General features: G+C 36.3%; 1 long non-coding RNA gene and 1 pseudogene across 1 annotated transcript; both read right to left on the bottom strand.

The window, feature by feature from the left end:
• Positions 1-51,818: 51,818 nt before the first annotated feature.
• Positions 51,819-52,622, bottom strand: LOC149217348 (uncharacterized). The gene is made up of 3 exons (XR_016251263.1): positions 52,544-52,622; positions 52,358-52,449; positions 51,819-52,185 (listed from the first exon to the last, which is right to left on the bottom strand). It is a non-coding gene; the product is annotated as an uncharacterized LOC149217348 (long non-coding RNA).
• An 8,494-nt stretch (positions 52,623-61,116) lies between these two features.
• On the bottom strand, positions 61,117-62,897 carry LOC149217347 (SNW/SKI-interacting protein A pseudogene; annotated as a pseudogene).
• Positions 62,898-72,089: the final 9,192 nt, after the last annotated feature.

Genomic DNA, 72,089 nt, shown 5'->3' with positions numbered 1-72,089 from the left:
GATCTATACTAGTTACAACACATGCATTTCCAATATGTAGCAGTACCACTGAATATATCCTACCATTTTCAAATCCCATGATGATAGAGCAAGGACAAATTTTCCTATAAATATATACTAAGATGTCCTTATCCCATATATTTTAACATATATCATTTTAATTATACTAAATTTTGGAGTATTTAAAGAAAGAAAAAATATGCATAGCCTTTTTTTTTTTCAAGATGGTTTAATTTTTTTAAGTTTTGTTTTTTTGGTTGAAATTTGACAATATTTTTTTTTGGTGAAATTATAGTTTTATGTTATTTAAAATGCATATTTGAAAGCAGAAATGCATTCAATGTTCTAATAAATTCCTGAATAAATATTCAGATTATACATATTTCATAGCTCAAAATTGTGAATCTAATAAATAATGTCTCTATATGGAAATGAGTTGCCTTATCCCCCTTGTGAAGTATTAGAAAATCATAGAGATGCACAGAATAAAGCCAAATTTTATATTGATCAAACTACATAGACAACCAATACATTATATAGACACACATAGACAGCTTCTAGGACAATCTAAATCCAAATAATTCGGATAACCAAATCACAACACAAACTACGAAGACACAACTCATGACAGATTGACTCAAACACTAACTACGAGAATACAATTCATCAACTCTATCTCGATATATCATTTCTACATTATTCCAACATCCCCCCTTAATGGAGAAATGGATTTTCAACAATGCCTAATTGTTGTCTACATATTTCAAAGTTCATATTTTCAAGAGGCTTGGTAAAGATGTAAGCTACATTTTCACTTGTATTACAATACACTAAATGAATCTCATTTGATTGTATCTTTTCTCTTACAAAATGATGGTGGACTTCAATATGTTTTGTTTTGGCATGATAAATTGGATTATTTGTGAGCTTCATGGAACTCTGGTTGTCACATTTGATGCTTGTTGGCCCTCTTTGTTTTTCTCCAACATCTTCAAGAATCCTCGTTAACCAAATAGCTTCACAAGTTGCATTGGACAAGGCTATGTATTCAGCTTCTATGGATGACAAAGAAACAATGGTTATTTCTTGTAGCTCCATGATACGACCCCTCATCCTAAATTGAATGCATATCCATAGGTTGATCTTTTAGCATCAGTATTTCGAGCCCAATTTGAATCAGAAAAACTTGCCAACCCAACATCAGATTCACCAGTATACAAAATACCAACATAAAGTGTTCCCTTCAAATATTGAAGGACTTTCTTTTCTGCTTTCCAATGGCTTTCACAAGGCTTAGAAATAAACTCACTAAGGACGCTAACTGAATACACTATATCTAGCCTGGTAGTGGTGAGGTAGTTCAAACTTCCCACCATTTGACGATACAAAGTTCCATTCACTTCTTTAGATCCATCATCACTATATAACTTGGCATTCTATTCCAAAGGAGTAGACATTGTTTTTCATTCAAACATATCAACTCTTTCAAGGATTGTCTTTGCATATTTTCTTTGTGTGATGATTGTGTTACCAGATTCCCTCCAAATTTCAAGACCCAAACAATAATCCAATTCACCAAGATCCTTCATTTCAAATACCTGTGACAATTGAATTTAATTTCTTCAGTCAACTTGAATGCACTTGCTGTTATGATAAGATCATCAACATACAAAGTTTTGCATTCTCCCCCCTAATCAGATCTGAGAATTTTGATGTATTTCCCAGTTTTTTTTTCTACCATGTTTTTGAATTCCTTAAAGTACTCAAAAACATCACTTTTATTTCCTATGAAATAGACCCAAGTGTATCTAGATCTATCATCGATAAAAATAAGAAAGTACAATTCTCCTCCAAGAGATCTAGTTTGCATAGGTCCACATACATCAGTATGAATTAATTCAAGTATTTCTCTTTGCCTTTTTACTTCATGGACATGAAATTCCTCTCTATGTTTCTTGCCAAGTGCACATGCTTCACATTCAAAATGGTTAGTTTTCATAACAGGAAGACCTTCAACCATTGTTTTTCTTTGAAGTAACATTAAATCGTTGTGATTTAAATGACCATACCTTTTATGCCATAACGTTTTTGTTGACATTGCTATAGATGCAAATGCTTGATGCCCTGTCCTGGTCACATCTAGCTTATACAAGCCTCCAACTCTAGTACCTGTGGCAATAAACTTGTAGCGATCCTGGATATCTTTAACAACACACTGTGATTTGACAAATTCCACTTTTATATCTTGATCAACAATAGCAGAAACATAAAATAAATTATTTTTTACACTAGGAACATATGTCACATCATGGACTTGTCTCTCTTTTCCATTAGGTAACATCACACCTATTACTACATATCCTTGAACTTGAAAGGATCTATTATCTCCTAGATAAACACATGTTCCATCAATGTTCTCATGATATTCATCAAACCAATCATTATTACAAGACATATCGAGTGATGCACCAGAATCAATGAAGCAAGCATTCACATCATCAGTCTCAATAGATAATGTAGCATCAGAAACAAACAATTTGATATTTTTAAATCCATCTTTGATTGAGGTGTCTTTGTCCACAAAGTTCCCATTATGCCTTCTTTTTCTTTGTTTAGACTTGTTATATTTCCTTTTATAGCAATATTTAGCATGATGTCCAAGTTTTCCACAATAATAACAATCATCATTTATTTTATCATGAACTAGAAATTTAGGTTGTGCCATACCTTTTTGAGTTGGTTGAAACTTTATTACTTTGTTTTTTTCCCATGGCTTGCATTTTTATGGTTGCTTACCCTTGGCTACCAATGCCAAATCTGAATTTTTTGAGCCCAAATTGATGTTCTTCATTCTATCTTCCTCTTGTAGAAGAATACCTGTCAATTCATAAAAAGTAGTAGGCTTCTCTCTAGCTAAAAGAATTGAAACAAAAATTTTATAATCTTGCACTAAGACATTTAATGTGATGGTGACCTAGTCTATATTGGACACCTTTTCACCAATGTCTCCTAACTTATCAATTACCTCTTTGACACAGGAAATCAAATTGCTTATACTTTCGTTGGCCTCCATTTGAATTGACAAAAGCTTGGTCTTCAAGAACAAAATCCAGTTAGTGTTAGATGTTTCATACAAGCTTTTGAGAACATCCCATGTTTCTTTGGATGTTTTACAATCCCTAATATGATGAATGATTTTGTCCTTACCTGACATTCATAGAAACACCTTTGATTTTGTTTCCCTTTTTTCCCAAATTATCTGGAATAGCTACAACAATGGTTTTGTCTCCGCCCCACTCACTATGGGCCACAAATTATTTCCCTCTAAAATTATTAATACCTTGAATTTCAAATTTGCATAATTTCTTCCATCAAGCCTTGTGGACTCATCAAATAATTTTGAACAATTTTTTTTTGAAATAATGACAAAAAGTTTGTTCCCAATAAAAAGAATGCACCCAAATCCACCAGATTTGCACCAAAAATCACCAGATCTACATCCAAATTCACCATATCCAAAACCAAATGCACAGGATCTAAAACAAAACAAGACTTAATCTTGCTTCCAATAAAAAACAAAGCCCAAATTACTTCTTATTTCTCTCTTTTTTTACCAAACCCTGTTTCCAAAACTTTATTTTCCTTTTTTTAAAGAAAATACACCATTTTGTCAACAATTTTTAACTTTCACCCAAAAAAATTTCACCATAAAAAAAATGTTTTAATCCCTTATGTCTTCATATAAAAACTTTCACGTTCACAAAAAAACTTTAAAATTTTCCTTATGAAATATTTATAGCACTACATGACTTCAACTTTAAAGGAGAAACAAAAATAAAGTATTACTTGACAGTGAAAAGTGAAGTATTCCATGACAGCGCTTGGCCCTGAACTCTTTCAATTAGTACGCACACTGTGGGAAGAGGGTTTACAGAGGATCCCTTGGACAATTCCTCAGCTGCTCATACTCAACTCAGCTTTCAAACAGAGGGTAAAAAAATTACCACCATCTTCCACATGGCCACGACACCAACAACTACATGCCCTTCTCTACAATTAACAATGACATTTAGATCGCACACAAACAGTACACCGCAACATATCACTACACCAAAATTATGTGGTCACCTTAGGTTTCACTGCTATTCATTTCTTAACCACAACCCAACAAACCTCCAAGATCTCTCAAGAGAAGATATCACACTAACTCCAACAAAATTATGTGGTCACCTTAGGTTTCACTGCTATTCACTTCTTAACCACAACCCAACAAACCTCCAAGATCTCTCGAGAGCATATCTCATGCTCACTACACCATAATTATGCGGTCACCTCACGTTTCACTGTTATTCAATATTTAACCACAACCTAGAAAACCTCCAAGATCTCTCGAGAGAATATCTTTCAGTCTACACCACCCTTAGCTCCGATACCATATTAGAAAATCAGAGAGATGCACAAGAATAAAACAAAATTATATTGATCAAACTGCTTGGACAACCAATACATTATATAGGCACACATAGACAACTTCTAGGACAATCTAGATCTAAATAATTTGGATCATCAACTCACAACACAAACTACGAAGACACAGCTCATGATAGGTAGACTCAAACACTAACTACGAGAATACAACTCATCAAGTCTATCTTGACATATCATTTCTACATTATTCCAACAAACAATGAAGAGTCCCTATCGACAAACTTGAAGAGTGCCCAAGACAACAATGTGACAACAAAGGTGGCACAATACGACAAAATGAATTTTCATCCAATGCATCTAGAAGGTCATGGAACTTTCAAATGTTCCCATACATACATTTGTTTCTATAATATCATAGTAGTATATGTGATTAATGGCTCAGATCATTTTCAATGGTATGTAACCAAATCAATGGTGATTGATATTTTCAATGTCTTCCAAAGTAAAATGGGTATAATAAATAATTATAACTATATTTTTATTTATTTGTATATATAATATATTAGAAAATTTTTAAATTTAATGTAAAATATTATAATAATTATATCATCCTACATTTTTATACTATTAGTGTTTCTAAATAGTTAATGAAAAACGTTTTGGAATTACATTTTCACTTTATTTCCATTATTGGTTACCGTCGAAAGATAAATGTGAATTACCTTAATAATTCCTAAGATTCTTATTTGATATTGAATATTTACAAACAATTTAAAAACATGGCTCAAATATGAAATGTGTATTATTGTCACACTCATCAGTGGTGAACAAGGTAAAATAATAGCAAAAAATATTCATGGCAATTCACCTCATTTATTTTGTTACAAAGGAGTAATTTGAATCTTGTAAGCATGTGTTAGGACTTTATTTTATTCATTTTCCGATCATAATTTTTTTCTCTCAGTTTCTAAACCTTAGATTTCATTGTATCTATATATAACTTGGTTTACAATTTTTGGAATTACGCTACATTGATGTTTTAGTTGAGAAACCTTGGGATACATTGTTTATAAATGTTGGTAAGTCTCAATACGTGATTTTAAAGGTATATTTAAACTCCAACCATTATGGTCTGGTGTTACAACACCACGTAGTGGATTCCAGTTGTTGGAGGTTCATGAATACGACAGTCATGTCAGCTCTACCAAGACAGCAAGGAAATTGATTTCAAACCCTAAATCAGATGGTGATGAGGCATTGGGTTCATTTATGCCAACCGCTTCTCTCTGTCTCTTGTTAGAACCCTCTCATTCGAATATACAACTATCATGGCTCTACCTCCTCTGGTGAGGGTTTGACTTACTTCATCGACTCCTTTGATGGGTAAGAGTGGCTTTTAGTCCTTTTCCCTACCCTGGCAGTCATCGAATCAGAGTGTTTACGAGAGTTAAAACTGTTCTCGACCTTTGAGGCACTATGGTGATGGTCTTTCATGACAATCATTTTCCTCAGTAGCAAGGTTCTCCACTGTCACTGGAAACTTGCACTTCAGGTAATTTCACTATTGCAGAAGGTCTAAGTTTTATTTCTCTTTCTATCATCCTTAAGATGCTGCTAACTCTTGTGCTTCTTCCACAGTTTTCTTCTACTGCGATTTCGCATAGGTAAATTACTTGGAATTGAAAGATTATTTCTTGCATGTTTGTTTTACTCTTGACATGGGTACATCCATTGTTGTAATAACTTCATGTTTCTCTTTTCAAGTGAGAAATTTGTTGCCATTCTGAGCTTCCACTCTACGGCTCTAGAGTTTCCTACAACGAAATTTAATTCTTGGCATGCTTTCCTATTCCAGGTTTTTGGAACTTACCTTATTAACTTGTTTGTGTTCATTAATAACATTTTCCCCAATTGAATTTCTGGGTTGAGTTCAGTTATTATTTTGGATAGTTTATAGTTCTTTCTTAGACAAGTAACTATTAAATTATTATTGGAAAGTGTGTATGTAGCCACTGAGTTCAAATATAGATTAGATGTAATTATCGATGTATTAATTAATTGATGTATTAAGGGTTTCCTGGGAACATGCAGCTTCGTTTATTTTTATGGGAAGAAATTTAATTAAGTTATGAACTAGTTTTCAAAATTGTTTGTGTCCTCCTTGTTTGTAATATAAATTTGAATGCTTTATTCCAGTTCAAACAACTGTATGCATTCATTTCTTGGATGGATGTCTACCTTATCGAAATTCACGGGCTTCTGTGTAATGAAATTTCTTAATATATTTGTATCAACAATGGTGTCGAATGTTTGTGCAATCTGTAAGGGTTATATATATCGTTCTTTATCACTATGAAATATATACATTTAATGCTAGATTAAAGTTTATGTTTCTTTGAAAATAAAACTTGAGATATTAGCTGTTGTGGCCATGAAAGAAGTATAGTGGTTGGTTTAACAAAATCTTCTTAGTTCTGGGTTTGCAACAGGATATTCTGGTTTGTTATCCCGACGGAGTTTCTTCCTTGTTGTGGAATACTAACCCGTTTTTCTTACCAGGTTTCGAAAAGCTTATGCCCATACCAACTCTTACATTAGGTCTGAGCCCTATTTTGATTTACAGTTATTGCCACATTACTTGGGATTTCTTCTGTTATTTCATTTTTCCTCTCATCCTTCCTTTATATTCGCAGTTACCTACATGAGGGTTTATTTTAATTCATAAATATTCCCTTCAAAATCCAAGTTTCTGCATGCGAAACTTAAGACCAAATCATATTAATATTCAATCGATTCTTCAATCTGAGTGATTTTTTTTTATGTATTGAATGAAAGGGAAGCACTATTTTCTCTCATCCCATTTTGGTTCGTAATACCCCTTTTCCTCCAACATTCGACGTATGACTGCTTCCCCGCTATATATATATATTTAATGTGCTTTCATTTAACATTGTAATCGTAGATCGCATGAGAGGACTTCTGTCTCTTAATAAAAGAAATGATACCAAGTTTGATCAAAATTTTCTAAACATCAGCCAATAATGCTCTCAAAAAGTTAACATAAATAAGCTCAACATTCACAGATATTTCTGACTATTTCTTTCAATCGGTACAAACACTTATCTGTAATGAATAAACTCTACATCTAGAAATATTTTTGTCTACTCTTTTTCTTTTAGATTCTGTATAAATACTTATTGGTTTGTCTTCTTTGCTAGAAAATAACTAAGGAAAGACTCATTTCTCCCAGCCAGTGAGATCGACTATTACGTCTAGGTCTTCCCCCCGAGCCTCCTAATTACTAGAGAAGTTCAAACAATGACTATTTTGTAACCTCAAGACTACCATTCTAGTCCAGACTGTCTTTATTGGGATTCCACTGGTTTTTTACCAGCTCAAGAAGACTCAAAAACACCAATTTTCTTTCTTGATAGTGTCCTGTCATAAATGTTTCTCTTCTTTTCTTTCTCCTCTAGGCACTCCTCACACACATGCCCCTTTTCTTGAAATATTTTTCCTTTAATCTCTTCAAGGAAGGAAAGATAACTTTCTAACTGCTTAGAATCAAAATTTTGTTTTTACAAGTATTCTTCTAGTAATTTTGTGACTATGCATAACTTTTCTTTAAGCACAATTTTTAAAACAAAATAACATTTTTTTAAAATTGTTTCCTAATTACCTTAGTTAACAAGTCTTGCATAGTAAAAGTAATTGGTATTTATTTACATGGCCAGGGGCGTTACATATTCCCCCGCTTGAGCTAAACACTACCCTTGGTGTTTATTCATGCCCTTAGAACAAGTGAGGGTATGATTCCCACATCAAACATTCATCCTCACGCGTGGATTCTTCCGAGCTAAAGTGCCTCCACTGCACTTTAACCTAGGTGATGGCATGTTTCCATAGTGTTGTTTCTCTCTGACCGAGAATATGTAGAGGTTGTACCAATAACTCTTTGTCCGGTTCTACTTGTTCCAATGTCATAGAATATTTAAATTTGTACATATTTATAATATCATTCAATTTCAAAACAAATGTACACATTAATTAATAATATTGTTACGTGCACTCATTTCTAGTTACTTATGTGTCTAGAGTCATATATATATATATAGATAACAAGGATACGTGAAATACGTTATGCACTCTTATATATCTAGGTAATGCGACCGGTATGTAATAGGTCCAATCCTTTCAAGAATTTGGAAGGGTCCACAATATCATGGGGCCAGTTTCGCACATCTCTTCCACTACATGATGCTCTTCTCCGGCTTCACTCGAATATACAACTTCTATCGATCCTAGGAGGCTTTTAGATTATTTTGTACCTTTTTAAAAATACTTTCCATATCTGCCAACATGTCAAGCCCCAACATGAATTTGTCCTCTCGACTATTGTAGTTAATGGGAATCTTGCATCTTCTCCTGTATAAAACTTCAAACGGACACATCTTCAATGACTCATGGTAATTTTTATTGTATGTAAAATCCACTAGATGGAGGTACTCCTGCCATTTGTTTGGGTGTTGCATTACATACATCCGCAACATATCGTCCAAAACTTCATTTACCCTCTCTATTTGTCCGTCAATCTGGGAATGATATGTTGTGATGAACTGAACTTGAGTTCCCAAGCCAGGAAAGAGGGTTTTCCAAAAAGCTTATGCAAATTTCACATCTCTCTCTGATATCATAACTTTGGGCAACCCATGTAATCTAAAAAAATTTCGCATAAATACATCTGCAATTTGCACAATTTTGTATGTTGATTGAACAGGGATAAAATGAGCTACTTTAATTAACTTATCTACTATCACCATGATTAAATCATTCTGCTTCATAGTTTTAGGAAACCTAGTGATGAAGTCTAAAGTAATTACCTCCCACTTCCATTTGGTAATGGGTAGTGAGTGAAGTAGTCCAATTGGGTGCTCGTGTTCAACTTTAACTTGCTGACACTCTAGACATTTGGCCAAATACTTTGTGATGTATTTTCTCATTCCAGGCCAACAGAATTTTTTCTTAAGAACATAAAATAACTTTCGATATCTATGTTGGGTTGTGTTGTATTCTTTCCACGACTAGCCCACATAGTTAACCCGGGGGTTAGAGGGGGGTGGATCCCCCCCTTCGTTGTGCCGATTGCATAGCAGGGGGTTTGAGGGGTGTAGGTAACCCCTCTCTATGGGGTCCGGGGCAGTGCCCCGGAAAAATTTGTTTTTGGGCCCTATATTAAGTTGGCCAGACCTACCTATGGTTTTATGCATGATTTTCGCACATCGTTTTGGACGCGATGGTTTTTGGTCCATGGTTTTGGACGTGATGGTTTTCGGTCCATGATTTTGGACGCGATGGTTTCGGTCCATGGTATTGGATGCTTCAGCATGTATAAATATCTATTGTAACATTGAAAGGAACATAATGAAAAATTAAGTTGGTAGTCCTGGTTTTGGTATCCAGGGTAAAATATCTGTGTATATGTGTTCTTTGTGTTATGCTCTCGCATTTTTTATTTTCTGTGTTTTAGAATTCGTATGTAGGTAATTTCTGTACGGTGTTAAAACCTACATTTGGTGTCAGAGTTGTTTTGGCTTCAAGGGGACGCCTTTGTTGTTGAGGGGTTTCGCTCGAGCCTGTGGTAGACCCTGTTTAGTGGGAGATTTGTGGGATCGATTCTGGTGGTGAAAGAAGATGGTGAGCAGTGGAAAGATAGAGATTGAGAAATTTAATGGTCAAAGTTTTGAGTTATGGAAAATCAATATGGAGGGACTGTTGATGGATGAAGAGGAATGGATCACGGTAGATACGGGTACTAAACCAATGGGAGTTTCTAATGAAGAATGGAAGAAGTTGGATCGGAAGGCTAAGAGCACAATACGATTGTGTGTCTCGGATTCAGTATTGCTGAATGTATCAGGGGAAGATACGACAAAGGCTTTGTGGGACAAGTTAGGGACTTTGTCCCAATCTAAGTCTCTAGTGAATAAATTGTTCCTACGGAAAAAGCTGTATAACCTGAGGATGAAAGATGGAGACTCAGTGACAAAACATCTGAACACATTTAATACTGTGGTAAGTCAGTTATTATCTATTGATATTAAAATTTCATATGAAGAAAAGTGCATCAGTTTGTTGTGTTCTCTACCAGATTCTTGGGATAGTCTGGTTATTGCAATAGGTACCAATGAAACTACCTTGCAGTTTGATGAAATAGTCTCATCCTTGTTAACGGAGGAAATGAGACGAAAAAATATGGAGAACCATAATGGTAATGCCTTGTCTGTACGAGGACAGTCCCTGAACAGAAACAAAAATAAGTCATCGAATGGGAGGTCTAAATCTAGAGGGAGATCTAAATCTTCAGGAAAACCTATAAAGGTGGTGTGTTGGAAATGCGGAAAGGAAGGGCACTACAAAAGGGACTGTAAATCTAAAGATCCTGATAAAGGAAAGGGATCTGATGATTCTCCTTTTGTAAAGGTGAAAACCACCTCAGATGAAGGTGGGGATGTGTACTTGGCTTCTTCAAGTACACATGTAGATCATGAGGCATGGTTGATTGACTCAGCTACATCCTTTCACTTCACTCCCCATAGAGAGTGGTTCTGCGAGTATGAGAAATATGATGGTGGTGATGTCCTCTTGGGGGATGACAGGAAGGCTAGAATCGTTGGTCACGGAAAGGTAAAGTTGAAGTTGCAAGGTGGAAGGGTTAGAACACTTCCGGGTGTTCTGCATATTCCTGCATTGGCCAAAAATTTGATTTCCGTAAGCAAGCTGGATGATGTAGGTGTAAAAACAGTGTTCGAGAAGGATACTTGCAGAATAGTTCGAGGAGCACTGGTATTGATGCGGGGAGTTCGGATTGGAACTCTGTACAAGCTGCAAGGTAGCACTATTATTAATGGGTGCATGAGTTCTGTGGTTCCTGAAAGTGGAGTAGAAAATCTAGTGGTCTTTGGAGAGAAGACCATGTTGTGGCATAAAAGGCTTGGACATATTGGACAGAAGGGCCTTCGAATACTTCATGGTAAATGTATGGTAGAAGGTATGAGTAATAGCTCTCTAGATTTTGATTTCTGTGAAAATTGTGTATATGGGAAGCAAAATCAGGTGAGTTTCCCGTCTGGTGGTAAGAGGGCGAAACATATACTAGAACTTGTGCACAGTGATGTGTTTGGACCTATGAAGGTTCCATCACTGGGTAATTCTGTGTACTATGTATCATTTATAGATGAATTCTCAAAGAATACATGGATATATTTCCTTAAGAAGAAATATGAAGTCTTTGACAGGTTTAAAGAATTTAAGGCTCTGGTGGAAAACCAAATAGAGAAGAAGATAAAGGGGCTGACGACGGATAACGGTGGAGTGTATAGTAGTAAGGATTTGAAGAATTCTGTAAGAAGTGTGGCATAGCATAGTAGAAGACTACTCCATATACACCTCAGCAAAATGGAGTTGTAGAAAGAATGAAAAAGACGTTGATGGAAAGGGAAAGAAGCATGTTCAGTGGTGCCGGCTTAGGACAGGAATTCTAGGTAGAGGTGGTGGAGATAGCATGTTACCTGGTCAACAAATCACCTTCATCAGCGGTGGAGGATAAGACTCCACAAGAGGTATGGACTGGTAAGAAACTGTCTCTTTCACATCTGAGGGTATTTGGATGTCATGCATATGTACAATTTCCAAAGGAGAAACGAACCACATTGGATAGTAAATATGAAAAGTGCATCTTTATTGGGTATAAGGATGGTTTAAAGGGTTATAAGCTTTGGAACCTAATAACAAGGAAGGTTGTGTACAGTCGAGATGTGGTGTTAAGAGAGGTAAAAGATGTTATTAAACATGAAGTCCAACCAAAGGAACCTAAGAAGATAGAGTTTGAGCTTAAGGAGGAAGAATCAGACTCTAAAAAAAGGAGGAATCAGAAGATGAAGAGCCACAAACTCCAGGTGTGAGAAGATCAGTTCAAGAAAGAAGGTAGTCGGAAAGGTATAGTCCATCTTCTTTCTGTTCAAATTTTTCTTTATTTTTTATTGATGATGATCCCAGAACTGTGAAGGAAGCAGTAGATTCAAAGGATGACAAACTCTGGAAAGAGGCCATGGTTGATGAAATGGAATCTTTGAACAAAAATGAGGCTTGGGATTTGGTGGAGTTGCCGGCTAGAAGGAAGCCCATTGGCAGCAAATGTGTGTTCAAGAAGAAGATAAATGCAGAAGGAAAGGTGGAGAAATACAAAGCTTGGTTGGTAGCAAAAGGTTATTCCCAGGTGTCAGGAATTGATGTTGGTGATATTTTTTCTCTTGTTGCCAAGGTGACTTCTATTAGATTACTTTTATATGTTGTTGATACTTTTGATTTTGAGGTAGAAAAGATGGATGTGAAGACAACATTTCTTCACGTGGATCTGGAAGAGGAGATCTACATGAAGCAATCTGAAGGCTTTACAGTGAAGGGTAAGAAAGAACTGGTATGCAAGTTAAAGAAGTCTTTGTATGGGTTAAAACAGTCACCAAGGATGTGGTATCAGAAATTTGATACATTTATACGGGGACTTGGCTTCATCAGAAGCAAAGCAAATAATTGTGTGTATTTTAAATTAATTGGTGACCGTGTTATTTATTTGGTATTGTATGTGGATGATATGTTGCTGGTTGGAAATGACAAAGAAATTATCCAAGATTTGAAGACCCAATTGCCCTCCAAATTCGACATGAAAGATCTTGGTGCTTCTAACTATATTTTGGAAATGGAAATTAAAAGAGATCGAGCAAAGAGGAAGCTCTGGTTAAACAAGAGGAAGTATGTTGAGACAATATTGCAAAGATTTAATATGCAAGATAGTAAACCGATGAAGGTTCCTATTCCTGTAGGTGTAAATTCATCTGGTGAATAGTGTCCCAAGACACAAGAAGAGGAAGAGTACATGTCCCATGTCAAATATGCAAGTGCAGTCGGTAGCCTGATGTATGTGATGGTCTGTACTAGACCAGACATTACACATGCAGTGAGAGTATTGAGCAGGTTTATGTCAAAACCAGCGAAGGAGCACTGGACAATAGTGAAACGGGTTTTCAGGTATTTGTGTGGTGCTAGTGATTATGGTTTGTGCTACCAAGGAAGACCAGGATTGGACAGAGTGTTGGATATTCGTGGCTTTGTTGATGCAAACTGGTCTGGAGATCTAGATCAAAGAAGATCTACAAGTGGGTATGTGTTTAACCTATTTGGAGGTGTAGTCAGTTGGATCAATAAGAAACAATCTATTGTGGAACTATCAACTACAGAGGCAGAATACATGGCAGCCACTCATGCAAGCAAGGAAGTAGTTTGGTTGCAGAGATTATGTTCAAGTATGGGGTTAGTACAGGGAGCTATAATGATAGACTGTGACAGCGAAAGTGCAATTTTCTTGGAAAATATCCCTGCATACCATTCAAAGACAAAGCACATTGATGTTCAATATCAGTTTGTGAGGGATATCATAGAAGACAAAAGGGTGTTGCTTGTAAAGGTGGACACGTTGAAGAATACTGCAAATGCATTGAAAAAATCTGTGAGCTCTAAGAATTTCTCTTGGTGTATAGAAACAATGGGCATTGTAGGGCTGGATAAATGAGTAATCTCTCTTGTGGCCCCCTATGGAAAGAAAACAACAAGTGGGAGAATGCTGGGTTGTGTTATATTCATTCCATGACTAGCCCACGTAGTTAACCGAGGGGTTAGAGGGCGGGTGGATCCCCCCCTTCGTTGCACCGATTGTGTAGCGGGGGGGTCACAGGGGGTTTGAGGGGTGCAGGTAACCCCTCTCTATGGGGTCCGGGGCAGTGCCCTGGAAAATTTTGTTTTTGGACCCTATATTAGGTTGGGCGGACCTACCTATGGTTTTGTGCATGATTTTCGCACATGGTTTTGGATGCGATGGTTTTCAGTCGATGGTATTGGATGCTTCGGCATGTATAAATATGTATTGTAACATTGAAAGGAAAATAATGAAAAATCAAGCTGGTAGTCCCGGTTTTGGGATCCAAGGGAAATCTCTGTGTATATGTGTTTTATGTGTTATGCTCTCGCATTGTTTATTTTCTGTGTTTTAGAATTCGTATGCAGGTAATTTCTGTACGGGGTTAAAACCTACAATCTGCAGTCGGCAACATAGGGATTTTTTTTTAAATTCATCCAATATTAATTATCTAAAAACTTCCTTATTTGAAACATATATTATTCCTCTAACAACTAGTAAATTATCATTATTTATGCCATAATCAGTTTGTTGTCTTGTTTTGTTTACTTTCTTAGTTTTCTGCCATAAGAATAAATATCCCAGATCTTTATTTGCAACCTCTTTAATCAACATAGAAAAATTAAATTCAACTTGACTGTACGAAATCTCATACACATGATGCAACTTCCTACTTAGTGCATCTACTACTCGATTTTCTTTTCCTTTTAGATGTTTAATATCAAAATCGAATTCGCTCAAAAAGGTCATTTGCCTAGCTTGATGAGCATTGAGGTTAGGTTTCTTAAAGAAACTGGTTAGGCTGCTATGATCAGTCATTAACAAACAAACAAAAAATTCCCATAAGATAATGTCTCCATACCTTTAGAGTGTGTACTATTACAGTTAGTTCCAAGTCATAAGAAAAATACCTCTACTCATGCTCCTTTATTTTTCAGGATTCATATGAAACACAATTTCCTTCTTGCATCAACACCCCTCCAACTCCTTGACATGCATCAGTGCAAATGAAAAACTCCTTTTCTGGGTCTATTATTTTTAGCACTGGAGTTGTGGTTAGCAAATTCTTTAGTAATTCAAAACTGTGCTGACATTTAACAGCCCACTTAAAAACTTTTCCTTTCTTTTTCAAGGAGGTGATAAGATAAGATATTTTAGAAAACCTTTCAATGAAATGACAGTAATATCCTGCTAAGCCCATAAAAGATCAGATGTCAGTAACATTAGCAGGAATAGGCCATTCCATAATGGTTTTGATCTTTTCTGGATCAACCACTATCCCTTCCGCATATATGACATGTCCTAAGTATTGAATCTGCTCCTTAAAGAAATCACACTTACTGTATTTAGCATACAATTGATGTTCCCGTAATGTTTGCAAAACTATTCGCAAATTATCCTTATGCTCCTCTAAATATAAGAATATCATTAATAAAAATTAAAACAAATTTATCAAGATAAGGGTGGAATACACTATTCATGAGACTCATGAAAGTTGTTGGAGCATTGGTTAGGCCAAAGGGAAAAACCATAAATTCATAATGGCCATAACGAGTCTGTAAAGCAGTTTTAGGAATGTATTCTTCCCTCACCCTTATTTGATTATATCTTGAACACAAGTCTATCTTAGAGAACACCGCATCTCCTTTGACATGGTCAAAAAGATCGTCGATTCTGGGTAATGTGTATTTGTTCTTAATTGTCAGCTTGTTAAGTTGTTGGCATTCATAGTCTAAGACTACTAGCCTTTTTGTTGACAAACAAAATGGGTTCTCACCATGGGGATGCATTTGGGCGGATATAGCCCTTGTTGACTAATTCTTGCAATTGCATTTTGAGCTTAGTTAGATAAGGAATACTCATTTCGTAAGGGGTATTTGACACAGGTGCAACCCCTGGAGTCAATTATATGGTGAAATTAATGTCTTGCTTAGGAGGTAGTCCTGGAATTTCTTCCAGAAACACATCAGTAAAATCTTGAATGATTTGAAGGATTTCCAAAGAGACTATCTTACTTTTAAAATTAGTAAAACCCACTTGCACTGCATAAATCTAGCACCCATTCCTAATACATTTTCGTAACTGGGAGGCAGTAATTGGTCATAGTTTTATGGGTCTTTTCACACCTTGAATTTCCTACCTAACACCCCTTTGATTGAGATAATTGATAGTTTTATCTTTACAATTTACTAATGACCAATTCTCTTCCAACCAATCCATTCCAATTAAAACATCATAAGACCCCAAAGGTAATACATTCAAATTTACATTAATTTGTTGATTTTATATCTCAATAGAACAATCATTTATTTTAGCTGTCACCCTTCTTTTTACCCGATTGTTAATTGCACTAACCAGATATTTCTAAATTTACAAGTCTGTAATTGACATTTTTCAATGACCTTGGGGCTGACATAACTTAAAATGGCTGTTACATCTATGAAAATTGACACAACATGGTTATGTATCTTACCTTCAAGCTTGATCATAGAAGGCTATTATTCAGCTTGATGATCATCTAGAGATGCATTAATCCTTGGTATGTTGCACTCCACTTCACCAAACATAGAGGCCTCTTAAATCTTAGCAGTTTGTTCAGATCTGGAGTGGTGAGGACAATTTTTATAATAATGAGGCTCTCTGCAGCCCCAACACTACAATGGAGGATTTTTCTGTTGACTGAACTCAGGTTTACTAGAAACTTCCACTTGCCTATCTTCCTATTGTGATTAGGTTTTTTGTTGATTCCTTCTAGTAAATTTGCTTTACTGATTCTGATGTAGACTCCTAATGTTTCCACTCCTCACATTTTTCATGTGCTGAAAAATTTTCTATGAATTTTTGCTATCCCAACTCTTACTACCTTCTCCTTTTGATTTAATCTGTTCATAACAAATCCATGATTTTTCAATGGCCTCGTCCATGATTTTTGGATAGTCAAATTACGATTGTTCTTTCATGAACACTGGTAGGCTTCTCATGAAAAACTAAACTTTGGCCTTTTCCTCTGATACATACATTAACAGAGACATGAATTTGGTTACAAACTCATCCATAGTGAGCTTTCCCAACTGAAGATCAGGAAATTATTTCGTCTTATCATCATAAAATGGCTCCTTCAAATAATTCTCCTTGAAATGTTTTTGAAAGTCCCCACAAGTCACCTCTTGTTCAATAATTGTATGAACAACCTCAACCTCTTTCCACCACAACGTAGCCTTCTCCTGAACTTGATAAATGGATAATTTCACTTTTAAGTTATCATCATATTCGTAAATTTGGAAATATTTATTAATAATGATCAGCCAAGGCTCACCAACTTCCTCCATTTCCCCGTCAGAAGTTGGAGGCTTAATATTTTTGAACTCTCGTTTCATCTTAGTTTTATGTTTCTTATTTTTCTAGTAATCTGTTGCATTTTTAGATTCTTCCTCATTCCCCATGTTGTCTCCTTCCAAGTGATGAGTATGGCTTGGAACCTTCAGGAACATTTTCACCCCTTTGTCTTTGTTCCTAGTCTCTGCCATTATCACAAGATATGGGTACAAAGTTTCAATTATTCTAGAAATTAGAAATACTTTTTAAGATATTATCCTTATCATGCATCAATATTTCATTTTATGCCCATGGACTAGCCATGTTAGCCCTCAATTTTTGAATGGTTTCCAGTAACACGACAATGGAGTTTTCCTGTTGTGCATCCAATTGTACCCACATCTCAAGATTTGCTCCTCAAGTAGGTGTACCTCTAGCTCCTCTCTAGATTATGCCTCCTTTGTGTGTGTGTGTTCACAACATATATGTAATTATTTATCAAATTCCCAAATAGGCCTCAGTATTGCAACCTAGGCTCTGATACCACTTGTCACACTCATCAATGGTCAACAAGGTAAAATAAAAAAAAATATTCATGGAAATTCACCTCATTTATTTTGTTACAAAGGAGTAATTTGAATCTTGTAAGCATGCATTAGGACTCTACTCTACTCATTTCTCAATTATAATTATTTTTCTTTTGGATTCTAAACCTTAGATTACATTGTACCTATATATATATATCGTTGGAATTACGTTACATTCATGTTTTGGTTGACAAACCTTGGATGACATTATTTTTAAATGTTGGTAAGTCACAATACGTGATTTCAAAGGTATTTAAACTCCAGCTATTATGTTATGTTGTTATGACACCACATATTGGATTCCAATTGTTGGAGGTTCATGAATACGATAGTCATGTCCGTTCTTCTAGGACACTCGTTGGGATAATTCTGAGAGTCTGATTTCAAACCCTAAATCAGATGGTGATGAGGCATTGGGTTGTTTTATTCCAATCGCTCTCTCCCAGTCTCCCATCAGAACCATCTCTTTCGACTCTGCAACTGACACTACCCTACCTCCTCTGGTTAGGGTTTGACTTGCTTCATCAAATCCTGTGCTGGGTAAGAGTGGCTTTTAGTCTTTTTCCCTACCTTTCCACTCATTGACTCAACAGTGTTTACCAGAGTTAACACTATGTTCAACCTTGCAAGCATTATGGTGATGGTATTTCATGACACTCATGCTCCTTGATAATAGGGTTTTCCATTGTCACTAGAAACCTACGCTTCAGGTAATTTCGCTATTCCAGAAGGTCTGAGTTTTTATTTTCTTTCTATCATCCTTAAGACATCGCTAACTCTCATGCTTCCTCCATGGCTTTCTTCTGCTGCATCTATTCCTCGCACAGGTAAATTACTTTGAATTGAAAGATTATTGCTTGCATGTTTATTTTATTCTTGGCATGGGTACATCCATTGGTGTAATAACTTCTTGTTTCTCTTTACAGGTGAGAAATTCTTTGCCATTCTTAGCTTCCACTCTACGGCTCTAGAGCTGCCTGCAAGGACATTTAATTCTTGGCAGTCTTTCCTATTCTAGGTTTTCAGAACTTACCTTATTAACGTGTGCACGTTCATTAATAGTGTTTTCCCTAGTTGAATTTCTGGATTGGCTTCTATTAATATTGTGGACAGTTTATAGTTATTTCTTAGACAAGTAACTGTTAAATTATTATCAGCAAGTGTCTTTTCCACCATTAAGTTTGAATATAGATAAACTGTAATTATTGATGTATTAATTAAATGATGTATTACAGGTTTCATGTGAACATGCAGCTTCATTTATTTTTGTGGGGAGCGATTTTAATTGAGTTATGAACTAGTTTTCATAATGGTTTGTATCCTCCTTATTTGTAATATAAAGTTGAATGCTTTTATTCCAATTCGAACAACTGTATGCATTCCTTTCTTGCACGACTGTCCGCCTTCTCGGAATTCAGAGGATTTTGTGTAATGAACTTTCTTAATATATTTGTATCAACAATTGTGTCAGATGTATGTGCAATCTGTAGGGGTTATATATATCATTCTTTATCCCTACATAATATATATGTTTAGTGCCAGTTTCATGTTTATGTTTCTTCGAAAATAAATCTTGAGATATTAGCCATTGTGGCCATGAAATAATTAAGGGGGTTGGTTTAACAAAATCTTCTTAGTTTTGGGTTTGCAATAGGATATTCGGGATCTTATCTCGACAGGGTTTCTTCCTTGATCTGGAATACTAACCCGTTTTCCTTACTGGTGTTCGAAAATATTATGCCCATACCAACTCTTACATTAGCTCTGAGCCCTCTTTTGATTTACAGTTCTTGCCATGTTACCTAGGATTTCTTCTTTTGTTTCATTATTCTTCTTTTCCTTCCTTTATATTTTTAGTTACCTACATGAGGGTTTATTTTAATGCATAAATGTTCTCTTTAGAATCCTAGGTTCTCCATGCGAACCTTAAGAAGGAATCCTGTAAATATTCGATCGATTCTTCAATCTCAGTGAAGTTTTGTTTTAGGTATTGAATGGAAGGGAAACATTGTTTTCTATCATCCTGTTCTGGTTTGCAATATCACTTTTCCTCCAACAGTCGACATTTGACTTGTGCCCCACTATATATTTATTTACTGTGTTTTCATTTAACAATGTAATCATAGATCGCATGAGAGGACTTCCATCCCTTAATAAAAACAATGATACCAAGTTTGATCAAACTTCTCTAAACAACAATCAATAATTCTCTCAAAAAGTTAACATAAATAAACTCATCATTCACAGATATTTCTGACTATTTCTTTCAGTCAGTACAAACAATTATTTGTAATAAATAAACTCTACATCGAGAAATATTTTTGTGTACTCTTTTTTTATAGATTCAGTATAAATACTTATCGGTTTGTTTGCTTTGCCAGAAAATAGATAAGGAAACACTCAGTTCCTCCCAACTAGTGAGACTAACTATTACGTCCACGTCTTCCCCTCGAGCCTCCCAATTACCAGAGTGCCTCCTAATTACAAGAGAATGTTAAACAATAACTATTTTGTAACCTCAAGGCTATCAGTCTAGTCCATAATGTCTTTATTGGGATTCCGCTAGTTTTTTAGCAACTTAAGAAGACTCAACAAAACCAATTTGCTTTCTTGACAATGTTCTGTCATAAATGTTTCTTTCCTTTTCTTTCCCCTCTAGGCACTCCTCACACACACGCCCCTTTACCTGAAATATTGTTCCTTTAATCCCTTCAGGGAAAGAACGATAACCGTCTGACTACTTGGAAACAAGATTTTAATTTTGCAAGTCTTCCTCTAGTAATTTTTGGACTATACACAACTTTTTTTAAACAACATTTTTAAAACAAAATAACATATTTTTTTTAAATACTTTGCTAATTACTTTAGCTAACAAATATTGCATAATAAAAACAAATGCCATTTATTTACATATCCAGAGTCATCATAACTACAATAAGAATAAGAATGTCAACATTGTTGTAAAAATGATAAATACTTATTTAAAAACAAAAGAAAATACAAATATGCAACTTTAAATATTCTCGGCCTTGTTTAATTTATTAAGTGAAAATAAAGTATTATTACATGTATCCTCACGCTCTTATTAGTCCCTTCCATCTTGCAATGGTATGGGACTATAGTAATCAGTTTGATGACATTTGACATTAGTTGGTCTTCAGTTTTAGAAGTTTTTTTCTTTCATATTTGTTATTTCACTTCTCATTCAACTTCACTATCTTATTTGGCCTCTTCCTGAGGCCGAAGGGGCTAGATTATATGATATTTTGGGTTTAGACAATTCATTTTTTTGAAATGTTTTGCACTAGAGAACTAATGTTAACATTAATTTGAGTTGCTATGTTTATTGGATTTCCATGGACTACATATTTCCATGGACTGCATGGTATAATAGAGGAACCATCACCCCTTCTTGTATGCCTTCCACTGTTTCTTATCGTCACTGCTTGTACACCTGCCACCACTGTCTGCCACAACTTCCAGGTACCATACACTCTTCTCTTCCGTTTACATGTAACCAAGTGTCCATTGAATGCATGACCAGTTGATCTCTGGGGCACCTAGTGGGAATGACAAAATTTATGGCGCATTGCATTTGGAAGTAGGTACAAAAGCAACAAATATTATTGTGGGACTGGAAACTCGCTTGCCTCGCCATACAAGGGAATGATTCATGAAGAAAAAATACAGAAGTTACCTAAGAGTAAAGACCTCCTGCTTCTACCCATCGCCAGTGCTCTGTGATTGATGCTTCCATTTCAATTCGAGTTACCCAAGAGTAAATACCTCCTGCTTCTACCCATCGCCAACAATTTGTGATTGACGCTTCAATTTAAATTGTGGCAAAACGAAAAAGAAGGCATAGTTGGCAACACGCCTCTAGTTTGGTTTATAATTCTGGTTCTGTTCAATCTGAATTTTAAGGACTTATCGCTTCAGCTAGCTCAATAATAAAAGCCGTATTTATGGCTCTTAAGGTTGTTTCTTTATTTTATGCTTAGAATTGTTGTTCTATCAAAAATTTTTTGCATTTACGAATCCTTCTTGCTCTGAATTCACGTTCTGCCAAGTCTTGCTTGCTTTTACTAATCCTTGTTCAATCAGCAGAAGAATTACCATTGGGTTTGAAATTGGTTTGACATTGCCATACATACGTCAGCCGTGGAGAAGAATTAGTTTTTTCTTCCGCACTAGTCAGGCTACTGCAATTCCATGAAGAGTTGGATAAGATCACTATTTCATTCGGATGTCATATGACCACTGCCATGAGGTGAACAAGGGCGTGGAACCTGGTAAGGTGGACATTAAAGAAAAGAAGAAATGCCCGTGTTGGCATGGTCTTCCTAGTTCACCCTGCATTCCTAGTTTGGTCGCTTCATCCAGGAATCTTGGTTTTCTCTGCTCTGGTCATCTCCTTTCGAACCTTCTAGATGCTTTTTGCCTTTATCCAGGGAAAGAATCATTGGCGGCGACAGAGGACAGCGTGGACATTGAGGGAGCAGGTGTATATCATATGCTCAGGTTAGGAAAGATGCAGGTGTATCTCATATGCTTAGGTTAGGAAGGATGTGAAGGAAGTTGCAGAAGCTTATTAGAGAGAAATCCCAATTCACATTCAAGGAGAAATCTCGTAGACAGAGGAAGAGGTCAAATTTCTTGGGGAGGGCATTTCTGCATTATGTATTTTTGCATTATATCTAGATGCAGTTTTAACTATTATTGTGCTCAAGATTCTGCCTGCCATGAAGTCTAAGACAATTCAGAATTTGGTAACTGTCGATGGAAGAAGGTATTTCCAGATGAACATACATTGGAACTTGTAAATCCATACCTCCGACACCTCAAAAGCATGCTCTTGGCGTGGCAATGTCTCCTTTTAATTTAATTTAATTCACTTTATTAATTTTATTTTTTAAAATTCTCATACATTCATACATTCGTACATATGACAAAATTTGTTTATTGAATGTATAGATCAGATTAAAAAATCTCAGAAAAAAACTTGAGCAAAAGATCTAAGTTTAAAATATGGAATCTGCACCAATGTGCCATCACTATTCGCAGGAGACTAGACAAAGCCATATGGCCAGAAGGTAAGACTGATCGACCTATCTATGTTTTTGTACAAGCCAAAGATCCATAACCTCTTATGCTTGGTACGTCTCCTTTCTATGGCGATCAAGGGGAAGTTCTCAGCTGTAGCGTTGTTTGCTAAAACCATATGTTCAAGAGGGGATGGTAGAACCCCGAAGCTTTTGGGGTAGAGATTTTCCGTTTTTCTTTTAAATATCTTCCTTTGCCATTTTATGCTTCTTGTTTGGTATTTTGTGAATTTGAAATGCGCAATGTGTTCAGAGTAACTCGCTGAGTTTCCACGCGTGGAGGGTTTCAGTTTTTAGTTAAAACAATATTCGTACAAGGCTTGATTTCCATTTGTTATTGGTCATGTTAAGGCTTATTTTTATGCGTATGATCTGTAATTCTTCCTTTTTAACGTGAATTTAACCAAGCGACCTAATTTCAGTGCATTTAAGGTAGTGAGGGTTGCCAGGCCATATTGACTACTGTGATCATCAATACTGGAATCTAGACCTGGCAAAGTATTTTCATATTGTCCAATGGAGGCCCGTAGTTGAAGTTTGAACTTGAATAGTTAAACTCTGTTGTTTTTAAGTTTAGATAAGCGTAACTTCATGCCTTTTAGGCACCTTAGTTGTCACTGAAGGTCCATAACAACCACTCATTCATTTGATGCATAGTCGAAGAAGTCGAAAATCCAAAGCCAAAGATAAGGTTCTTGATTGAGAATGAACCAGCTAGAAGAGATTATGTATGCCAGCTAGATGAGATTAACAAGGCTTTTGCACTAGTAAGGTTTTTCAACAACGCTAAGGGCCTTCTATTGTCACTCATTGCTAGGCTTTTTTATTCAGTATGTATTCATATTAAATGATATGATTTCAAATTTCACTCTTGACATTAGAAATCAAACTTTAAGGTCTAAACTCATAACAGTCATCACAGAGACTTATGGGTAATGAATGGTGCCTTTTTGCATTGTTGTACTTTGATATATGCTGGGTCATTAGCAGGTCTATTGGAAATTCTTTATTGAGGTGTATTGGCAAATTTTGACTAGCAAGTCAAAGTGAGTTATAAGCTCACAAGACTATTAGTTGGCTCTTTGTCGCTTCCATACAACCAACGTCTTTTTTAGATTTCATCTAAATCACTTTTGGGGTTAATAGAAAGGTGTACTCTTTATTTGAATTTTGTTGGGATCACATTGGTGTGATATAGTCTTTTCTCTTGGGTCATATTTGAGAGGGTTATTGTTGTCTTTCACACCATGTGTTGATCCTTGTCAGAGAGAGTCTAGATCCTCCTTGATCATACTTTCTGTTCATAGTGCAATTAAGCACAGGATTTTGCACACCCAATAAACAATAGTTCAAAGTTTTCAGATTCTAGTTGTGTTTTGTCATTTTATGTTCTGTCATTTTATTTTCACATGGCTAATTTCCAAGCTAGTTTGTTCCAGAATTGCGCAAATTTCACTCTTTTTTTTTAATCTACATATGGATGTTGTCCTTATTTAACATGGTCTAATTGATATTATTTGTTGAGTTCTTATCGTACTTTAATCTAATGGTCGATTTGAATTTATGAACAGGTAATCTATGAACTGAAGGCAGGCTGAGTGGATCAGAGGCTTTGCTAGAAATAATAAGAGAATAGTCTAGCTATTAGAATTAATTTCTTCTTTTTCACAAGGAAATGGGATGATATTTTTGTTTTTTAAGGTAAGCTCAGGAAATATTTTTCCTAATGATTGTTCGATTCTCACTGCCCTAGGGCACTGTCATGTTTTAAATTAGAAGTTCCTATTTCTAAGGCTTATAAATATTAAAAATTTATCTAAAAGTTACTGAGTATCAATACTATTGCTTCAGTATTCCACCAAAAATTTAGAAACAATAATTAAAATGACCTCTCAGAAAATCTTGATTGGTGGACATCTTTGCAATTATTGTTTTAAGAAAAGTTGTTGCATATATTTTCATAAAATTGCTAATTCCAAATAACGCAATGGATCGTATGATATAGATGTCTTGCGTTCTTCACAAGGGAAGTATTTAGATATAGATATCAGTCTCTACATGCCCTATATATGCCATGTTCCAGCTAAAAGTCTTCAACATGAACTCCTTGTACTTCCTTATTGTCTTGTTTGATTGAGGAAACACTCAGCCTAATTGTCCCATTTGACTGAGGGAACTAGGAGCATGAAAATATTCACAAGTCTTCAGGTCCTAAGATTATGTGACCTTGCATTACCTCTGTTTTATTACGTATTACTCTTGGATCTTTGGCACGAAGAACATTGCTATGAACTTTTATCCTACAGGATTACTGAAGTGTTTACCAACATCAAATAATAAACAACCTTTCAAAATCTCAATCTAAGTCAAAATAATACAAAGCAATTTCTTATAATCAATAGAGATCTCAAGTCAACTCTTACTTCTGATAACATTAGTTTCTATATCTAATGAGTGTGACAGGAAGTGGGAACAACAATGAGTAGGAACGCATTACAAACTAGAAAGAACTATCCAACCAATCTATAGAACCCCTTAAGAAGCTTCAAGAAGTTATTACCTCATATTATGTTCTCAATCAATTAGATAGCCTAGAAAAATAACACCCGAAAACACCTTCAAACATACAGTCACTACAGTAACACGGACACTCTGGTCACTATAATAATTTGAAATAGTATATCCTATAGAATTCATGGGAGTCATACTCTTTATAGTGTCAATATCATTGGTTATATACAAACTCTCGTTGTTTTACTAGCTAGTTGAACTAGTTGCCTCTACTACCATGGCTCCAATGAATGTCTTTTTTAGTTTATTCAAGTTGACACGTGTCACACTTTTCTTTCTCCTTCCTCTGGTTGGCTATAGAAGTGGGCCTTTTACAAGGGCACCCCCCCCGGATCATATAGAAACTCCCATAATGAAAAGGTCAAAATATATATGCAATATCGTATTTGGATTATTCCTCTAATTAATAACTTTTCTCTTAATGCATGGACTAAGATAGTCCTTCCCTATTAAGCTCTATGGGGCTTACTAAAAGGCTAGTATTGGGATGATGGACTAAAGCAATTAGACCTTATAGAAACAACTAGTAGTTCTTCACTGCAGGGGATGGGATCAATATCTCTATTCTATCTCTATTGATTGTGCAAATATGGGGAGAGTTATCAAGTAGTTCAAGGAACTTGAATCATAGAGATGGAGCCTTCAAGAGCATAGCTTCCTAAATATTTTGTTTGGTTGACTGGGTTACTTAGCTAAACAAGATATATATATATATATATATATATATATATGGATGAGGTTTATTGCTTCTTCTTGAACTTATGTGTGAACTTCAATCTTCCCTATCATGCCTCTGCTTTTCTTTTATTATTATTCAATAGCTTTCTCTCTTTGGATCTTATGAATACGTAACTGCATCCCAATTTGGCACTAGAGATTTGGTTCAAGTGTTGATGGTAGCACATCAAATTCAATTTCTTAAACCCAATCAATAAGATAGCAACTGCTGAAACTGTCTGGTGCTTCTAGCTCTTGACCAGAACTGGAAAGGGTGCCAGTTGCTACTCTCCTTTTACTGATGCCTCTCTAGTGACCTATTCCTTTTCCACTTATGGATGATGGGATGATGTGTATGCTAATGATAACTCTCAAGATGGAAGAGATGCTTTATCGGATGTCGCATTCATTCAGGCAATTGGATCTGGAACTACTCGGTCACTCAAATCTTTTGTCTTGACCTTCACTGCTAGGTGGCCTTTAAGGCGAGGTGGTAACTTTGGAATAGGGTAAAATGAATAAGCAACTCGATCAACTGGCTCTTTTCTGTTGCCTACGTATCTGCACCTACCCCTATAACCTCTGCTTCTATCACCTATGCCTATGCTTTACTAAATTAGCAACTGGATCAACGGGCTCTGCTCTGCTACCTACATATCTGCACTTGCCCCTGTAACCTTTTCTTCTATCACCTTTGCCTATTCTTTGTAACCTCTGCTTCTATCACCTATGCCTATTCTTTTTAAAATCAACGAGAGAAATTCATTATATGGCATGGCCACAACCACTTTTTTATACAAAAGATAACCATGTCTATTATGATTAGCTCAAATTGTTTGATTGCTATGGAAAAGCCATAATGCAAGGAGGTTATGAGGAAAAATCCATTGACCAAATCCTTGTATTTACTAACAGTGTTTGGCACACATGATATAGGTTGTTCATTTACAAATATGTTTGCTTTTAATTGATGTGTGATCTATTTTAGATCTGGCTTGTTTTTTTGTGCAGTTATTCCATTTGCTAACAGTGTTTGGCACACATGATACAGGGTGTTCATTTACAAATATGTCTTTGCGTTCGTTCAATATCCTCTATACACCCCTATTGGATTGGCCAAATGTTATATGAATGCCCGAGTGAGAGGATGTTAGTTCAGTGCTATTAATAACGTATATAATATGCATTGATGGCATTGAACCGAATCATGAATAATCGATCGGGTCATCTGAATACAATCATTGATTTATGCGATATCATATTTGGATTATTAATCTAACTAATAACTTCTCTCTTAATGCATGGACTAACATAGTCCTTCCCTATTAAGTACTAAGGGGCTTACTATAAGGCTAGTATTTGGATGATGGACTAAAGCAATTAGAGTTTACAGAAACAATTAGTAGTTATTCACTCCAGGGGATGGGATCAATATAGCTATTCTATTTCTATTTATTGTGGAAACATGGAGAGAGTTATCGAGTAGTTCATGGAACTTGAATCATAGAGCTGGAGCCTTCGAGAGCGTAGCTTCCTAAATATTTTGTTTGGTTAACCGGGGTACTCAGCTAAAGAAGATATATATATATGGATGAGATTTATTGCTTCTGCTTGAACTTATGTGTGAACTAAAATTATAAGTTTGTTTTATTTATTTATTTATTTATTGAGGAAGGCTTTTTATTTCAGCTTAAGGTGGATGATGATCTATTAACTTTTTATTTTTATTTTTCTTAATTGACTATTTAAATTGATTCTCAATGGAATATGCTCATCTTATTCTTAGTCTTAATGCTTATCAATGACTTTAGTGTTCTTAAAGATTTGAGATTATTCCAACTCCAATAAGCTCATATTCTAATAAGAGATGGAGAAATTAATATATAAGCAAATTTTATTCAGCAAAATGATCGATTTACAATAAAATGTGTAATTCCTTTTTTTTCTCAAATTAAATTAGATTTTTTCCACATGGATCCCCTCCCGCCAATTTCCTAAGGATTTGAGATTATTCCAATTCTAATAAGTTCATATTCCAATTAAATGTGTAAATTAATATATAAGGAAATTTTATTTAGCAAAATGGTGCATTCTACAATAAGATGTGTAATTTTTTTTTTTCAAACTAAAGTTGACCCATAGATTTTTATGTGTACATTAAGAAGACATTCTTTGCGTTGCAATAAATTTTTTTGTACTAAATATTAATAATATATTTTATTTAATTTATAATTATAATTATTTAATTTATAATTATTATTTTTATATTTTTATAAATATTGATAATTTTATATATTTTGAATACAATGTTTTTAATAATTTTTAAACCAACCTAGATCCATCTTAAACTGGATATATCAAGTGCCGATAGGGATCAAATCTCTGAAGGTGCAAACCTATTTTTTTGAGTGAAAAACTTGAGGAAATGTTTGCACCCCGTGTTAAGATGGATCTAGGCTTATATGTGGCCATACAAAATTTTTTAAAAATCTAATTATTTTGATCATTTTAAATATGCTAAATATGTCTAAGATTAATTTGGTCAATTTAATTTAAAATTTGCTTAGTTACCTCGGTTTGTTTCTAAACATCTTATTATTTTGATCACTTTAAATATGCTTAATATGTCTACGATTAATTTGGTCAATTTAATTTAAAATTTTCTTAGTTACCTCAGTTTGTTGAGATGAGAGACACTGTTAGTAACTTGAATGATGAAAAATGAGGAAACACAAATTTTAAGTGCAAAGTGTCAATGCAACACTTTTGATAGATAGAAAATGTGAATACTAATCTGAAACTATTTTATTCTATTGTTCCTATTTTCACATCTATTAGTTTTTCCATTTGCAAATATCAATCATATGAAAAGAGTAGTTGAAATCATAGACCATTCAAATATTTAGCTCGAGCTACTATAGTAAACAACATACCTTGTCTCTCTTGCTCTCCAATATTAATATTAGCTTTTTCAAAATTCAATCACTGTGACTTATGGAGAGTTAAACCCCAAATAATCATCAATAGTAGTTATTTTCTATTACCACATTCGAATGCAAAGTAATTAACAATGTTGAATGATGGAAAATGGGAATAATAAGAATGTACTCAATTATAAATAGTTTATAGTTTCAAGAAGCGAACATCTGGGGTAAGAAAACACTTTATTTAGGATGAAAATTCAAGTATTGTACTTATGGTTGAATAATTTTTATGTCCTTACACTGAGAGAGAGTGTGTATGTTTTGGGGGTGAGAAGGAGAGACAAGGGGAGATAGAGATATTGATGGGGGGGGGAGGGGGGAGGGAAGAAGAGAGAGGCAAAGACAGGGAGGGAGGAAGAGATATATATATGGAGAGATAAATGTTAGAGAGAGAGAGAAGGGGAAGAGAGAGAGAGGGAGGGGAAGCGAAGGGAGGGAGAGAGAGAGATAGATAACTATGGAGAGAGAGAGTATGTATGTTTAGGCGCTGACATAGATAGATAAAGAAGGAGATACGATGAGAGATAGAGATATAGATGGAGGAGGTAGAGATGTGCTTACACTAAAATCAATGCACACTATTAATCTAATTAATTTGAAATTAATGTACATCATACATCTTGTTGCATGAAATCAGAAATCAACATCTACACTAAAATCAATGCATCTAGTGGAAACAATCAAATAGGGTTAGAAATCAATATCTATACTGAAATCAATGCATCTAGTGCAAGCAATCAGATAGGATTAGAAATCAATCTCTACACTAAAATCAATGCATCTAATGAAAGAAATCAAATATGAGTAGAAATCAACATCTACGTTGAAATCAATGCATCTAGTGTAAGGTATTAAATATGATTAGAAATCGACATCTAAATTGAAATCAATGCATCTAGTGCAACCGATCAGATAGGATTAGAAATCAATATCTATAATGAAACCAATGCATCCTGTGTAAGCAACCAAATAGGAGTAGAAATCAACATCGACATTGAAATCAATGCATCTAGTGTAAGGTATTTTATAGAATTATAAATCGACATTGACACTGAATTCAATGCATATAGTGCCTTTGATCAAATAGAATTAGAAATCAACAACTACATTGATATCAATACATCTCTTTTAGTGAAATCTAAAATATTCATGACTTTCTAGATCTAACTTCTATGTCTGTATTTGTTTATGTGAGACTCTTTCTTCTTCCCTCTCTCTCCACCTTCCATTCTATGTCTATCTCTCTCCCCCTCTCCTTCTCCCTCTTCCCCTCCCTCTCTCCCCCATCTCACTCTATCTGCCTCTCTGTTACTTTCTCTATCTTTCTCTTGTGTCCTCTCTCCCTCTGCCATCTATATTTATACATCCCTCCATCTCTCCTTATTTGTCTCTCTATCTCAACCCCCTAAACATATGTCAGTCTCTCTCTCTCTCCCCATATCTATCTCTCCCTCTTCCTTTACCCCTCTCTCTCTTTCTCTCTCCATCTATGTCTTTATCTCCCATCTATCCCTCTTCCTCCCTCCCTCTCTTTGCCTCTCTCTTCTACCCCCTCCTCAACCTCATCTATATCTCTATATCCCCTTGTCTCTCCTTCTCACCCCCAAAACATACACACTCTCTCTCCATATCTATCTATCTCTCTCTCCCTCCCTCTTCCTGTCCCTTTCTCTCTCCACCTTCTTTCTCTCTCTCTCTCACACACACACACTAACTCTCCGTCTCTCCCTTTCCACTCCCTCTCCACCCTTCTCTCTCTATGTCTCTCTTCCCCTTCCAACTCCATCTCTCTCTCCCGCTCTCTGCCCCCATCATACACACAATTTCTCTCCACCCTCCAACTCTATCACTTCTCTCTCTCCCAGTCTCTCCCCCCTCCATATCTATGTCTCCCTGTCTCTCTCTTCCCCTTCTTTCCCTATCCTTATCCTCTCATTTTCTCTCTCTTCCCTCATCTCCTCTCTCGCTCATTCCATCTTCATCTCACCCTTGTCACTCCCTTTCTTTCCCCCTCCAAATCCATCTCTCTCCCTCCCTCTCTCCCCTCCTCTCTCTCTTCATTTCTCTGTCTTTTTGTGTCTCTCACCTCTATGTCTCTCTCCCACTCTCTATTCCCCTGTCCATCTCACTCTCTTTCTTAAATATGATCCCATAGTATTGTATTTAAGAAAGCATCTAAATTAATAAAAAAACATAATTGGTTGTAAAATATTAAATCTATAATTCGGATCAATCATGTTAAAGAAAATACAATAACAAAAAAATTAAAAGAATCACACACTATCTTTCCTCTATCATTGTTAATCAATTTTCTTTCTCACATCACTTGGATCCTTGGTTAAGATGCATCTATCCTAGTTCTTTATAATATTATTTATATTATATAAATTTCACATATGTATATAAAAAACTATTGCCATTTTTTAATTTATTAAAACCTCCATTTAATGTCTATGAAAATATTGTTAGTAGTCGTGAGGATGGATGGTTAAGATATACCTCAAAAGTAATTATAACTTTTTTTCTCTTAGAATAAAATAATTAAAATAAAATATATTAAAATATTTTTAGTTTGAAATAAGTTATTGTTTTTGGGTATGTGGTATTGATAAGCCATGATATTGGCCCATGGTATTGTAACAATTAAAAGCCTTGATCCATAACATAATAATCCAAAGTCTAGATGGCCCATGGTATTGATAAACCATGGTAGTAGCCCATGGTATTATAATTTTCTTCCCTCCTCTCCCTCTCTATTTTTCTCTTGTGAGTATTGGCCCATGGTATTGTAAAAAGACCAACTTAGAAGTTAATAATATCTATGGTAAATATTCATGATTAAAAATCTTATCATATTGTAAATATTAAGTTTTTATCTGCTTATTAATTAAATTTATGGATGGAACACATCTATATTAATTGTTACAAATATATTGATTACATAGAAATACTAATTAAAATGTAATATTATTAAATTGTATATAATATTTCACATCACACCCCACCCTAAATATTACATTCCACTCAATATTTTCCCTCACTCTTACTAACTTTATTGAGCACCTTCCATTATATTGAGCTTACCTTCCTACAACTGAAAACATGACCTCAATGAAATATAATTTTACCTGATTATTATTACAGGAATTGAATCTTCTGCTTCCTTTACCTAATTTTGTCTAATCGATTTCTTTTTTTAATCATATTTCTTTAATAACATCTCCCTCATATTTTTTAATATTTTTTAATGTAATGTTACGTTACGTGACAACATTTTCTTCATATTTTTTTAATATTTTTTAACGTAACATTTCCCTCATATTTTTTTAATATTTTTTATTGTAGTTACGTTATGTGACAACATCTCCCTCATATTTTGGACTGTAAATCGCCATTTCCCTCATATTTTTTTAATATCTTTTTACTGTAGTTACGTTATGTGACAACATCTCCCTCATATTCTAGACTGTAAAGCGCCACCCAACATAAAAATATTGAAATATTAAAAAAAACAATTTATCAAAATTCACTCAACAGTCTTACTCATCACTTTACTATATAATTTAGCATGTTATGAACATTATCCAAAGAGCACCAAAAAATATACCAAATAACACTTTACTATATAATTTAGCATGTTATGAACATTATCCAAAGAGCACCGAAAAATATACCAAATATTTGGTACCCATTAGTTGCTTCTCATTTCATTGATTTTTTCTTTGTAACAGCACGGTTTATGGAGAGGTTTTATTATAAGAGTGTTCTTTCTTGCACACGAACAGAATTATATTGTTCCATTTTTGGCCAATTCTCTTCAACCTACTCGAGTGATGTCTGATATATTTTTTCTTATATTCATGTGATCATCGACCTTTAATTTCCATCGATTTTGAAAATGTTAATAAAACAAAATGTATCATAAAGTTAAGAAATGCTTTTACCTACTCACTAACCCATAAGACAATATAGCCGAGAATCATGACATTAACCAACCACCATATATTACTTTGACGCAATCGATAATAAAAGAAGTTGGTGAAAACACGTTCACTGGAGTTGACAGCACAACACGCCCCGACAGGTGATAGTGTTGAGAGGCAGCAAGAAATGAGAGCGTTTCTATTGTCGGGCTTTAATTTACTATTATTATACCCACTCGGACGGTGACACATCTTGCCACACGGCAATTACATGAACACAGCTCAAATTTAAAAAAATGTTCGTTCCAGGAACGTTCTATGAGCAACCAAAGTACGAGCCTCCACCTATGAGGGTTTCGGAAACACTTTATGTCCAAGAATTGACAAATGAGGAACAGTGACGAATAACCTTCACAAGCTGATATAGAAGGTTTCAAATTTGTTTGGAAAATTTCGAACTTTGCTTAATATTTTGATAAAATTTGACATAATTTCTCTAAATTTAAGTTATATTTATAAATTCAAGATTTATATTTATAAATTTCAAGATTTTAAATAATTTAGAGGTTTTTGAAGTTTCTGAATGCATTTCCATTATAAAAACAAAAACAAGTTTAAAATACTTCTCCTACAAATCTTTTTATGTTTTTGGCAAATTAATAAAATATATATATAGATTTAAACTGAAAACAAATAATTTTTGTATGAGCTTGCCGTTTAGCTTGGGCCGCGCTGCAAACAGAGCTTTCCGCGTCGATGGAACTGTGGTTTCAAATATTACTTCTGGCCGCGGACTGTTAATTCCACAAGTGTTGGAAGAGTAGAGATATGATGAGACGAAGTATGTATAAAATATGGTACTGTTATGTGGCAGTACCAGCGGATATATCCTACCATTTTAGATCAAATCCCATGATAATAGAGCAATATATCCTACCATTTTAGATCAAATCCCATGGTAATAGAGCAAGGACAAATTTGCCTACAAAAGCAATGGATATATCCAAATGGCATGGGCGCAATACTCTGTGGAAAATCTAATAACTTGATGAGAACCAAATTTTAGGTTTCTTTTTTAGTAAACTACATTTATAGTGATGGACTTTATCGACATCTTATCGAAATGTATTTACCGTAACGCTCTGGATAGCCTGAATTATATATAATTTTTTGCATCATATTATATATGATTACAATGGATTGTACTAATTTTTTATAAGCTTATATATAATATGATTACAATGGATTGTACTAATTTTTTATAAGTTTATATGATATAAACTAGTAACTGTATTAAATGTTAGTAAAGGATATGCTATAAGGTATTGGGTTAGGAAAGAGTAGCATTAACATTGAATGTGCTATTTGCGACGAGCAAATATCTTGTATGTGGCTAATACTTAAAACCAATTTAACAATTTGAAGACATACAAAAGATTAAGAGCTATGCTTTTGTGTTGTATAAGTCAACTACAAAACAAAAGGGCAAAATGCAAAAAATCAGTAAATTGAAACCAGAATGCATATGGGCCAGTGTTATTGTAGTCCGCACCATGTCATCATATAGTTGGAATCTGAGTGTTTTGCAGGATTTGGTTTTCCAGTTACAAAAAGGAGCAAAAAATCTAAAAAACTCTAAGAGTTCAACACCATACATGTTACTTCAACAAACATGAAGTAATCAAAACTGCAACACCTACTCAAATAAAAAGATTCTTCATATGAATCGAATAATTGATCGTGTGTAGGAGAGATGAGAAATGAGGGCATCTCGAGTCAAAGTGTCAATCTGAGGGCAATGTTTTTGTTGTAGCGACTACAACCACCCTCCAAAATTTTGGCTCACATGCAAATTTCAGAGCCTACCTTGGATCCTGTGATCGATCGTTCTTTGGTCACTTGTTGATAAGCTGATGATCTCAAGCTCCCCTCCTTAATCTTCAGAGTTGTTCATGTTCTCATCTTTATGTAGCAGGTGTCATCTTTGGGCATAGGGATTGTTCTTTGTCATGTAAAGGGATTGTTGTTTTCTTTAAGGGAAATCTTGTGCTTATGAGTTGTTTTCATTACATAAACATGTTTCACACTCACTTCACGCACTCTTGTCGCGAAGGTTGTTGTATCAAACATAGTATGTTTTATAAACTCTAGATGGTCCAGATTGTATCACTAAGTATTCATGTGTGATCATAGTCGAGTCCTATAATTATTTAAATTTGTTCCCTGATCCCACACTTAGCCAATTTCCCGAGAAACCTAGCCTCATCCAACCGCCCAGAACTGTGCACTTTGCTTCTACAACCCTCAAGCTTTTTCCGTCTTTTGGTGGAACTGTGCAGTGCATAGAGACCCCAGCCTCCCTTGGCATCCAAAACTACGCAGTGGTTTCCTCGAGTGCCCTTCCCCCAGTTGGAACCCACTGTCGTTAGAAACTACACAGTATTGTCCCTATGCTGTTGAGTCTGCCTTGCAATCTGAAACCGCAGAGATGTGTCCTCCCAGGACCCCATCCTGCAGTAGTGTCCTTTGCCTCAAAACTGTGCAGCGTTGTCAAAGTTGTCCTGTCTATCTTGCATGAACAAACTACGCAGATGGGCCTCATTCCAGTAGCAGTCATTGCCCCGTGAAACTACACCGATCTATCTTTCAATGAATACAAGAAAAGATGACAAGCTACGATCACTCCCAAGGAGTTGAGGAGAAGGACCAGGAGACTAAGTGATGGCAAAATATCAGGACCACATGCAAACTCTGTGGGATGCATGATCATCTTGAGGGTAAGTATGGTAAGTAAATAACTCCTTTTGAAGAACATATCTTAGTTGAGTTTGCAGGACTGCTTATCATTGTCATATCATCATGTCTTCAGTAACATGAACATGTGCAAACACAAAAGTTGTTTCATGCGTTTCCTCTACATGTGTTGCTTCCTTTTTACTTGTTTGACCAACTATCGTCTTTGGCATGTTGATTGCTATGTCATGCTTGCAACCATGTTCTAGTGATATCGAAGGTTTTCCTTTGTGTGCATGAGTTGTTCTGACTATGTAAACATCCATCATACTCACACACAGTTTTAGACATTGTCACGCAAGTGTCATCATGATCATTTAATGACCCATCTTAGGTGTCGCAATTGTCGCTCTCACCTTTAGACAGTCGCACTGAGCACATGTTGTCTTGCTCATTTGAGGTGTCTTTTCGTCTAGTCATGCTAAGTGTGTGTTCACAAGGTCATATATACACGAGTTCTCTCGTTCACACACTTAACCATTTTCCCCAAAAATTTGTCAATTAGGCAACCTTTCATCAACCAGACCTCCATTGAGCTGCACTACACAATCTCAGCCCTCAGTCACCCTGCATTGTTGCCTAGAACTACGCAGAGCTTGAGGTTGTCCTTTCAGGAAGTCTACACTGCGCAATTCTAGAAATGAGCCCACTGACTGTCTCCCAGAACTACGCAAAAGTTATCCAAGAAGCCATTCTAGTCTACACTTCCCGCAAGACCATCCACCAAACCTCCCTCTAGTCAATCGGAAGATATAACTTGAGCTATGACCTAATGTTGCACTCTTCCCCAAAACTTCGCAGTAGTTGTTTAACCTACTTGCCTACATTGCCTACAGAAACTGCATAGAGATTAAGGACAAGCCTCTGCTTCCTGTCACTGCATTGTCTCGAAAAATTGCACAGTTTTTCCAGGAGGTCCCCCTGCTAACCTGCTCTGCTCTTCTACTGAAAATGGTGTAGTTTTCACTTATAGTCCTCCTGTTGCCTGACACTCCACTCAACCCGAAAACTGCGCAGTCATGTCCTCCCTTGAGTGTCTCCCAGAACTTCACAGTTTTGACCAGCAGCTACCACAGCCTGATCCCAACCTCCTTTAGAAAACTATGCAATTTTCACTACCAGTGCTTCCTACTGGCTACACTGCCTCCCTGGAAAAAATTCACAATTCTGCCTCCGTGCTGAGTCGTCTCCCGGATATGTCACTGTTGTCCTAGACTAGTCAAAACAACTTCCTAGTGATCTCTGTGCAGTTTTTCCCGATAGTACTTCGGAGTCCCGCATCTCGGCCTAATCTATGCTCTGCGGAGTCTCAGTACCTTATCCTCCCTCTTTCTCACTAAGACCGATCACGAAAAACATTGCATCATGGTAGATTAAGATATTTCTTAATCTCATGTCATCTCTTCATGAGTGATTACAGAATCAGGTACATGAATGGAACATGGTGCGATGACGAATGGGATGAAGAAGGAGTGCATGCTAGAATATTTGCTCGTTGTTAGATGAACATGCGAAGCATACCGAGTAGCAAGCGAAGGCGATACATACACAAGCATGAACCATAAAGATAATACCAAGACCATCAAAGACCTCGCACACTTAGTCATGCGGAGTGAAGATATGATACACCAAGAACATACTCATCACCCAACAACATAACAGCTTGACACGGACACCACAATGAGCATGTTCATGTCAATAGTGTCAAGTTGAGTTGTGTCATGAGTTGTAATCAATGTAATATAACATGGAAGTCCAAGAGACCCACAGATGAAGTTGAAGAGTCATGTAAGTCGAACAGTCATGAGCGAAGTCGAAGAGTCACAAAGGTCAGTTTCACTGTTGGCTATATATACCCCCTCATTTGTACATGCAAAATACTTTTTTACCTTGGCTCCTCCCACATAGCCTTGAGAGTCTGTAATCTTTTCTTTGAGGAGAGAGCAGTGGCTCCAACGCTCCATTACTGGGGCTAGTGATGTATGGTGTACGAATGTGTCTTGGAACTTTCGCTTAATTCAGAAGCCTATCACATGCGAGCATGTTTTTATGCATTGGTTGTATTTGTTTGTAAGACTATTCTTTAAACGTTTGTAGTTCATGTTTGCTTAACTTGTACTAGGATAGTTGAACTACTTTGGTTATTCTAGTGCATATATTGTTGAACATGTGTTGTAATGGTTGTTATTGTTGTCTCGTCTATGTGGACTACTCCGCCGAACGCTTGATAGATTCGTTCTTGTATATTTGTTATAACGACCATCGCATTTGTGTCGACTACTCCGATGGGTGTTGTACATGTTATTCATTTACCTTAGTGTTTGTGACTGCCGCATCTGTGTGGTCTACTCCGCCAAAGGATACGCAGATCATGTTGTGTTGCATGTGTCTCTACCTGAGTTGGGACTACTCCCTCTTGACCAGAGAATTACTTTCACCCTCCCCCTCTGTAGTGAAGGAACTTAGACACAATTTACACTAAGCACTCACTAGGCACATGTACCTCACTTTTTGAAGACTAATTCTATCACTCTCATGTGCTAACAAGCAAGATCTAACGCATATTTTTAAGATAATGACAAACGCACCATCATACCGAATGGGGATCCTACACCAAACGATGTTAGGTCTAGTTGGGACTTCATACTGGGGAGATCCCTTGAATTTTAGCATATCCAACACATCAACATTTATGTTGGTAGAAGGAGAGCCAGATGACAAGCTGAGCCAATTGCATCTGGTTCGAATCTCTTATCAAAATTTATCGCACACAAATCATGCTCCCGGGGTGTTTCTCCTATTTCCTCTGTAATCAACTATCACTCCACGATGAGCATCTTGATCACTTGTCCTTGTCAAAGTTTGACGGTGAGGATAGAACATTTGTAACCAAGCACATTTCTTATTTTCTCCATTTCTGCGAATCTCATGAAATCTATAGTGAATAGCTTGTGTGAACAATTTTCTTCCTTACCCTTGAAGGTCGTGCTAATTGGTAGTGTCACACCTTACCACCTACTTCTGTATGTTCCATTTTCCCTTTCCTTAAGGAGCTCCATCAAGCCTTCAGTAAGTTTAACTACTGAGATGTTTGTGGAAGAATCAACCTATTAAGAATGAATCCCAACAAATTACTTTAGAATTTTTCTAATCGATTCCTTTAGCTTTGCTGTGAAATTCTAGAAGAAGATTTGATCTGGGACTTCTTAAAACAAGAGTTCGAGTTCTTGGTTCGTGTCTCTTCATACAGTGAACCTAAACCTCCCAATTTTTCTCTTTCCCCAACTCTTGCAGATCATGAGGCACCTCAGATTGCAGAGGAAGAGCCCAACACACCATTTTTCCCTTATCCTCCTCCCTATCCGGTCCCAAAGTGGGAGCCCCCACGTGGTGACTGCAAAGATGAGAAATCTGCACAGCATGTTCCCAACCCATCTTCTTAGCCGTCTCCCGCTCCAATGGAGGAAATTCTAGAATGGCTCAGAAAGCCTATGGCGAAGACTCATTCCTTCATTCTGCAAGAGGACATCATCGTTCATAACCCAAGTCTCGATTCTGACCTGCATCTCTTTCATCTTCTGTCATCTACAAGCCATGACTCCTTATACCATGACTCGCTTGATCAATCCGCTTCACAAGCTAGCTATGTGCATTCTCTTCATTCTCAAGCTGCTAGCTCAAATTGCGGTCATGTGCAAGGCAGTCTCACTACACAGGCAGAGGAGCAAAAAGGTGAAGACACAATCAAATCTGTTGGAAATACTGAGAGGGGGGGTGAATCAGTATTTCATTTTCCCATTATTGTTTTACCAGTTAAAACATATATATTCAGAACACAAGATGAACAGCAAGAATAAATGCTTTTATTAATATAAACTGTGCATTAAAATAGATACAATATATAGATGGTTACAATCAGTTGCCAATCTCCAACTTGGACTTTGGTGAGGCTCCAACCTCCAGAGCACCAACTCTATTTCGCCAAGACATCAATCTTGGAGTTAGGAGCACAAACTCCCAAGGACTTCAATCCTTCCTACTTCTGAGGCATCACCCCCAAGGACTCCAATCCTACTTACTTCTGAGGCACTAGCCCCAAGGACTCCAACCCTTCTCACTTCTGAGGCACCAGCCCCAAGGACTCCAATCCTTCTCACTTTTGAGGAACTAGCCCCAAGGACTCCAATCATTCTCTCTTCTGAGGCACCAACCCCAAGGGTTCCAACCCAATCTTGTCAAGGCATGTTTGATAGTAATCTTTTTCTCTCAAAACTCTTCTCTGCTGAGTTCTGTCTATTTACAACTTCACTGTAGTCTCCAAGCTATAGTATCAATGACAACTAGTCTTCTTATGAATGAGTCTTTACAACTCTACACACTGCCCACACATAGTCTCCAATAGCCTTCATGCTCTCTGATAATGTCTTCACAGATCTCTAGTCAGTCTACTGTTAGCTACACTAAGCTCTGCATAAAGAAATTCTTGTTTAAGCTTATGTTCTCTGCTAGCTACTTCTCCCCTTCGATTGTCCGCTATCCTGTTGGCCCTGCAGCCCTCTTTCTGTTATTCTGGAGCCTCTTTCTATTCTGTTGTTTTCTCCTATTATTTCGACAATGTTCAACAGCTGCAACAGCCTTCACCAGCAACTTCATACAATGCTTAACCACCTCTGTTGCTTCTGCTACCTCATACTCTGGTTCTTCGCAATGCCAACAGCCACCACAGTCCTCTCTTTTTATTGTTTTATACATTCCCATGCCTCCATCCATTCATTTCTACTTACACTGCCTCTTAGACTTCCTCAATGCTCGTTGTCATTTCCTCTGTGCTCGCTTGCTTCTTTAGCTTCCCATCTTTCGGTTTCCTCTTTCTATTTGTGCTCACAGGGCACATTTAATCAATGGCTAGGTCCAAACGATCCACAAAGAAACCATCTTCCCTGTTTACCGTAATAGTGCTTCGTTTGGCAATGATGTCGGGCAAACATAGGGTTTTGCTTCATTTAGCAGACAACCACATCCAATCGCAATTAGTATCACCATGAATCACCCCATTTACTTGACGTTCAGACTTCTAAAACCATCGGACACAGCCATCGTAAGCCTTTCGGCTTAAAACCACCCTGCAAGCAAAAAACACAGTTACATAGGAAAATATATGAAAAATAGGCGAGAAACACTAATGGCGGATTTCAAATTTAGTTTACCCGCACCTATTCCTGTATCGGGTGCATGCTTAAATCGCAATCGGCGATTCATGACTCCTGGGGGTCCTTTATATATCAGCTCCATGACTCCGCCAATGGCTGACGGCCGATCCTCCATTGCTCTGATGGATCAGATGCGATATGGTATTAAATCATGGTTTATATGCCCATTGGGTCCACAGCCTTATCGCAATCGGCACTTTCATGTGGCAAGGCTTCTCGGCTTGCAATCTGCGATGGATGCGATGACAGGTTAGGTCATATTGTAATGTAGTGGCGGGTCCGCATACATTCATCGCAATTGGGGGTTGCCCTTAGCGAAGGCCCGATGCAATATCTCTATCGGTGATCTCAATAGACCGCTTGACATATTGTAGCGCCTGCTTCCGAAGTGCCAATGCGATAATCGCTATCGGCAATCGCAAGTTGCACAGGGTCAAGACTCATCGTTAACATAGATCCCTCATAGCAATGTGATGTGCCGGACCTGATAGGATCCCAAATATCCCGTGCATATATTTTCAAGTCTACTTTCCGCCTCCGATAGTGTAACGGCATATAGGCATGGATATTGTTGTCGATGGTGTATTTGCATATATAACCAAGTATTCTGCCTCCGTTTGCGTTAAATGCATATTTATATGGTTTTTGGCCGCTGATAATGTTAAAGCGCACATATATGGGTTTTTGGTCGCTGATAGCTCCCAATAGTGCATTTTTTGACATTCTTGCTCTGATAGCTCCCGATAGCTGTTAAATCCATCCATTGCTCCTCCGATGGCTCTGTGTGCTCCTCCTCTTTGGCGCATATATATATGACATATACATATATGGCTCCTCTTGCATTGATATGCTTCCTTGCTCTGATATGTCTGTTTCCTCATATATATATGATATATATATATATGGCTCCTCCTGCAGCTCCTGTTAGTCCAATGTGGCTCTTCTGTCTTGGAAGTGTCTTTCAAAGACCTCCTTGCATATATGAATGCCTCTCTTGCTCTGATATCCTGTAATATGCTTTGATATGCCTCCTTTGGTAACTCCTCTTGCTTATGGCTAGGCTATCCTGATTGCCTTGCTCCTGTCTCTTCATGGATTGCTCGGCTTACCCTTGGCTTCATGTCATCCTCTAGTATCTATAATATTGCCATATTGACATCAATGACAACCTAGGACAACAATCTCCCCCTTTTTTATTGATGGCAATATTCTTCTTCTCTCCCCCTTTGACATCAATGGCAAAGGAGTGCTCTGGGACTCCCCCTATCAAGTTGCTTCTGTTCTTCATGAATTGTAGATCTTCATGGGTCTATGACTCCCCCTGTCATAGTACTCTTCTTCTTTTTACTCAAGAGAAGGATTGATGCTTTATCATCAATTAGCACATTATTCCCTCTTCATGTCTCAGAACTTCTTTATCATGGCTTCAAGAATGCTTAAAGGTGCTCTACTTTAATGCTTTCACTTAGATTGCAAACGGCCATACACCAAGTGTCCAAGTCCAAGCTTGTATGCTTCAATCCATATTGCTATCTCCATAGGTAACATTGAGAGGGCCTCCGTAGTCCGAATCAAGAGAAAATGCCCCTAAGATTGTCTTTCTTGCTATCTTTCTCCAGATCTGAGTTCCTTTGTGTCTCCATGCTTCCCCTTAAGTTACTGCCATCTAGTGTTCAATCATCATTACATTTGGACAAAAATGTGAGGGGTTTTACCTTGCTGTTGCTATATTTCTTAAGTGATCTTTATCAGCTAAAGTTATGCTTGACTGCACACAACATTCTCCTTCCAATAAGACATCTTTTCCTTGTGTTCTTGTACATATCTCTCCAGATTCAGATATCCAATCTGTGACTGTCCTTTAAATTTATTCTACTGATTTGTTTCTGCTAATTTGCATCTTCATGCAATGCTTCAGTTTTGTTATATGCTGCCAGCTGCTCTTACTTCAAACTCCATTCCAGATGTATCTGTTTGTTTGAAGACTTCCTCTATTAGTGTCCAGAATTTATCTGTTCTCACATTAAATTCCTGAGTTAAGACATAAACTTCTGTGATAATAGCACCATGGTTGTTTGCCCTATTTCTTTAACAACATTCCAAAGAATGGTTACAAGATCATATGCTTCAATGGAGTGCCCCTGAGACATGATAGGCTCCCCCTAACTGTATGCATCATCTCCTCTTGGCAGAGTCTTCTTATAAAATGCTTAGATTGTCAAAATTTAGGCCAATGACTTATGCTGTTGGCTGGAGAGCTCAAGGGACTTTCGAATTGTATTTCCTTCCTTCTCCATACTTGTGTAACTTTCTTCTTTTGCATGGTTCTAGCTTGTGTAAGAGCCCAAGATAAGTTACAATCACGTGCCATATGACCAATGTTGTGACACTTGAAGCATTCTACATTGTTCATGAATAAGAATTCATGATTTCTTCCTGCAAAATTGTTTCTTGGAGATTGTTGGGGACTATAATATCTATCTTTATGAGATGATTGGGGACTATAACATCTATCTTTATGATATGCTTTATAGTCTTTTTCCATGTGACAAAAGTTTGTACAAGAATAACGATAACCAAAAAATAAACTCTGGTACCTGGAGATGGAGATTTCCTCGATGTACTTCTGAAGCCTTTCTACCTTGAGATCCTTTGATGATAACCATTGCCTCTCGCATCTTTGACATCATCTACCTTTCTTCTTGGAGCTAGTTTTCTTCTTGGAGCAGGATTTGTTCTATTGTAGCCTTGATTTTTCTCCTTGCATTTGCTAGAACTGGGAGCATCACCATTTCTTTCTGGCTTCTTCACTTCTCTTTTGTTTAAAGCATTTTCATTCTTGTTTGAGGGTTCCCCTACATACCCGAGACCTGATTTATCAAATGGACATCTGTGATAGCTGAGCATTTCATCCAAGGATTGAGAGCTCTTCAGGATTTTGTGCATCCTTTCAACCTTTGTTCTGAGGAAGACAATCTCTTCTTCCAATCTTTCACACTTACTATTCTTCTTAGCAAGTTTTTCTTCAGTTTCTTCCTTGATACGAGTAACTTAATCTACTTCTAGTTTAAAGGGGATGATATCTGACTTTATTTTAAAGATTTCTTCATCCTTTGCTTTTAGTTGACAAATCATGGTGTTTCTTTCCTTTCCTGCTTCATCAACCTGTCCTTCTATAACTTCCAATGATTCCATGGTATTTTCAGCTCCTTGTGCTTGTTTCCTTGCTTCTTGTAGTTGAGGCTTGAGAGAGGAGACCTCTACCTTGTACTGACCAATCTCTTCTTCAAGTTTGTTCAAGCTCTTGTGCCTTTGTTCAAGTTGTCTTGACAAGATATCTTCCTGCTTCTTTGCTTTATCCAATTGATTTTCATGGATATGACTTCTTCATGATGCTTTCTTTTGCTTTAACGATATTCCTTCTTAAGCTTGGCAAGCTCTTCATCCCTTTCTTGTACTTGAAGCTTGATGAGGTCAAATTTCTTCCTTGTTTGATCTTGATTACCAACTAGTTCTCTCTTCTTAAGTTCCTCATTTTCCTCTTTCAAATTGTTAATCTCTTCCATGGCAGTCATAAGTTGAGCGAGGAGTTCTTCCACAAAATATTTTTCATTCTCTTCATCTTCTAGGTCTGTTTTAGCCTTGATGTCATCATTCTCATGTTCAGCTTCTATGATGGGTTTTGGATTTCCTTCTAGATTTCCATCATCTTCTTGACTGATGGTCATGGTCAATGCTCCTTTTGAGTGAAGATCATGAAGTTTGTCCCATATGCCCTTTACTGATGAATCTTTTCCTAGATTGTTCTTTACAGAATTAGGGAGCCCATTCAAGATTGACTTTACTGCTCTTGCATTGTACTCCTTGGATTCTCTATCCATCCTGCTATCATCAATCACTGATTTCCAAATTTCAATGCATTGAGTCTATAAGAAATTCCTCATTCTTGCTTCCCATTTATTAAAGTTTGCATTGAGCCTTGGAGCCTCCTCAAATTGATTGTCTTCTATTTTAGTAGTAGAGGGAGACACATCCTTAGGAGGATTGGAGACTTTCTTCCTTGACTTCGCCATTTGTGTTCTAAGGTTCAACCTTCAAGTTGTTAAGCTTTGAATGAAGGTACCTGCTCTGATACCAATTGTCGGAAATACTGAGAGGGGGGGTGAATCAGTATTTGTTCTTCCCACTATTGTTTTACCAGTTAAAACATATATATTCAAAACACAAGATGAACAGCAAGAATAAATGCTTTTATTAATATAAACTGTGAAGTCAAATAGATACAATATATAGATGGTTACAATCAGTTGCCAAGCTCCAACTTGGAATTTGGTGAGGCTCCAACCTCCAAAGCACCAACTCTATTTCGCCAAGACACCAATCTTGGACTTAGGAGCACAAACTCCCAAGGACTTCAATCCTTCCTACTTCTAAGGCATCAACCCCAAGGATTGCAATCCTACTTACTTCTGAGGCACCAGCCCCAAGGGCTCCAATCCTTCTCACTTCTGAGGCACCAGCCCCAAGGACTCCAATCCTTCTCACTTATGAGGCAGCAGCCCAAAGGACTCCAATCCTTCTCTCTTCTGAGGCACCAACTCCAAGGGTTCCAACCCAATCTTGTTAAGGCATGTTTGATAGTAATATTTTTCTCTCAGAACTCTTCTCTGCTGAGTTTTGTCTATTTATAGCTTCACTGTAGTCTCCAAGCTACAGTATCAATGACAACCAGTATTCTTATGAATGAGTCTTTACAACTCTGCACACTACCCACGCATAGTCTCCAATAGCCTTAATGCTCTTTGGTAATGTCTTCACACAGCTCTAGTCAGTCTACTCTTAGCTGCACTAAGCTCTGCATAAAGAACAAATTCTTGTTCAAGCTTATGTTCTCTGCTGGCTACTTCTCCCCTTCGACTGTCTGCTGTCCTGTTGGCCCTGCGGCCCTCTTTCATTATTCTGGACCCTCTTTCTGTTCTGTTGTTTTCTCCTACTGTTTCAACAGTGTTCAACAGCTGCAACAGCCTTCACCAGCAACTTCATACAATGCTTAACCACCTCTGCTGCTTCTGGTACCTCATATTCTGGTTCTTCGCAATGCCAAAAGCCACCACAGTCCTCTGTTTTTAATGTTTTATACATTCCCATGCCTTTGTCCATTCATTTCTACTCACACCACCTCTTAGACTTCCTCAACGCTCATTGTCATTTCCTCTATGCTCGCTTGCTTCTTCAGCTTCCCATCTTTTGGTTTCCTTTGTCTATTCGTGCTCGCAGGACACGTTGAATCAATGGCTAGGTCCAAACGATCCACGGAGAACCCATCTTCCCTGTTTATCGTAATAGTGCTCTGTTTGGCAATGATGTCGGGCATACACAGAGTTTTGTTTCATTTAACAGACAGCCACATCCAATCGCAATTAGTATCGCCATGAATCACCCCATTTACTTGACGTTCAGCCTTCTAAAACCATCGGACACATCCATCGTAAGCCTTTCAGCTTAAAACCACCCCGCAAGCAAAAAACACAGTTACGGAGGAAAATATATGAAAAATAGGCAAGAACACTAATGGCGGATTTCAAATTTAGTTTATCCACACCTATTCCTATATGGGGTCCATGCTTAAATCACAATCGACGATTCGTGACTCCTGGGGGTCCTTTATATATCAGACCCATGACTCCACCGATGGCTGATGGCCGATCCTCCACTACTCCAATGGATCGAATGTGATATGGTATTAAACCATGGTTTATATGCCCGTCGGGTCCACAGCCTTATCGTAATTGGCACTTTCATGTGGCAAGGCTTCTCGGCTTGCAATCCGCGATGGATGTGATGACAGGTTAAGTCATATTGTAATGTAGAGGCAGGTCCACATACATTCATCACAATTGGGAGTTGCCCTTGGCGGAGGTCCGATGCGATATCTCTATCGGTGATCTCAATAGACCACTTGACATATTGTAGCGCCCACTTCTGAAGTGCTGATGCGATAATCGCTATTGGCGATCACAAGTCGCACAGGGTCAAGACTCATCGTTAACATAGACCCCTCATAGCAATGCGATGTGCCGGACTCGATAGGATCCCAAATCTCCCGTGCATATATTTTCAAGTCCGCTTTCCACCTTCGATAGTGTAACAACATATAGGAATGGGTTTTGCTGCTGATGGTGTATTTGCATATATAACCAATTATTCCGCCTCCATTTGCGTTAAATGCATATTTATATGGTTTTTGGCCTCTGATAGCTCCTGATAGTGCATTTTTTGACATTCTTGCTCCGATATCTCCCTATAGCTGTTAAATGTATCCATTGCTCCTCCGATGGCTCTGTGTGCTCCTCTTCTTTGGCGCATATATGGCTCCTTTTGCTTTGATATGCCTCCTTTCTCTGATATGTCTATTTCCGCATATATATATATATGATATATATATATGGCTCCTCCTACAGCTCCTCTTAGTCCAATGTGGCTCTTCTGGCTTGGTAGTGTCTTTCAAAGACCTCCTTACATATATGAATGCCTCTCTTGCTCTAATATCCTGTAATATGCTTTGATATGCCTCCTTTGGTAACTCCTCTTGCTTATGGCTTGGCTATCCTGATGGCCTTGCTCCTGTCTCTTCATGTATCGCTCGGCTTCCCCTTGGCTTCATGTCATCCTCTAGTATCTAGAATATTGCCATATTGACATCAATGACAACCTAGGACAACAAAATCCTCTTCTATGCTCAAAATGATTCACATAAAGGCAATGAACTTCCATTCTTGATTGATTCTTAATCCACTAATATTGGTGAAACATCATGCACAATTAATTCTTTCGATCAACCTCTAGTCTTAGGTTGTCATCACTCCCATGCTTTAGTATGTTTTAATGAACACCCAAACACATCATGTGATCTGCTACTCTCTCATGTACACTATAACTCATATATCAAATGCGCATAGTTGATAGTCAAAGTAGACATCCATATCCAAATTTCATGTTCATCCCATTGGCCCGTGTGTCTTACCATTCACAGCACATCGACTTATGTCGACGATACTCCATGTTCTCTTATTTCTCCATTCAATGAGTTATCTCCTCGATAAACACAAGGCAGTGGGGCTATCCATGATGAAAATAGTCTCAATGGACATGACTCTTCCCACTTGTCATCATCTTGTATGTTGGATGAAGACAACTCGTCAAGTCAGCTAGCTGAAGCTAAAAAGTTTTACGAAGCCTATTATAGAGATGGCTGCCATCCTAAGAGAAGTTTTGAAATCAGCAACAACAACCATTCTCAAGCCACACATGATGTAATTCACATCTCAAAATCCATTTTTTAATTATGGAAAGTTCTGGGATGTGCCAGGGAGTCGAGGCACTTCAACATCCGTTGATGGTTATGTTAGGAACTCACAACTCTGGTAAGCCCATCGAAATAAATCATATCTATTTTCTCATGCACAATTTGTCTATCTACATAGTTGCACTCGAGGCGGATCCCCGTGTAAATTTTTTTTACTATTTAGGGTGTGATATTTCAAAATTTGAATTTTTCACTAATGACTGCCAAGAGTCTGTTACATTGTGTCCATCCTCATGCACTTCTTTTACATCCAATTCAGGTTGGGAGTGTATGTCTCTCATGAAATCATGGAACTGTGAAGTTGATCATCTCAAAGACTATCTTTGTCCAGAATCATACTTATCGAATTTTCCCTCTCGTGATCATCTCCTTGGTCTTCTTGCGAATCTTGCACTTCAAATCTACCCACTCATCACACCAGCCACAGGCCATCATCCGAATCAGGTTCCTCTCATTTCACCACACCCCAACTGGCTTCACACATTCACAGTGCGGACATCCTTTCTACATTCATGTGATGACCATGATGCCTGTGCAATTTTTCACCAGTTGCAGGTGGGTGATATGTCATATCTAGCACACATCGAACTTGGTTCCATCATTCAGAGTGTGCACATGATTAATTAAAAAACTTCTTTTTTTCATGTCAAAATGGGAATCTATCATCTCGAACAACTCATCTGATATTCCTTCTATCTTGGGTGACTGTCATGCAGTCTATCATAAAAATTGCATGATATTTTTAAAACCACAAAAAACATGATTAGAATAACTAGGGAAAACCGACAAGCCCTAGTCACGTATTTGTGGTGAAGAATCAGCTGCTACATAGTGAAGTCTGCACTATCATGTAAGTAGAAATCCTATATTTTGATGGCCAATATAGGCAAATAAATGGACACTAATTTTTCCCAAAAATAAAATCACAAATTGCTAAATTCACTAAAAAGCATGCTCCACATTGACAACCATGCATGAATTGGTGTGCAATATGGAAGAAGTTGAAAGAACAATGCTTCCATGCCAAAATCCATTCATGAACACTATTTTCCATTAATAAAATGGAAAAGAGAAGTCTTTCAAGAGAATATATGGCATCATAAAAATCAAAGAACAAGTACAAAATGTTTCCCCTACCCTCAGATGATCAAAATAATTAACTGAAGAAAATATTGTTGTTGAGCCATCATACGGGAATTTTATAGATATAAATAGCGCATTCTACAATATTGAATGCAAAGTCATGCACTACAACAAAACCAGCGATTTGCGCCAGATTTAGCGCCAGATTTTAGTGCATTTTTTTTGTAATTGTGATGAGCAACCTGGCGCTAAATCTGGCTCTATTGTACAATTTTTAAAGCGTCCTTTTTTGCACCTGATTTTGCATCCTTTTTCACGCTAGATTTTGCATCATTTTTTACACCAAACCATGCATCATTTTTTGCGTCAAATTTTGAACCAAGATTTGCATCTTATTTTATGACAGGTTTTGCTTCTAGTTTTGTGTCATTTTTTGCATCTATTTTTCATTCTCTTTTGCTTCCTATTTTGTGTCATTCTTTGCTCCCATTTTTGCACCATCATTTGCATCAAGTTTACACTGTATTTTGAATCCAATTTAACGTCTTTTTATGCATCCATTTTGTATCAGTTTTTGCATCTAGTCTTACGCCAGGTTTTGTATCTAGTCTTACACTAGTTTTTGCTTCTATTTTTGCACCAGCTTTGGTGCCTATCTTTGCACCATGTGTTGAATTTGATTTAGCACCAAATTTTGCATCCATTTTTGTGCCCATTTTTGCATCTTTTTTTGGACCATTTTTTACATCCACATTTACGTTTGATTTGTCTCCATTTTTCCCATCTCATTTTGCACCATATTTTGCGTCATTTGTTTCATCCAATTTTGCATCATTTTTAACACCATCTCTTGCATCTAATGTTACATCATTTTGAGCATCCAAATTTGCATTTATATTTGCATCTTATGTTGAGTCATGTGTTGTGTCCACCTTTGCATCTTATTTTGTGTCTAATGATACATTCAATGTAGAGCCATTTTTTACGTTTAATTTTGTATTTGTTTTTGCACCAAGTTTTGCATCCAATTTTAAGATATGTTATGCCCCTTTTTGCACCATTTTTTTGTGTCTACTTGTGTCCAATGTTGCACCATTATTTACACCGACTTTTTCATCCAATTTTGCATTTTTTTGGTGTCTAGTTTTACATCGTTTTCACCATCCAAATTTGCATCTTTTTTTGCCTCGTTTTGTGTCCACATTTGCATATAATTTTGTGTCTGAGTTCGAGCCTAAATTTGCATGAGATTAGGAATCATTTTTTACATCCAATATGGCATCCTTGGTTTCACCTTTTTTTCAGCCCCATTTTGCATCATGTTTTATGTCTTTTCTTACATCTTTTTTTTTTCCTTTTTTGCACCCAAGTTTGCATCCCAAATTTACACCATTATTTGCATCATCATTTGGCATATTAATTTGTAACATTTTTTGCTTCTTTTTAACACTCAACTTTGCATCTTATTTTACATCTAGTTGTTGTCTTTTTTTGCATCTAATTTGGTGCCCATTTATGTGTCCTTGTTTTTGCCCAATTTGATATCCTTTTGTATGCCATGTTTTGTTCCCTTCTTTGTGTCAACTATTGCACAATTTTTCACTTCTAATTTAAAACACTTTGTATGTCAATTGTTTGCATTTTGTATTAATTCCTAGTTTAACATCCAATTTTACTTTCAATTTTGCATCCATGGTTACATCCGCATTTGACTTCTTATATAGAGTATATTTTTCTTTACATATATGACCCCCTTTATAGATTCATAGTGAAATATATGATAGTTTCTAAATATCATTAAAGCAGATATCACAATTCAAAATCATTTGTAAAGAAATTTAAGAGAAATTGACAACATCCATCCAAAAAAATAACAATGTGTCATTAACAATTTTCAAAACATGTATAAAATAGCAACATAATACTAATAAAATCAGTATTATTTTTAATCAAAACAACTAAAATTCAAATATGATTAACAAATCAAAATATTTCATGAATATCGTTATTCTACGATAAATTAACAACATACATAAATCAAACTCATCGTATGATTACAAAATCAAAATGTCTCATTGATATAGGGTAAATTCACAACACCCATCTAAACATAACAATGTCATTCTACACAATAATTTCTTCATAAAAAACAATGCATGTGCATGCCTAGCTACCACCACCAAGATCATCCTCATGATCATCTTGACCATCCTCATTACTCTGATCCACATCATCACCAACACCGCAACTATCATCATCATCTCCTCCTTCACCACCATCATCCTCATCCTCATCATCTCCTGATATATGTTGAACATAATTTGGATCATCGTCTTGGCAATCATTACCTATAGCATTCTGACAAAAAAAATCAATATTACATGTTAGTATTAATTACATAACACAACGCATGTTTTTGTTATACAATGTTAACCATAAAATGAGGTAAGATATAATATCTAATAGTACTAAAAAATAAAATGAAGATATGGTTTAAAAGTATATTGGAAATCCAACTAAGATTACATACCATAGAGTCCATCCAAACAACAAATTCAACCCATCTCTTTTGCTGCAGCACCTCCTTTTCCAAATGATTTGGAGGTCTTCCATATTTTAGTTCCTATCAATCAGTAAATAGGGAGAAATTAGATAACAATGACTTTCTTCTAGTGCAAAATTTATTAAAAAAATATCACATGTTTAATATACTTATAAAGGTTGTTATCAGTGCTTTTAAACCTTTCTGGCCACTACGATGAGTGACTTTTGTCTTGGTTAACCTCGCCTTGGATGCCTTGTCCTTAAACATAAACCAATTCAATTTATTTTCACACAAATACATGTCTAAGATACTTATAAGTATTAATACATTCTAAATAATGTTTAATGAAAAATTCAATCCCTGAATGCTCTCATTGCCGGCTTTTCTTTGTGCATCCAACTTCTCATATGATTTTACAAGTTCTTTCCATACTTTAAAAGGTATGTCAATAGGTCTTTGTTTCAGTCTTTGATCTTGAGGCATTTTTTTAATTTTTCTTGTTTGGTTAAAAATTTTGGTTAAAAAAAACCGAACAAATAATTCACATCAATGGCATGGGGACTCTATGGATATGTGTAAAAAAATGGCTATAAAGAAAACATCCAAAAAACATATGAGCTCTCCCTTTGATGGTCACTTGGGGCATATGGCTAGAAAGGAACAACTCCATTTTCGAAAATCAAGGACAATCCTTTCTCAAAGTCCTTCCTAATATTTGCTCCAAATGTCTTAAAATGAAAAACAAAATTCAAACATCATCCTTAAACATCTCCCTTAAATATAATATTGGACCATAAATTCTTCACTTTTATTGTTATCGGCTCTGGAATGATTTTTCTATATGCAATTATATAATGAAATATGCGTGCACTAATGAAAAAACATTGAGTTTCATTTTTCATAATCACAAACAATGAAAAAAGAATTGAAAAAACATTGAGTTTCATTTTTCATAATCACAAACAATGAAAAAAGAATCACACGTAACTAGCATCATTTTGGAAATTTTATATTTATTAAAAATCTTTAACATGTTTTCCTCCCATATCTCATAAAAAGGTGTGAATTTTTTTATATACTCTCCAATAAGCACTACAACAAAACCAGCGATTTGGAGGTTTTACACTAAGTTTTTCAACATCGAGCTTACTAGGGCTTGCACCACCGGGGTTATTAGTAAGAATCTCATGAGGTTTGCATAGCCATGATTATTAGAATCAAAATAGTAGGATTTGCACTAAAAAACAGTTCATAGAGCTTTCCTGCTGGGGAGAAAATCACAAGTTCAACTTCTGCAGTGCAGAGCACCGAGAGCTCGTAAGCTTTCTTCAGCAATCCACCTATGTTTGGAAAATGTAGCCTGCCTGTTGGCGATGTTCTCAATCCTCTTCCTCTGCATCTTTCCCCTCACTATTCTTGTATGTCCTCTTTCGTTTTTCCCTCCAAACAAACCCTCTCAAATTGAGAAAGCAGAACAACTCACTCGATGAGAATCCGAATCCAATTATCGCTTCTAACAATAACCCAATATGATACCAGAAGTGATTACACAAACCCTCATTGACTCTTCATTTGTTTGGAAAAGAGCCAAGCATATACTTCTGACGAGGGTTTCCGTCTCAAGTCTGGCTCGCAGGACGTCGCTTAGTCAATTGCGAGAAAAGTTTTCCACTTGCCTGTCACATACGGTTTGTCACACTATATATTAAAATAAGGTTGATCATACTAACAATAAGGTTGTATAGTTTAAAAGGAGGGCTCTCCTGACTGCATTTGGTTGGTTTATAGAAAAGATTGCTGGAATGTGTAATGTGAATGCTCTGCTAACTATTTTTTAAGCATTTGGAAGTATTAAAACCCCCTAGGATAATTAATGTAAGACCTGTTAATTAATGTGTAAAGATGGCTATTGTCCTTGGGCTACCTTAGCTGTTCGTGTTTAGTGATCTATGGTATTATGACTCCTCAAGTCACTATTAAACCATGAGAACCATGCCCAGGCAGACTAGTGTGACATTGTGGATGAGAACCAAAACTAGACTCCTATAACCTCCTTTTTCATCCTTTAAATTGCAGAATTAACTGACTGTTCTAGTAATCGTTCTTGAGCACCTGAAGATGTGCACCCTAAATAATAAGAATAATACCCTGTAACATATGAATAGTCCATCCTGTGCATGTAGGATATGCACATGAGGTCCAATAAAATCACTAACCAGAATACCAGGTGTTATTAAAGCCTCTACAGGTTGATATATATGAATGTTACAGTGTGCAGGAGTATGATTCAATTCCATACGAAAATACAAAACATCTGATAGGATTTCCTTATACCTCATAGGCAAACAACCATTGTCCCTTCTATAGATGAGCAGAATAAGTGCTTGGTTCTCTACACTAAATAAAGACAAAGTATAGTACTTATTGCTGACAAAATAGGATTTAAATCGCGGTTCAATTGCTTGACATTCAGCTGGTCACAGAATTGTAGAGTGCATAATCGTAAGTGATGTTGCGAGCCTCATTGCTCAAAGTCTAAGGGTCTTGCGAGCCATAATCACAGCCATGTATGGCATATCTTGTAATTATGGCATTTTATGAGGTCAATTCTTGTGAAGACATTTCAGTTTATAATAAATTTTGCACCTCAACAGAGTTTTGGCAAGACCTGGCTGAGCTAGGACATCAACAACACAACTGATATGAATGACATAATCTAGCCTCAAGAGGGAGCATCTTTTGTTTCATCACTCTAACAATCTATGAAGTGGTGGAAAGCATAACAACTTCCCCTTGAATATGACACCTAAACTGAGTACAAATCCTAAATGATGCAGCCCTTGGTGCATGTCTCTCAAAGTATCGATATTTCAAATGTTGAAAGCTCTTGTGCCCATTTGATATGCATTCGATTGCAGTTCCCCTGAAGAAAGAATCTTATAAAGGTGAGGCCATGGCCAATATGTTAGCCATATCCATTGGAGTTGCCATTGCTTGACAACTTTAGTGTGATCAGTCCCACCATGATTCACATGGGCTTCTACTCAACACTGGCTGTTGCTATTGTAGGAGTCTTCAAGCTCGTTGAACCCATAGTATTGATAAGTGTATTCTTTGGGTCTCTGGTTTTCAAATTCTGCCTATGTTTTCCTCTCAGTATCATTATTTCAAATGCTGAAAGCTCTAATTCCCATTGTTGTGTATTTGATTGTGGTTTCCCTAAAGAAAGAAGCTTATAAAGGTGAGCCCGAGGCCAATATGTTGGCCATATCCATTGGAGTTACTATTTCAGCTTATGGGGAGGCCAAGATGAATGCATGGGAGGTGATTCTCCAGTTAAGTGCAGTTGCATGTGAGACTACCCAATTGGTTCTCATACAAATTCCACGAACATCAAAAGGGATTAAGTTGAATCCCATCACATCTTTGTTGCTCCTTGTTGCCTTGTTTTTCTCAGCACCCCCTGGGCCTTAGTAGAATACCCATTTCTGATAATCAGGGTCTCTTCCTTTGATTTGGATTACATGACATTTCTGCTTGTGCCTTGGCTCTTAATCTTGCAGTGTTTCTTCTGATAGGAAAGACTTCAGCCTTGACTATGAATGTTGCTGGTCTTGTCAAGGACTGGCTGCTCATAACATTATCTTTGTCTGTAATAAATGAAAAGGTTACAGTCATAAACTTGAGTGGGTGTGGACTGGCTTTTCTCGCTGTCTGTTACTATAATCATTTGAAACTTCAAGCTCCCAAGTCCAATGACAACCAACCAAAGTACCTCAGTAGTGCAGCTGATGCCAATGATGAAGGAGAAGGTTTGATAATGACGAGTGGGAGATTCTCAATCAGAGATTCAGAACCAGTAGAGAAAAATCAAACTCAAGCTTCAGGATTAGGTATTTAGATCATTAATATTGTCCTGTGCTAGAGATTACTGTTCTTGGATTGGCTCCTCTATGCCCAGATTTATTTGCAGGGAACAGGCCAGTCATTCACAGTGAAGAAGATAATGACAAGATTAGTGTATAATGATGGACAAGATGGTGCCATGGTGCCAACCTAAATCTCAAGTAAGGAGACATCTGTTCATCAATTTGTCAAGAAGCATGGCCTACAATTCAATTGCTCTAAGCCTATCACTTCTTCCACCTGTCAAATAAATTGTTTCCTGTTTGTTTAGTTGACTATGGTTCTAATAAATATACTATTGTTTGATGTAAAAAGACAAAACAAAACAAAAAATATGGGAAGTTGTGACCCCATTTTCTAACTACAAATTGAAATCGGATTACCATAGTGACCACCTCTGCTTATTGGAATCAAAAAGGGGGTGGGTTATGCACAATCCTCTGTATCATTTGCTATTACCAGAGATAATTAAAGCCACCCTAAACTCAAGTCTTAACTATGCTGATAGGGTGTTTGGGGAGGGGGATCCCTTACCAACCCACTATAATCTGCACAAAAGCATCCTAAGAACATATGCAAAATCAACCCTTCAATGAAATGATCCAAGAATATAGGTACTCAAACATTGATTTTATCAAAGAAAAATACAAGACAGAAAGAAAAGATCATAACAAGGATTAGAAGAGTCTAAGAACAGTGCTCACTGTCTACAGAGCCAAGACAAATGCAGAAGAGTTCTTCCTTCAATTCCCCATCTGAGAAATCAGTTGCATGCCAGACCCAAGTTTTATCACTACCTGCGTGCTCCTGAAGTGACATTGGGGAATGAACTGCAAGGCAAAAAAAAAAAACAATATAATCCAGATAATAAGGATCAACACAAATTCTCGGCACAGAAAGCCTCTTAAAACTTGGACGTAAGATAAGCTATTACAATCTCAGGGGGGAAATTACACAAAAAAAAAGAAACAAACAAATTTACATACTTAAATGGTTTGCACATATTTTCAATGTCTTGGATTGCCTCATGACCAGCCGAACCTTTGTAGTATCCTTGTGCTTAAGAAACTTTACTGTTCCTACACCATGCTCCTTCCATTGATTCCCATCATTGGATGAAAAATTGGAATGAAAATCTTCAGCAGATTGTTCTTCTTCCTACCCCACCACCACCATAAATGCCAACAAGTATATATGAAAAGGAAATATTTCAGGACTTTAGAGCTCAAAAAAGTTCAATCACTATCACCCCAAGTTCTGCTGATATGAAAGCCTATTTCTGTAGAGAAGAAGTTCTTCGATACTCTGTTCCTGACAGGGCTGTCTCTTACAGTACTGTAGATGGGAGTAATGCAGTTGTTGCTCCACTAAGGAAATTTGGTTGCAAACCTACCATAATGCATACACCATAGTGCATTATGACTCTTATTGAAGGATTGTCATTAGGGAACACTAAAGGAGATTACTCATTGATAATGAGCCAAAATGGAAGTAATAAAATATCTATGTTGAGAGCTATTGCGGGGATGTGGTGTTTTGGTAAAGGAACTAATAGGTTCCATATTAAACACAAAAATAAAGAATCAAATAAATCTACTTTACCAGAAGTTGTCAATCATATTCAGCGACTTAAGTCATGTTGTGATCTTGAAGTTACAGTGAATGACAAGGCCTGATCTCAAAATTTCATAAGGGTCCGAGTTGCTGATTGGAAGGCCAAGGCCCTGATCTTGAAGGCCAAGATTAGGACTTGCTGGAGGGTGGACAGTCCTTATGTTAGGCTTGAATCTGCTCTAAAAAAGTAGCATGGAGGGCAGCATCTTATTGGAGGAGAGCCGCAGGAAGGGAAAGCAATTCTGGGCTAGTTTGATGAACTGTTAGGGACTGTGATTGGTGCCCTAAATAGTCCCAGAATTGCAGCAGTGCAGCAAGAAGTCTACAGCACTTTTAAGAGATGCTTTGAGCATTCGGTTGGCGATGTTTTGAAGACATTTTCTTCAGTGTTGCTATGTGCTAGGCCACGGGCCATAGCACCATAGCAAAGGTTACCTTGGGGCTGCTGTCTTAGGACTGTTCGGAGACTGATCAGATTAGCCATTCATCACAGTCAAGGGAGTTTTGGCCTGCAACCAGAATTGCTGGAGCAGCTAGCAATTTGAAGAATGCTGCATCAGGATATGCTTCAGCACTCTTGATGATTGAAGACTGTCATAATGATGTACCTTCTTCTGCTCTCATAAAATCTCAGATTTATGTATTTGTACTATCTCTCTGCTGAACTATTGAAGATTATAAGAAGAATTGATCAAGGGTTCCCCACATTGGGGTTTGTCCCTGGCTGGTGCCACATCTTGTGTCCTCTTCTCTTGGCTTGTCTTCTACTGTTTATGTTTATGTTCTATCTGCACTTTACTATCATGTTGATGCGATTGCTAATCTGAATATTGTCATTGGGCTAATATGAAAAATTGAAGTAAATTGCTCTAAGCATAGATCATACCTAAAATTAACACATGCAAAACTTATCCATGATGTGATGATGTTCCAGCAGATGATTAGCAGAGAGAAGTTAGACGTGTGAAATTTAGCCTAGAAGCCTATTTTCAAACCCAAACAAATCTAGCAGGCCAAAATAATATATGATTCCATCAGTTAAATTGGATGATCAGTCCTCACGAAATTGAAGAAATTGGTTTCTGGAATTCCTGATGTTCAAGCCCAACACGATGGAGTATGTCCTGGATGTGCTAGTGGAAAGAAGAGAAGGGGTCCATTTCCCTCTAGTGAGAACAAGACAAAAATACAAAAGACATCCTCCATCTCAGTCATTACAAGATATGTGGTCTGATGCCCGTACATTGGTGGTCATCTCTACTACATTATCTTCATTGATGATATTTTAAAGAAGACATGGATATATTACATGAAGCATAAGGATGAGGCCTTCGATTTGTTCAAGAATTTCAAAGCCTTGGTCAAAAATCAAACTGGAAAGAAAATTAAGATCTTCAGGTCTGACATTGGTGGAGAGTACATTTCCAATGAATTCATAAATATTTGCAAGAAGGCATCACGAAAGAGATGATTGTGCCCTATAATCTCAAACAAAATGGAATAGCCAAAAGGAAGAACGGGTCTATTGTAGAAGTTGCCCATGCCATGCTCCATGATCAAAAGTTGTTGAAGTTCCTTTGGGGGAAGCAACTAATGCAGTTGTATATGTTCAAAACAGGTACCCCATCAATCATTGGACAACAAGACTCCTGAAGAAGTATTCACAGGTTTATTCAAGTTGACCCTCACACCCTTGAAGAAGCTGTGAAAGAACAAGTTGGAAGGATGCTATGGTGTTTGATCCTTGTCTTTGGTAAGTCAGGAATCTCACCCAAACATATGATGCAATGTGTTCTACCACATGACTCTTGAGGGTTATTGTTTGGAAGATCAAGAAGCAATAGGATGGATGAGATATTGTATCATGCCTATTGCTCAACATAGGGTGGAAAATGTTAGTTCCCCAATGAGATGACTTAGGGTGAGAGTGTCCCATAGGACCTTCTTCATTGTCCGATGAAATTTTACAAGTAGGCATCAATCTCTCTTTCAGCCCACGGGAAAAATAGAACATGTAAACAATAGCTAGTTACTCAGCCATTTCTATATATTCTGAGATATTTTTAAAAGCCCGCAAACCAGATCTCAGTTGGGGAATTAGCTGATTAAGTAACTCAAATGTATAGCTGGGGGAAATGTACAATATTTTGATTCTGTTGAGATTAAATTCGTTTTTCTGTTGAGATTAAATTCCAAAATGAACCAGTTTCTTATTCAACATCTTAGTATCACTGAAATACAAGCAAAGAAGTTCAGCAGTTATGAGGCAATAACAGTAAGATTAAAATTCTCTCCTTTTACACACCTACACAAATAATGGTGACCAAGAAGATAATTGATTTTGTCTTCTACTGATATGGGATCAAAAAACTAATATCATTACAATTGGGCATTATAAGTATGTCAAATGCAAACTGCTTCTCCTACTACAGTGTTTAACCAATTCTTAATCAACAGCACGCATACTCAATTTATTTGCATCTAGCAAGAATGAACCCACAAGCATAATGCTGGCCTAAATGATAAAACTGGGATTCCATATATGTATAGAGAGCAACTTTGCATACTTCGTAACATTTCGACAAAGTTTCAAGAGAGAGATAATTTTCTGCTAAAGCCCCCATAATATGTTAAGATGCACTAGACAATCTTAATTTTATTGTTCTGACGACATAGTGCCAGCTCACTAGCCTACCTATGATATAAATACTTCTCCTGAGTTAAAATTTATACAATTTTAAGCAAATATATAATAAATACAGTAATTTAACCATTAAAAGCATATCTACCAAAACAAATTTGCATCCAACCAATAATAAGGATAACGATTTGGAAATCTTTGAACTAAAATGCACCAAACTGAAATCGTTTTTTTTTTAAAACACTTTGGAAATTAAAGTGGGACGTAATACACTCAACCCTTTTGCAGTTTTAGTCATTACATAAAACAGAAATTACAACAATAGGACTGTTTTAAAATTACAAATTTTAAGAGAATACTATTGTATGCATGACACAACTAAATGCATTGTGACATGCTTTGCCCTGGATTTCATGGCTAAGTACATACCCATGAAACTTGAAAGAGTTGTGGCAACAAGTCGTTTCTGTAACTAAAGAGAAGAATTTTAATTTGGTTGTTCACATTCATATCAAGTATAAAATCACCCAATAAAATTTCTCTTGAGGCATTAACAACGACCAACCTCTCACAAAAGAAGCGCTTACCAGTTTTTGGCAATAGTCAAATTTAGCGCCCTCTCTCAAAGTCAACACGAGTCCTACTGGAGCCTCCTTCATAACTTTCCTTCATTGCAGACCCAGCACTTGCCTTCATGGTTCCTCCACCTCCAATCTTGTCCATTGCTTTCTTCCCTTTCTTCACTTCCGTCAAGAACTGATCCAAACCAAATGGATCAGCTTCTTCTGCATCCTTTTCAAACTCAACAGGTCTGTCCCTAGGTCCACCCCTTTCAGTAGCACCAGCAAATCCTTTATCAGCTCTGAAACAGTCAGTCTTAAGCACCTTATCAAGCTGTTCATCTGCCCCTCCGTACATTTCATTATCTGCATCCTTCTTGGGTCTATAAAGAGTGGACAGTGTGTTATGAGCAGTAAATAGACCTTTATCATAAATATTGTACTGATCATCAGTTGCAAATCCAGACTCCATGCCCTTCTCCTGGTTGAATAGTCTCTGATCGTAGGCAACTTCACCTGTACCTGCAGTGGTATTGGCCATTCCGAGCGCAATTTTCTCACTAACATCACGGTCTCTGTCTCTGGTAATCTTGCTTTTCTTCCCAACGTGCCCTTCTTTAGCCTCCAACCTTCTTTCCCTTTCTCTCTCCCTTCTCCTCTCATCGCGAAGCGCTTCACGCTTAAGCCGTTCCTCTCTTTCCTCTTTATTCTCTCTTATGTTCTCCTTGGGGGCATCACGATCAGACTCCGTCTTCCTTTCACTGCCACCTGCAAAGGGCGTGACAGTTGCCCTTTCAGGTACTCCAATAGCGACCTTATCACCACCACCAGCACCGGCTCCGGCACCTGCACCTGCACCTGCTCCACTTCTCTCCATCCTAGCTCGTTGAGCCAGAGCACGCAGTTCCTGTTCTTTCTTCTCCTTCTCCTTGAGCATCAACTCCTTCTGGATCTTGGATCTCATCTCAACCGCCTCTCTGGCCTTCTGTTCAGCTACATACAACGCCTCTGAAAGCTTCGCAAAGTTGTCATTAATCTGGACCTCCTGGAGCCCTCTTCCATCAGCCGCAAGACGCTTGTCGAGCGGAATTGTATACCCTTTGGGATTCTTCCAATTGGAGATGCAAGGTGGGATTTTCCAGTCTTGCTGATCCTTGACAGTCACAGGCCTTGGAGGTGAATGCATAACAGGAACGGGGGGTGATCCGGAAGCTTTTGGTACCCTCTTATGTTTGAACTTGGGAGGCTCAAGAGGATCCTTGGGCATCAACGCTCACGGGCAGAATCTTGGTGTCTTTCCTTTCTTCCTTGCGCCCCATGTCCAGTGGATATTGGGCAATGTGAATCTCTGGGAAGGCGCCCCCATCGCCGAAGTCTTCGATCTTGCGAGGGACAAATCCTGCCCGCTTCCCGTAAGGGGGTATTTGCTTAACCTTTACGACCGAATTGGGCTGGTGTTGATCTACCCGATCCCTGAACCATGGATCCGAAGCAAAATCATACTGTGGCCCGTTGTTTACCTTGGGAGCTGGAAGGCTCCCAAGTAGTGATCCTGCCATCTTCGAAAACGGACTAAGCACTGAACACAGAAGAACAGATAATACAATTGAAACCTAGTCCAAAAAGAGCTTCAAAATGAAACCTGGCGCTTCTGCAGAGAGAATAATTTGAGGGTTTTATTTATATTTTTACCCGTGGAATGAAGAATCGGCGCGCCGTTCGAAGAATTTCAAATTCTCTTCGAAGCTCTGCAGTTGAACATCGGAGAGCAGCACCAAACCCTGATCGAAAAAATGAAACCCTCTCTACGGTAAGCTGTCAAAATACTTATACGGGACCATGCAGGTTACAATGTGAATTTGTTGGTCGGCAGCCGGCTCGTTGAAATTTAAATAAATCCTTCAAAGATTTATCCCATCGATTTTCTCCCCTTGTGTTTTCGGCGGTGAGTAAGTTTAGTGGTGGTGCGTAAAATAATTTGGCATAATGAAATTATCTCATGAGTTTATTGAGGTTCAAGTCTCCCCGTTACCTAGATTTGTAATGGAAAAATATTGGAAAATAAAATACCTTTTCTAAAATAACATTAAAATTAAGGCAAGGAATTGGGTATCTCTTCTAGTTTCATTAAGATCCCTTCATGTTGTTTAATTGATTTCATATTATTATTTGAACCTTATTTTTCATTTTGAGTTTTAAGTTCTTTATACGGTGTAATGCTTTATCAATGTTGTAAAGTTAGATTTAATCAACTTTTTTTAATGAAAAATTGTTTTTATTTGGTTAAGAATTTGCCTTTTTTGAAGGTAAAGAAATAGATTAATTACTGAAGATTCAAAATATCTTGCAAGAGTGAAATTACTAGCAAGTAATTATAAGTGGTATAGTTTTTCTTTAATAATAATAATGAGTCAACCTATATTAGCCTAGCAGATAACAGTTAGTGATGGTTATCCTCACTGTTGGTTTTATAATTGAGTTATGATAGATTTTCTCACTCTTTAAAAATAAAAATAAAAATAAGTAATATGTTACACTTGCTTTATACATTATGGAATCTAACCTTTGATTATATGTTGTTCTTTATAAGTAACATTATCCATGAGTGCCCGTGAACTACATGTTGAATTGCATGTTGTTCGTACATTCCCATAGAATGGGAGAACTTGAAATTCCTTTGCATTATAGAGTCGTTGTCCATAGACTTTATGAAGAGGTGAAAGTCAAAATTAGGTTCCAAATAAGGTTTTACGACACATGCCAATTATTCCTAGACTACAACGGATGTTTCGTTGTAAATCTCTTGCACAATTGATGGATTGGCATGCAAAGAATAGGAGTAAAGATGGATTCATGCGAATTCCTATGGACTCCAAAGCAATGAAACATATAGAGGAAAAATGGCCAAGAAAATTCAAGGATGAACCTCGCAGTATTAGGTTAGGACTTGCAATGGATGGAGTGTGCCCTTTCTCTTTCCTAAGCTCAAATTATAGTGTTTGGCCAGTTGGACTGATAGTATACAATATTCCCCCATGGATGAGTGTTAGAAAGGAACACCTTATGCTAACTCTCATCGTTCCAGGAAAACATCAAGTGAAAAAAATGGATGTTTACATTGCACCTTTTATTGATGAGATGCAATTGTTATGGAAAGGCATAAGAATGTATGACATATCACGTCCTCCATCAAATAGGTCCTTCATGTTTTATGGCATACTATGTTGGACAATTCATGATTTCCCAGGACTTGGTGTTTGTTCTGGTAAGAGATCAAATAATTTGCATATTCGTAGTACATCATAATTTATTTTCAATTCAAGTTGTATATAAGTATTACATTATTATTGTTTTCTTATGTAAGCTAGTTATTGATTATAGGGCTACAAACAAAAGGGATTTTTGCATGTCCAAGATGTGCAGAACAATTTGAGGGGCGATATTCTAAAGATCTACACGAAGTTATATATGCAAACAACAGGGTTTTTCTACCACCGAACCATAAGTTCAGAAGCCGCCTAAAGAATCAATTTGATGGAAAAATTGAAAATAAACCTCCTCCCAAGGTTATGGGTCCAGCTGATTGGCTTAAAATGTATGGAGATGCTGAATCAAAAGCTTGGAACCATTTTTTTCGTCATGATCATTCAATTGAGGAACCAGAACAAGTTATGGTTGAAATGCCAAAAGGAATGAAAAGGAAATCCATATTTTATGATCTCCCTTACTGGAAGGATCTATTAATATCTCATTTAATAGATCCTATGCATGTTTTCAAAAATGTCCCTGATTCTATTTTTCGACATATATCTAGCAAAGATAAAGACACTTTGTCATCAAGGAGGGATATTGCTCTTTCACGTACCAAATTTGATAGAAGACATTTGTGGCCAAGTAAGGAAAATGAATCATATGCAGAAGCTCCATGGATACTAAAAAGGAAAGAGTTAGATCAACTAAAAAATGTGATTCGTTCAATAAGAACACCCACTGGATATGGATCATCATTGAATAAAGCTTTTACAGTAGAGGGACATATCACAGGATTCAAAACACATGATTATCACAATTTTATGACGGTATTAACATCAATTAATTGTTATTCTTATCATTTACTTACTAAAACGTATTTTGATATATTATGATAAATCAATACTAATGAACTATAATAATTTGGTTTGATAGCATATCATGCCACTAGCAATAAGAGGGGATTCATGCCTTACAACTGACTTAAGGAATGCCATATGTCAATTGTCAGCCTTTACGAGGTATGTGGTCGCTTGATATTTACAAGGTTTTACATGGTATGAAATGTTCCTCTATATGATACAATGATATATTATATCTCATTCTAAATGTCACTAAAAATTCATACTAACTTAATGACAATATCTAATTAGGTGGGTGACCTCTAAAGAGATCCATGAGTCTGAAGTGCCAAGATGGAAGAAAGAAATCACAGAAATTGTATGTGTATTTGAAAAGGAGCTCTCTACAAGTTTCATGGACCTACAGGTCCATTTACTTATACATCTAGTTGATGACATTGAAATGGCAGGTATCATTTCAACAAGATGGATGTTTTTCTTTGAGAGATACATGAAAAACCTAAAAAGATATGTCCGATAGAAGGCACATCCAGAGGGTTGCATGGCTGAAGGGTATGTACTAAATGAAGCATTTTTCTTCCTATGTGAATTCCTTGGTAAAGATTTTGAAGATGGTGCACAATTTTGGGATCAAGAACGTGCATCTGATATTATAGATGGAGAAAAGCCTCAAACTAATGGTGTTCAAGAAGTAATTGGTATGTAAAATATTCATTATTATAGTTATTTTAGAATCATTTACTATATCATTTTGGGCTTCCCGAATTGAAAGAATAATATTTTAAGTTTGAATTATACATGTTGATTTTTAATAGGTGTTGATGAAAGTGTTGTGCTCAATAAATTTGTCCTCTACCAAATGGAATTCATGAATAAATGGATTGATATGTATGATATAAAAAGGAAAGAAGTGTTAGAAGCAAGGAAACAATTTAAGATATCAAACCCAAGGAATACCCCACTTCCCACTAATATTTCCGGTCAATGGGGAAAAGAATGCACAATAGAATGGGTTTCTAAACAAATTCAAAACCAAATAGATGAGGAAGGAATAGATGCAAACATAATAGAAGATGAGATCAACATGTGCAGAGGATGTGAAAAAAAGGTAAATTTTGAATTATTACAAAATGTTGCTTGAATACATTAATCACATTGTTAACTATTTAACTATGCACAATCATATTTAATTTCACTCAAGTAAATGGCTTGTCACAGGTGAGGAAGTATCCTGCAATGTGGGCATACAGTCATCATTATCGTGTAGAAAGAGTAGATGCAAAAAGACGATCCTTCGATTGTGGTGTCATGGTTGATTTCAAGCAATCAAGTCGAGCAAGTTCAAAAGATAAAAATGTTATTGAAGGGAATCTTCAATACATTGGAAAAATACAAGAAATTATTGAGTTAGATTACCGCTCTTTCAAATGTAGTATTTTTAAATGTAAATGGTATGAAGCATTTAACAGGACACGGAGACATGATATCCATAGTGGATTGTTTTCTATAGATTCATCAAAATACCTACCACTGGATAAGGAGCCCTATGTTCTACCAATTCATTGTGAGCAGGTATTTTTTCACTAAAACAATATAAGAAATATAAGAAATAACGGTTGTATGTAATTTTGTAATTCATTTTTTATTGTGGATATATACATTCTCATTGATAATAAAATTTGATACCACTGGAGATCTAATATATTTATCTTCTTCACATGCAGGTTTTTTTCTATGAAGATATTTTGGATCCAAAATGGATATTTGTCATTCATTATGATCCAAGATTAAGGCATATATTCGAAGATGCCTCAATCAATACAGAGAAAAGTAATGATGACCAACCAAATATAGTTCAAGAATCGGGGAACATTGAACAAATTGGCATCAATGATGATGTTCAAGATGATGATGTTCAACCAGAGGACTGTGAACTAGATGATGGTGACAACATTCCTTTAGCAGTATGGACAAGCAGGGCTAGAGGTGTATTTTCACAAAATGATAAATTAGATGAGGCAATTCACCATGACAACCAACAATTTCCAAAGGCAAATGATCTTATAGAAGAAGGCAATATTGATGATATACAATATGAAGATCAAATTAATAGATCTGGTAACACTGATATTTTTGATGATGAAACAACTTTTATTGATACAGAATATGACGAAGGTGAAGATGAGGATGATCACAATATTACTTTAGCAGAATGGTTTAGGAAGAGTAATATTAATTTCTTGCAAGAACATATGAACATTGACAAGGAAGCATTGGAAGACATAGATGCAAATGATAACATAAATGAAGACTTCTAGATAATTTACAGGGTATGTCATTCATGTTTAAATAAGGACAATTATTATGTCCCATTTTCAAATGATTCATTGTTATTTGGTTGTAATAGTCATTTAATTACCATGTTTAGAACTCATAATCTAAATTGGTGTTTTGAATATTCTTATAGGTATACTCATTACTTGATGCAATTAATGTCATTAAAATGTATGTTAGTTAATATGGTTTGTTGGTTGGAAATAACAAGCTCAGTTAGTTAGATAAGAGTTACTATGGTTAGTTTCATCTATTAGTTGAAAATGGTTAGAAATAATATGAAGTTATGACTGAGACAAAATGAAAATAATTTATGTGTGTATAAATTGTCACATATTGTGAATATAGACAAATATAGCTTAACACACAAATATAACTTGTTAAGTTGAATTTATGGAATTAATTAACACAAATATATTAAACTACACTAAATAAAAATTCGAATTATTAAGGATATTTGGATGGGTAATGAAGGTGATTCAAATTTTCTACTGAGTTTATTCATTTTTGTGATCAATAATAACTTTCCCACACGCAGGTAATATTTTCCCCATATAGGGAATCCCTAATGGCATAGGGTCCCTATCATTGTATTGCTGTCATCGTTATCATCATTTAATCATCATCCTCATTGCCATTGTCATCGTCATCATATTCACCATCGCCACCACTATCATAGGTCATTTTTGATAACGATTATCATCATATCTTCCTTGGTTTCTAATATATATATGTATATGATGATGATGAGAAAAAAAAAAATCATTGGTCATAAAAGGTTACCATACGTCTAGACTATCTTTAAAGGTAGATCAAATTATTTTTTTGCACACTTCCAAAACATATGGTTTCTATTCCAAGGTAGATCTTGAACACATTGATGAATGCAACTTTGTCTTGGATGTATCATCCAAGCATTCTGTATATTTACAAGTTCACTTGTCATTTTCATTGTTTTTTAAAATGTTAAATATTTTCACGCATGATATACTGAATAGTTAATGGACACTACAAATAGTTTCCAGTACGGTTGATATTATTCTACTTATATGCTCTTTGTAACTGAACAAAATTATTAATTTTGTCTTGAAAATTAGACTTGTAGCACAAAGAAAATGGTTGGGAATTATTTAATGACTATATCAATTCACAACTACTAACACTTGTTTTTGCTTTCTCCTTAAGTTTTGCAACCCAATTTGACTTAAATTTGCTTAACAGTGAAAAACCATTTGTCAATACTTCAGGTTTTACAAAATTCCTATAAACAACTATATCTACTTGGTAATCTAAAAAATATCAACAAATTCACAATCTCATATATTAGTCAGAAGAGACCATCGTCAAAGTGAATCAAATACCAAGAATGATCTATGTCTGCTAAAACCTATAATCACATTGTTTCCTTAATAGCAACTAAAAACTTCTATACCCAGTTGTTGAACTTTTTCAACCAATTATAAACCTTCAACAAGAAGTAGTTTTCTAACGAGAATTATTGCCATATCTTCCTTGGTTTTACGAGGAAAAAGAAATAAAATTTCATTTGTTATCAAAGGTAAACCAAATTCATTATTTGCATACTTCCAAACCTAGGGTTTCGTATCCAAAGTAGATCCTAACCACATCAATGAAAGAAACTTTGTTTTTATGTATCATCCAAACATTATGTACAATTACAGACTCACCTCTAATCCATTGTTTATAAAAATGTTGAATATTTTCATACATGATATACTGAACAATTGGACAATGAAAATAGTTGTCATCGCTATTCTTCCATTTGTATGCTTTTTGCAACTTATTTGAAAGAGCAATTTTGTCCCAACAATTATACTTGTAGCATAAAGAACATGGTTAATACATATGATTAGACCAAAAACTAGTTACTACCAAAATTCAACCAAAAAAAATATTACTTCATAAAAATAGAATTAAAAACAAAAAATATAAAAACAAAAATTTCCCAAATTAAAAATAAATAAATGATAAACTTTTTTTACCAAAATTTAGTGATTTTTTTAGTGCTAATACTAACATCACCATTACAACAAGATATTTTTCTAGTGCTAATATTGCCATTACCACAAGATATAAGAGGGATATAATGCAAAAAGTTTAATAATAATATGTATGTAGAAGATGGTCTTTAGACTGGTGAATTCATGATAATCAATGGGACTACAGTCAAAATAATTGGATGTTATTTACTTTTTTACATAGATTGTCAAAATAATTGCATAAATCGGTTTTTTTTAACCAAAATTTAACAAAAACTTTGCTAGTGCTAACATTAGAACCACCATTACAACAAGATATCTTTCTAGTGTTGACAACACCATTATAGTAAGATACCTCAAGAGAGACAGAAAATTTTAGAAGTATGATAGTAATACGTATCTAGAAGATGGTATTGAAACTAGTAATTGTTCACGAATCCATAAGATTGTAAGGTCATTCTCATTATCATAATCATTGTCATCATCATCACCATCATCCTTGTCATTGTTATTGCCATCATTACATTATCATCATAATCACCATTCATGCCATCATCATCATCATTATGGACATTGTTTGCAATTGTTCATAATTGTAGATGTTGTAAGAAATATCATCAACCCAAAAAATGTGATCAGTGCTAGAAAAGGGTTGTTTAGGACACATTGATATACGTAAGAGAAATAACAACTCTATATTTGACAGATGATCAATGATGATCATCATCACCACCATTATCATCGTCATTGTCATTTTTATCATCCCCATCATCATCATTAATGTAATTTCTATCGACATTGTTGTAATCATGCATCATCATCATTCATGCCATTATTGTTTTTGATGATGACCTAGATGAAAATGATGATCATGACACCAAAGATAATGCTTATGATTATGACAATGACAACATCTAAAATTGGGAAGATTCGCCAACGTCATTAGCATCGTCATCATCGTAATCATTGCCATCATCATCATTGTCATTGTAACCACTATCGTCTTTATCATCATAATCACAATTCATGTCATCGCCATCATCTTCATTTTCATCATTGTCAATATTATTGACATTGTCATCAATTGTTCATAATTGTCAATGCCATAAGGAATATCATCAATGCAGAATATGATGAGTGTTGGAAAAGGGATGCCAAAGCGAACATAGAAATGGGGGCAACAATAGAAGTAAAATTGGATGAAAAGTGGATACAACATAAGTAGATGCACAACAACATGAAAAACCTGACACAAAAGTGGATGCAAAAGTAGATGCAGTTGTCAATGCAAACTTGGATGCAAACATGAAGGCAAAAGTGGAAGCAAACATGGGTCCAATGGTAGGTGTAAAACTTGGCACAAATTGTGGTGAAACAAATGTGGATGCAACAACGGAAACAAAAGTATATGCAAAAATGGATGAAACAAAAGTGGATGCAATAGGGGATGCAAACGTGGAAGCAAATGTGATTGCAATGGTAGGCGCAAGATATGGTGCAACAAAAGTGGATGTAACAATAGACAAAAAATATGCAAAATAAGATGCAAAAATGGATGTAAAAGTGGAAGCAAACATTGATGCAACAGGCAAAACAAAATTGGATGCAAAAAATGGATATAATGTAAGTAGATGCAAAAGTAGATACAAAACGAGATGCAAAACCCAATGCATAAACCTGACATAAAAGTGGATGCAAAAATAGATGCAATATTTGATGCAAAAGAGGATGTGAACATGGTTGCAAAATTGGAAGCAAACGTGGATACAACAGTGAGTGCAAAACATGGTGCAAATTGTGGCATAACAAAAGTGGATGTAATGATAGATGCAAAAAAAGAATCAAAGTATGATGCAAATGAAGATGTAAAAAGGGATGCAAAAAGTGTAATTTAAAATGGGTGCAACAGTGGATGCAAAATTGTGTGCAAAAGTGGATGCAATAAAAGTCGATGCAAAAGTAGATGCAAAACGATACACAAAACCCGATGCAAATCCCGGTCCAAAATTGGATACAAAAAGGGATGCAAAAATAGATGTAGTAGTTGATGAAAACCTCGACGCAAATGAGGATGCAAACGTGGATGCAAAATTATAATCAAAAGTGGGTGCAAAAGGAGGTGCCAAACTCGGCGCTAATTGTGGCACAAAAATATTAGATGCAATAGTGGGTACAATAATAGATGCAAAAGAGGATGTAAATATGGATGCCAAACAAGAGGGAAAAGTTGATGCAACAAAAGTAGATGCAATATTTTATGCAAAACTAGACACAAAACTCGATGTAAAACTTGGCGCAAAAGGGATGCACAAATGGATGAAAAAATGGATGCAAAAAATGATTTAAAAAAGGATGTAAAAAAGGATGCAAAAGTCGATGCAAAAGTTGATGCAAGTGTAGGTGCAAAAAGTGGATGCAAATGAGGATGCAAAAGTATGTCAAACAAAATTAGGTGCCAAACTTGATGCAAAACCTGGAACAAAACCTGGTGTAAAGGATGACACAAAACTTGGCATAAAATTTGGTGCAAAACGTGGTGCAAAACCTATT

The sequence above is a fragment of the Pinus tabuliformis genome, chromosome 1_1 (genome assembly GCF_031772625.1).
Source record: "Pinus tabuliformis cultivar Carrire ecotype Pingquan chromosome 1_1, CPIR1, whole genome shotgun sequence".
Classification (NCBI taxonomy): Eukaryota; Viridiplantae; Streptophyta; class Pinopsida; order Pinales; family Pinaceae; genus Pinus; species Pinus tabuliformis.
Note: the sequence above shows the minus strand (reverse complement) of the source record. Positions and strands in the feature narration are given on the sequence as shown.